At 39.9% G+C, this 72089-nt stretch overlaps 1 protein-coding gene and 2 long non-coding RNA genes across 5 annotated transcripts in view; 2 read left to right on the plus strand and 1 right to left on the minus strand.

Moving 5' to 3' along the window:
* Positions 1–3129: 3129 nt before the first annotated feature.
* LOC123347939 lies at positions 3130–10029 on the minus strand. Of its 2 annotated transcripts, none has more exons than XR_006573120.1 (3): positions 9905–10029; positions 7332–7380; positions 3130–5176 (listed from the first exon to the last, which is right to left on the minus strand). It is a non-coding gene; the product is annotated as an uncharacterized LOC123347939 (long non-coding RNA). The 2 variants fall into 2 exon arrangements; XR_006573119.1 differs by lacking the exon at positions 9905–10029 and adding an exon at positions 7496–7623.
* A 3095-nt stretch (positions 10030–13124) lies between these two features.
* ZNF217 (zinc finger protein 217) lies at positions 13125–51607 on the plus strand. 2 transcript variants are annotated; one of them, XM_044985120.1, is made up of 6 exons: positions 13125–13255; positions 30609–32399; positions 37922–38047; positions 38996–40594; positions 47684–47812; positions 49457–51607. In XM_044985120.1, exons 2-5 carry the CDS (start codon positions 30989–30991, stop codon positions 47791–47793), a joined length of 3246 nt encoding a protein of 1081 aa, XP_044841055.1. In that variant the 5' UTR covers positions 13125–13255; positions 30609–30988; the 3' UTR covers positions 47794–47812; positions 49457–51607. The 2 variants fall into 2 exon arrangements, with proteins under 2 accessions (XP_044841055.1, XP_044841054.1); XM_044985119.1 differs by lacking the exon at positions 13125–13255 and adding an exon at positions 13888–14005.
* Positions 51608–70912: 19305 nt separating this feature from the next.
* Positions 70913–72089, plus strand: part of LOC123347938 — an 8396-nt gene continuing 7219 nt past the window's right edge. The window contains exon 1 of the long non-coding RNA XR_006573118.1: positions 70913–71012. This is a non-coding gene — a long non-coding RNA (uncharacterized LOC123347938). The remainder of the gene's footprint in view (positions 71013–72089) is intronic.

The raw sequence follows: 72089 nt of genomic DNA on the forward strand, positions 1-72089 counted from the left end.
AAGACTACCATAAAATGGTTATTGACAATCATTAAATGCTCATGTATCCCATATTCTGTATACACACACACACACACTCCTACATCCAAATAATATGTATTCACTGCAGCTTGTGATAAAAAATTACCCTCAATACACAACCAGAGAGAAACAGCGTGCTTCCTCTCTTCCCCTTGCATAGGTGCAAATAGGCCCAAATAGTAGCAAACTGGAGGCACTGAGAGTGTGGAAAAGAAGTCTATAAAAACTCCAAAAGCAACAGAGCTGGGAGTAAGGGTAGGAGTGGACAGAGGAGGACTGCAGAGAAGCTGTGCTCCCTCAGGGCAGCATGAAAAGAGAATGGGGCCATGGAAAACTGGCATAGCAAAGGGGGTCTAAAAATTATATGATCTCCTTACTTCAAAGTTCCGTATAGGGGTTAACAGCAGGATATAGAACCTTAGATCTTTTTGGAGATGATGCAGGCACAAAATGAAGGCAAGAAAGGACCACATTTTCATAGTTAGTTGTTTGGCTGTACACTGATTTGCGTGCAAGATTACCATAAGTACAGAACAGGTAATGGTGCATGCAAATACAGTATACCCAATTAGCTATTTCCATGCACAATTATCTGGTTTCCATGCACAACTGTGAGAGGTACATGAACAAAGGAGTTGTCCATGTATACGTACATCTGGAATACTCAGTTTGCATTCCCAGCTTTGCTTGAAAGTCTGGCTTTGCATGTCCAATGCGTGAGTTTTGATATCTCCCACTTTTGAACATATTACTTTGTTTCTCACACTTAATAAAATAGTCACATTTACTGTTAATTCTCAGTATTTGCCAGTGCTGTTATGTAAATGTACATACATAACACTATTCAATGTCCCTGTGTATTATCAACTCACCAGCTTTTCTAGGCTTCTGTGGTGCAGCTTCAAAGGGTTTACATTTACCATACAGTATGAAAATGATATGATGCCTGTGACAAACTTTGCTGTGCTGCTCCTGCAGAAGAAGCAGGAAGTCTGAAGCAGGAAGCATTTTTTCACTCTCATGGCTTATAATGTCACCAGAAGCCCTTGATAAAGATATAGCTGCATCTGTTAGTCAAGGACATCGTCACTAAAGTCTGATATTAGCAGAACGATGGGCCAGATCTGCTTTCCAACAATACCAATAGCTGTTGCATTACACAGTGGACACACTAGGCTTTTTATTTTTTTCCCCTGTAAGTATGCATGCACAAGTATTTTCCAGGTATTACATATAATCCAACTTCGGTGCCTTTGAATTGGACATTTTTGTAAATGACTTGCCTTCCTAGATACAGACACAGCCACCAGAACTGGGTGAATATAATACTGACTGACTTTTTCACATTATAACTATTTCTGTCCTGAAAGTCAATGCAGTTTTCTCCACCGTTTATATATTTTCAGTTAAGCAACTGCAAGAGAAGTGTAGAGAAAAATGAATGCCACTGTACATAGCCTGCATCGATCTGACAAAGGCCTTCAACATGGTCAACAGAGAGGGCCTTTTTTTTGTTCTGAATAAATTGGGTTGTTCCCCCGCAAACTGCTGAACATCATTTGTTCCTTACATCAAGGTATGAGGGCAACTGTAGTGTATGAAAATATAGAACCAAATGCCTTTGACATTAACAATGGGGCAAAACAGGGCTGTGTCTTAGCCCCCGGGCTCTTTGACATCTACCTTTCATTCCTGCTTCTTCATGCATTTAAGGGCAGCAATGATGGCATTTATCTTCGAACCAGACTAGATGGAGGCTTGTTCAACATCGCAAGGTTTAGAGAGAAAGCCAAGGGGAAAGAGCTGGTTATGAGAGATTTCCTGTTTGCAGATGGCATGGCCTTGATTGCCCATTGTGAATCTTCCCTGCAAAATCTCTTGGGTAGATTTTCTACATCATGCAAGAGAGAAGAGATTCAGGTTGACAATTAGTTTCAAGAAGACTATGATCATGTACCAAGGAGAGGAAAAACCGGGCACCGACATCACTCTGGAGGGTAAATCTCTTGGTGTTGTTAACAGCTTTTGCTACTTGAGTTACACGATCCGCAGGAATCTTAACCTTCAGACTGAACTGACTAATAGAATCGGAAAAGCAGCTAAGAATGTCAGGCTATTACAGAACCGGGCATGGAGTAACAGCAAACTATAGACAAAGATGAAGATGTGAATCAACGAGATGTGTTCTGTCATCCCTGCTTTATGATTCAGAAACAATGACTACATATCATTGCCACATCAGCAGATTGAACAGCTTCTACATGAAATAGCTGCACAAGATTCTGAAAATAAAGTGAAAAGACAAAAATACCAAACGCAGAGCGCTGGAGCACACAAGACTGACACACTTAGAAACCACTATCAAGAAGAGGAGGTTGTGATGGCTTGCTCATGTCAGGAGAATGGGAGGAGACTTCTATCCCCAAGAATATTTTGTACAGAAAGATTCAGGATGGCTCTGCAAAGCAGGGTTGACCTTTATGGCAGTACTACGATGTGTAAAAATGATATGAAATCGTTCAACATCAATATAGAAAGCTGTGAGGAGCACACAGAATCTCATCCAATTTGGAGGGAATAGGTGGCACTGGGTGCAACTCAACATGCAGTGGCTTTGTTCCAGAGGATGGAAGCAAACTGAGAAAGAAGAAAGCAGTGTTCTGTAATCTTGGACTCTAACTCAGACAACACATGGAGCTGTGAAATTTGTAACACGCTGTGTCACTCTTGAATTGTCAACCATAAGCAGATTCATCAGGCACCTGATTAGACTTCTTATGCATATACCATGATCCAGTTTGGATTGATGGTTGCCAATGACTATGATAGTGGAGGGATACATTTGATGTCAAAACCTCAAAGGAACATTTGTAGGCTAAAAAAAAATCCCATTTAGAAACATTTAAAATCCCTATGTAAGCTATGACTAACAATATTTTAGATGAATAAACTGAAATAGGTGTGCATTTTAAATGTATTTTTCTCCATATATACTGTGTGCAGTGTTGTTCCTAGGATATTAAAGAGACAAGGTGGGTGTGGTGATTTCTTTTATTGCATCAACTTCTGTTGGTGAGAGAGACAAGCTTTCAAGCTTACACAGAGCTCTTCAGACAAGAAGGTTCAGACAAGATCTTCATAAATTGGTTCAATATATTACCTCACTCACCGTACATGCTGTTTGTTTATTTATTTTTATTTATCGGCAGTTAGACAGGAAAATTTGGCACCTTCATCTTTGTATATAGTCAAAAATATATAATCCCTAGCATAAGTTTCAATTTTCTGGTTCTCATGTATTAGCGTAACGCGTCAAGGTCTTATTTGAAAACATTTCTTATTTTTCCTTTTTTTTTTTTAAATCATGGAAATATTTTTTCCAGTGTTGATAGGTTTTGGAGAAAACCTATCTTAAGAAAAACCTGAATCTGGGATAATATTTGACATGGGTGTCCATTTAAAATAGGCTCATTAACAGAAAAGGCTAAATGAAGGCAAATTCTGCCTATGGATTGTTCTGAATAACAGCCTAACATGAGTAGCCTGAGGGCAGAATGTAGGCCTATACAATATCTGCTAGTTACCATTTTAAAGGTTTGTATGTTGTGCTTGCTTCGGCAGCACATATACTTACCATATTTGCAGCAAAACCCTATGGGCCCAATCCTGAAGTATTATTTATGTGAGTGGAGATCACCCTGTTGAATCATGCTAAGCCTCAGTCCCGGAACTCCCAGTAGGAGGATCTCTCCAGTTGCACGTAACCCCACTGTCTTCAGTAGGGCTCAATGCAATGGGAGTCTGCCCAACATTGCAGGATTGGGGCTCCCAACAACAGACAGAGGTTTATGTTCACAAGAAAAAAAACTCTCTCTAAACATGCTAGAACCCTGAGTTAGATTCACAGCTGCTATAAATTAGTGTAGCTCCACTGAAGTCAATGGCACTACGCTGATTTGCAACAGCTGAAAATCTGGTCCATGCATATATCGAAACAGCTTCTTGCTTGCACCACTGCAACCATGTTTACACTAACATTTCCCTGCAAATTTCCCAGCCTTGTTCTCATGCTGATGCCACTGCTGATAGCAATATTGAGAACAGATAAGTGTAGACAAATTTCTGGTGGCCTCTGGAGTTTTAATGCCAGCAGCCAATCTACACTATTGTTCCTACTGTTTGTCTATACTAGAGCTCCTACTGTTAACACTACTGGTTGTCTTCTACCAGTGGTAGTGTATGGTAAGAAGTTTGAAGACAAATACTAGCAAAGACATAGCTATTGTGTAAACAGGACCTAGTATTATGCTACACTTACTGTAATTTGGCAAGATTTTCCTGTGCTATCTTTCTCTCATAAAGTATCTGCATATGATCTGGGGTAATAGAAATCAGCTGGGACCATTGACAACATCTGTGCAGATTTTGCCTCAAAATCTGTACAATTGTGTGGGAGAGTTGGGCCCATATCAGTGAGATTTGGTCAGGGATTATGGCTAAAATCTGCAATTTTGGCCAAGAGACTGCACATAGAACCTAATCTTTCAAGTTGCTGAGAGCTTCCCGGAGCAGCTAAGTTTGCTCAGAGCCCAGATAAAGTAATTTGACCTAAATGGCATTGCTGATGCTCAGCACTACTCAAGGTCAGGCTCTTTACTGGAGATCTCAGGCTGTACAGGATTGCACATGCATGCCAGAGCATTATTACTGCACCTACAGGGAAGGGAGGCGGGGGAAATCAAGTAAACATAACAAAAGTACAGGAAAAGGTTCAGGTCACTTGTCAATCACCAAAGAAAACAACCAAAAATATTCTGAAGCAAAACCTATATGAACATATATACAATGTTTTCAAAATGTGAAATACATCCAATGTCTATGTGAAGAATATTTGAGGCAACTATCTCTGACTCTGATCAAGGAATACTTGTTCTCATTAACGAGCATTAGAAACCAGTGGGATCCAACAATATACCATGCCTTTGTCAACTGTCATGCTAATGCCCCATTTTAAACAGTCACTCATCTCTTTATATCCTTTCAAATGCACATTTTTGTCATACCAACTGCAAGGCATTCAAAATGTTCAGAAGCACCAGGAATTTTGCTGCATTGGAGATCTGAGACAGAAGGGCTGATGAAGGGACAGCAGTGACTGAAAGAAGAAAAAAATAATAATTAAAGATAGAGCCCAGGGAATTCTTTCCGCTATGAGACTACGGGGAGAAGGCTTTTGAGAATTGTAATGCCTCTTCAGGATTGAGCAATACCATCTTACATTTATATAATATCTTTCATTCTGTAGGATCTCAGAGCAGTTTACAAATTAACACGTTAGCTTCTAGTTTATGAAAGACAGCTGATTAATTTTTTTATATTGTGAAAGTTATTATTATTTTGGGGTTGTTTTTTTTGGTAAAAGTGCCTCTTGCATCCCATCCTCTTTGACCTAGAATCCTATCAATAAATACTGCAGTGGCACTTCAATTGAGCAAGAGGGCAGCTTCTAAGGTAAATATTTTTCTAGAGTAAGACTAAAAACCTCACCACATTGTGTCTAACTCTAAGGATTGCATCTCATATAGCCTTGCGTAATCTTACACCTAAAGAACCATTACAAAATGAATACTTTCTTAACTCTAAATTAATATGCACACATAATCTTAAGTCTCTCCCTTACTGCTAATTTAAAGTCGATATATATTTGTTGCTTGTTTGAATTGGTGTCCTTGGTCCAGTTCCTAAAGATCTCAGCCCATATCACAAAAATACAATCAGAATTAGTAGTAATTGGTTTTTTGTTTGTTTGTTTGTTTGTGGCATTTTCAGCCTTTGAAATGTAGAGTGAATGTACCACGAAATATAACTACATCACTTTTTCATTTTCAGAGGTGGTTCCTCCGGAACTGGGGAGTTTTGTGAAATTTTGTGTGAATGTTTCCATCATTTCTTCTTTATGTTGTACATATTCTTGTAGATGTAGATGAAATTTTGACCAAAAAAAGAGAGTCTCTTTTTAACATCAAAGAATGCAAACAAAGCAAATTTCCACATTTGCAGTGTAAGCCATCAGTGCCCCAAAGGGAATCCAGTTTAACAAAAGTTTAACTCTCAACAGTTCTTTTTGGTGGAATCAAATCCATTTTCCAGTACATAATGAGAGAGAAAAAAAGAACTGATTTTAAGTAGTTTTATATTTCACTTAGAGAATGATATGAGCTGCAAAATTCAGATGTGGATCCAGATGAAAACCTCCCTATTATTAAGGGTTGTTCAGATATGAAATTTTGATATGGACTTCTTCACTTCTACTTTTGTTATGAATGTTACACATATATTGGTGGGATGTCATGAAGAAATCTGCACTGTGCTTTCTCTGTTCTGCAGACAAATAAAGAACTTCAATGTAAAGGCCCATGAAACCAGTAACGTGTTAGGCCCTGATCCTATAACTAGTTACACATGTGCTTACCTTTACACATGTGAGTAGTCCCATAGTTACGCATGTGTTTTCAGAAATCGGGCCTTAATATTAAAAGAGAGAATTTTTTAAAGAAATGGAGGTTTGTAATCGTAAACATGTTTATGTTCTTGCTTTTCTATCGACAAAAGAAAGGATTTTATAAACTAAGAGGATTGTAAACCCCAAACTAATCAGACAAAAAAGAAGAGCCGGGATTAATAGTCTGTTCCCAGATCTGACTCTTGATATGCAGAGTAAAGGCCATGTAGGAAAGAAAAGTTGGAATCTGACCAATAACAAAAGTTATCAGTGTCTCAGGTACTGATAGCTGAATGCATTCTGGGCAATAGCTGTGGTTTTATAATCTCCATTTTGCATATTTCCTCAGGCATCCTTTTTTGCATAATTTACATTTTACCAATTTATTTGTATTAATTGCACAGGTACTCTGTGGTGAATAAATAACAGACTCCTGACCTCAAATTCTTACAGTTTAAAAACACAACTCAGCAGAAAACAGAACATATGCAGACACAGTGGAGTGCTGCCATTGCAGAAAGAAAGCTTTGGGGGATAGGTGGGTGGTCAAAAGCTTGAGTTTGCTAGAATAGCAAATATTTTAAGAAATATGATAGCTTGTAACCATCTCAAAGTAAACATGTTTATCAAAGCTCTGCTTGTACATGACGTATGATATAGCAAATGCATTGTGATAAGTAAACAAGGAAGTTAGAGGACACTTAATATTTCAAATCTGTTAAATAAAGTTCATGCTTAACCAGAATAAAAAAAAAATCAAAGATAAATGTAAAGCTTCAAATATACAGTATAGGTATTATAAACATACCTGCCTATACTTGAAATTATGCATTTTCATTCACAGCATGTGTATATCACTGAAAGAAACAAACAAACGTTTATTTTGCATGATAAAAATAAGATGTTTCATGTTAAATTCACTACACAATGTAACTGAACCTACACATTCTGGACAAGTATTAAAATACCTACAAAGTGCATTTTTAACGACTGCAGTTCTTAGTCTACGAGAACGCCAAAAAAAAAAAAAAAAGCTGCTGCTGATTATAGAGGGAGACTGGTAACTGAATATGCATTGAAGAGATAGTTACTAATGCAGCAGGGAGGCACATTCTTGGTGGGGGAGGGGACGTGGAACCTCATGCATGGTTACTGATCAGTAAGGAGGTACAGCATAAAATCGCTTCTTGGATTAATTGATGTTGCAAAAGCCTGATTGCTTGCAAGTTTGTCATCACTGTGTCATCTGTATCTTCACTTAGTAAACCTAATCATGTGAGCATGTTAGTCAAATCTGACACTATGTCTAGCTACAAAACTGTCTCTGTAGCAGGCATTTCCTGTAAACATTCTACTGTGTGAGGCAAAAATATAAGTCAGCTGACACATGATTGGCTTTTCTTATACTCCTTGCTGAAATAAAAAAGTAATTTGTATAAGAGAGAGGTCAGAAAACAAGTACATAAAACATTGCAAAAGCCTTAATCACAAGAGTCTATGTATTTATATAGTCCCAATCATCATAGTATCTATCTCAGCACCTCACAAACAGAGTAAATTTCAAGATCCCTGGGAGGTAGGGAAGTATTATTATCCAATTTTACAAATGGGAAACTGGTGCACAGAGATGAAGAGCAGTCTTGCCAACCCCAAGTCATAAAAAACATGAATCAGGCCCCAAAATCGTGAGATGTTTTTAAAAAATACGTCTTGTTTTTTATTTGCCTTCTGATGTTTGAGCCTTTAAATTACATATTGGTCATGTCTTCAAGCTTTTCTCCACAACCATGAGAGCTAGAAACAATACACCTTTAAAAAAAAAAAGAAAGCTGAGATTCTCATCACTTGCCTCCAAGAGCAGGGGCTTTAAGAAAACCACCAAATTGTGTGAGACTCACAATAACGTTGTAAGAATTGGCAACACTAACGAGACATGACCAATGTCATACAGGGAGTCTGTGGCAGACAGGGCCGGCTACAGCTTTTTTGTGGCCCCAAGCAGCGAAAAAGAGAAAAAAGAAAAGCCCAATCGACCTGCTGCTGAAGTGCCGCCGAAGACTGAAGCGGAGCAAGATTGAGCTGCCGCCGAATTGCTGCCGAAGACTGAGGTGGAGTGATTGAGTTGCCGCAGAAGTGCCGCTGAAGAGGAAGAGAGGGACTGAAGGACCTCACGCTGAATTGCCGCCACAGACCCGGACGTGCCACCCCAATAGCTGACGGAGTGTTGCCCCTTTCTATTGGTCACTCCAGGCACCTGCTTCCTTCGCTGGTGCCTAGAGCCAGCGCTGGTGCCTAGAGCCAGCCCTGTTGGCAGAGTTGGGACTAAACTCAGATCTCCTAAATCCATTCCACTTTCTCAGCCACAAGATGGTACAGCTGCCTAAATATGAATCTAAAGTAAGGGAGTTCTCATCCAAAACAGTGATCAGGCGGGTTTCCTACTCTGAGATACAAACTGGATAATTTAATTAACCTGAGATGGATTTAAGTTTGGGTAAAGGCTTCCTGTTGCTCGAGAACCTCTGATGTCAAGTGTCTCTCGGACAGTGTGTTCCCTTTGATGCACACACTCGGCTCTTTACCAAAAGCTTTAAAAAGTGTTGCAATGTTTTTTTTAAATAAATGTAAATGATTTTGATAGGGATGGGAAGTGGAAGGTTGAGGGAGGGAAAGCAACATTATTTTATTTCTCTGTTGGTAGGAAAGGGATTATCACTCTCTGAGTTTGCGGCAGTTTTTCTAGTTTCTGACTAAACTGAATGTTGTGAGCCTATGTATCAACAAATAGCATGACACTACAAAGCTTGTCCTATCAGTCCTCCCTGTGCACTAGACTGAAGTTATCACTTCATACACAACACATAAATGGTTGCAGTGATTGCAGAAAGACAGCAAATATCGTCAACATAAGGCAAAAGGAAGGGAAGAAAATATGTTTTTTACAAGTTGCCCCTTGCCTCATATCAAACATTTCCAGAGCCACGAATAAAAATCATAGAGGCCCTAGTGACTAATCTGTAAAAAGAAATAATAATTTCATTTCAGACTTCTAATGTAATATTATATGATGCATTTAACAAAACAAAAGTGTTAACTTGTTCTGGGCTTCTTGATTTTCCTGAAACAATCTTTCTGTTTTCTTACTCATCACTGTATGCTGATGACCTGATCTCTCTGACCTACATTTATTTCTATTCATAATATTGATTAGGATGCTACAGTTTAGCCAGTCTCAAAAAAACAAACAAACAAACAAAAAAAACCAACCCCACAACAAACAGGCCAAGTTGTGCCAGAAGATACATGCACCCAAATCCACTGATTTGGCACTTATTTGTATTTACATTGACTTCATATCTCAAGGGCATAAGCTGACCGTACATTTTCATTTTGTGGTGCTCTTCCACACATGTAGTGTTTCTTCAGGCTCTGGTTCTTTTGACATCAGCAGGAAGTGCATCTGCTTTACTGGACAGCTGAATATGGTCCATGGTGGTATTCAAAACGTTAGGCCCCAATCCTGCAAACACATATATACAACTGCACAACTCATGTGAGTAGTGGCATTCATCCACAGAGGACTACTCATATCAACAAGTTATGCATGTGTTTGCAGGATCAGAGCCCAGGTCTGAAATGTGTGTTATTGCCGTGCAATGTTTGTTTCTACATAATCTTTTTCCCAATTATCACATATCATAATGAACACAAATATATGCAGCTTCTGAATTTCCTCTTAAGTCATATTTACAGTCACTATAGGTGAAATCCTGATCCCGGTGAAGTCAGTGGCAACACCACCCTTCACTTCAATAAGGCAAGATTTCATCTCAAAAGAGTTAAGACTTAAAAAAAGAAAGAAAAAGAAAAAACCCAACACGTGTTCATATGCCTCTAGTGCAAGCAATGTTGCCAACTTTCGCAATTTTATTGTGTCTCAAGATATATGGTGTTTTCCTGAAACTTGCAAATATGAATGCTAAAAGCTCTAAAACATTTGGAGTTGGCAGCGCTGACATGTCACACACACAGCTTAAGGCTACAGTATGCTACTTAATGCTTTTCCATGCTACTGCCATTTTGAAGTACAAGCAACATGCTACAAAATTCTACAAAGATGCCCAAACACCGTGCTCAGGCACATCACAAAATAAATAACAGAGTTAAAAAAAACCCTAATATGCTGATCCTGCAATTAAGTCTGTATGGGTCAACCACTGCACCCACACAGCACTTCCAGTGAGACTCCTCACAAAGTCAATAGCACGATTGAAGCCTAAAGTTGCAAAAAAAAAAAAAAAAACCCACATAAACAAAACCCTGAATTAACAACCCAAAGGATCTAATCCTGTAAATAGATACACATGGGGATATTTTGACTTCAAGGGGCTCCATGTGGGCACATGGGGTCCACCTATCTGATCAGTTTACAGGGCCAGGCTATAGGAATATAAATAAACTTTTAAAGTTAGCCCTTGTTATCAAGTTATTGCCTTGGCTGCACTAGAGGTCCCCCCCAGAGAGTGGCTAATGGAATATAGAACACAAGTAAGGAAAGTATGGTTAAAAGCCCATCCAGTAGTATAGCTTTCTGTTTGCCAGTGACCATCATTCCCTTTGCTCAGAGCCACCTATGAGGTAAAAATCCAGGTAGGTGAGACAGTGTATAAAACTTTGAAAAAGGTTTTTGCTTGATCCTATGTCCGTTTAATTTGCACAATTGTCAACTTTCATTTCCAGTTGAATATTGGGGCCCAGTTTAGACTAGGAAAACAAATTGTGGTTTAAAAACTGTTAGCTAACACATCAGTTTAAGTGCCTCTACATTAGGGATTTCCTCTGTTTAAACCCAGAATAATTTTAAATTTGATTTAATTTAAAATGATGCAGACAGGCCCTATTAGTATCATGGGTCTGATCCAAAGCCCACTAAAGTGTGGGACTGATTTCAATGAGCTGCAACTCAAGTCTCTTAAACTGTCTCCAAGAAAACAGGAGAAGCAACACAACTGGCAACTCACGCGTCCCTCACACTATTCACTTCAATAAGGTGCTAACTTCAGGGTCTAGCTGAGACTGCTAACTGCTTTGCTAACAGTATTATGCATTCTATTTAATTATAGCATCTAAACCACTCAGTTGGAGCTGAGACACTTAAAAATATTATTTTAACTCCCCATTACTTGCTACTTTGCTGAGTTCATTCCACTTTGTCATACATGCTAAAATCTTTTTAAAGAAACATAACAACCCACCAACTTCAGCAACTGAGCAAATATGTGAGCAACCATCACAACATGTTGCAAGAGTGTGGAATAAGCTCATGTTCTCTCTCTCTCTCTCTCTCTCTAAGTGTTACCATTTCTTTCCACTAGGTGTGTTCCAAAATCCTCTTTCAGTAATTTTTCACTAATTTTCCTAAGTAAGGCTATGACTGACAACACATTGTCTATCTGCTGCCTTTTTTATGTATGTGTGTTTCTCTATTGTGGAAAATGTGAATCTGTTCTAAACTAATTTATGTAAATTACTCTGCAGTAGCTAGTGGTCAACTGGAGTGTACTAGCAAGACAGAAAAAATAACTGTTTTCCCAGAATGATCAAAACAGGAAACTAATGAAAAATACTCACATGTATGTTATTTACATTTGCTAACTTCCATTAAAATATACCATAGTAATAGTCCAAAACAATGTGCCCTTATAATACTGCTATTGTGGACTATTAGTCTAGAATATTGTGTGTGCATAATATATATAAAGCCTTACTGTATTCTAGAATAATAGTTCTTTTATATGTTTTGTAATTCAGGAAGATAGCTATCTTTCTTCCTGAATTACAAAACACATAAAAGAATGAAAACTAATTTGCCCTTGATTTCTTAGCTGTGTAAGAGAAATATAAAAGCAAGTAATCCCATTCTTACACAGCTCCTTCAAAATGGAGTTACTTGGTAGCACAAAGGAAACAACTCAAATGGTGTTAATGGTCCCCATTCATAGCAACATTAAAGACAATTGGTCTGATTTTCCAGAGGTGCTGAGCAGCACCCGTTGAAGTCAACAAGACCTGTAGATGCTCAGCATCTCTGGGAATCAGGCCAAAAAGGAGAAATTAGATATTCCTTAGCACTTTAATGGTCTCAGATTGTTTCCATTCCCCTCATTCCCAATTATTCGGTGTATTTACAATTAAAGAAAAATTCCACTCTGCATCTGCTCCCCCCTGCTCTTCCCCTTCTCCTCCGTTCTGTGCCCCTGTATCCCTACTGTTCCCCCTTTTGCACCCTCCATCTCCTCTGCTCCCTCCCCATTCTGCCCCCTGCACCCCCTTCTATGCCCTCCATCTCCCCTACTCCTTCCCTCTTCTGCCCTGTCCTGCTCACTCCTTATCCCCCCCCCCGCCCATTCCATCACTTATTCCCTTGGTTTTGGCCCCTCCCACTTGTCCCGTACGTTTCCCTAGCTCCGCCCATGTTCGAGGCGGCAGCAGGCTGCAAGGCAAGGGGAGGGGTCGGGGCCTCCGAGTGGGCGTGGCATCGGGGGCGGGGCTCTCGGGGGTGAGGGGGGGGGCACGGCACAACAGCTGCGGGCGGAGGGCAGTAATTTATTACAAACAGTGGCCCGAGCGCGCTGGCGCAGCGGAGTCCGGGCTCCTTTCAGCAGCACCACGGCGGGGCGGCTCGACCCCCTCCCCCTCAGGATGCCGGCTGGGGAGGCGGCTCGCTCCCAGGTGAGGGCGGGAGTTCAGCTGAGGGCGCCCCCGGAGGGGTCAGAGTTGCTCAGTTGCCTTGAGGCGATACAGTTTCCCCCCCCTCCTCATGAGGAGGGGGGGCGTTTTGTAGGGGAACTAACCGCCTCGTGAGACGGGGACATGCCCCCCACCGCGAGCCCCCCAGGCGCGCGCGCGGGGGGGGGGTGATTTGCATCTTAAATCAGCAAGGTGGCCCATCACCGTGGTATCTTGGCGCCTTCTTTTCCGTGCAGGTGGGGTAGAGGTATTGCCCCCCCCAGGTGGGGGGACAGGTATGGCTGTGGGGGGACATACCCCCCCCCGACATGACGCCTTAGCAGAGGCGTAAAGAGGGTCAGGTGTATGGAAGTAAAGCACAACAGCCCCCAATCTTCCCTGCCTCCCTCCCCTTCTTTCTTTCTTTCTCATTCAAGCCCCAACTCTTGTGTGTGTGTGTCAGTTTCATCCTCCGCCAGGCAATGGAAGAGAAGGAGCAGCAGCAGGTAAAGGAACCTCTTTCCCCCTTCTCTCTCTTCCCCTCCCCCCCCAATACCCTCTTCAAGGTCTGATCTTCATCCCAGAACCCCCCCGGGAGGGTGGAAGAGGAGAAAAAAGAAAAGGCAGATGAAGAATGAACATAGCTCCTCTCGTCTCTTCCCTCCCACCTATAAAGTTGTCGCTCTCTCTGAATTCCCTCTCTGCTGCCTGGGATCACCTCCTCCCCGCCCCCCATTCTCCCTCTCCCTCTGTGTAAGTAGGTGCTTCAAACTTCCATTCTATACCTAGGTATTTGTTTTAAATATTCAAAATGTCGACCTTTTTAATCGGGGGGTGGGGAGGGAGGGAAGGGAAGAGAACATTTCTTTGTGAGTCAGGGATGTTCCTGGAAGAAGGGTTTGGTTTGTAGTGTGTGTGGCTTATCGGGGGGCGGAGGAGAAGAGATTTGGTAATGAAAAGTTTATTGATCAGTCTTGTCAGTTTCTTTTTGTTTCATCTTACTGCCTGATATGTGAAGTCTAAGAGCCTCCAGATCATTTAGTTGGTATTGTTTCTTTTCTCTTTCTTTAAACTAGGGGAAATAGGAAGTTTTAAAAATAAATAAATAAAACCCAACTGGTTTCTACAACAACAAAAGACGTTACCAAACGAGGACAATACAATTCCTTAAGTATTTGGGGATTTGATTTCACTCCAGATTCTTAATATCTGTTGGGAGGTATTGGGTTTAAAAAAAAGATTATATACAGTTCTACTCCTGGGCATGTGTGATTTGTTTGTTTGTTTCACATAGAAATTCTAATGCCAAAGCTCTTCTGTATGCGCTCTAATGAGCCATCCCATAAAATATGGTGTGTGCCTTCTTGTAAGTGTTTGTTTGAACTGAAGTGTAATAGTTTTGAAGTGGTAGCCAACAAAATCTCTATGTTGGGTTATTGATCTACTGATGAAAGGCGTTTGGATTTGAAAAGGCTTTAGTGTATTTGAAGATTATTATTATTTATTATTTAATGTATCGGTAGTTTTTTATTTCTAAAATGACCTTGAAGGGTTTAAAGCTACATCAGTTTCTACTCGATGAGTTTGAGGGGAGGCAGCGCTTAGAAGGATCTAGTGCAAAGCGAAAATAGAAATAGGAACTAAAGTAGATGCAGTAAAATGTTTTCTCATAGAAGTATGTGAAAAGGGAAGTTTCTGTAAGTCTATATGAGAAAGAACGGGGAAATAACGCAGTTTCAAATGCAATGAGAGAGGATATCATTCTTCACATTTTATTAGGCCTTGAATGCAGGACTGATATGATCTGGGAGACACTGAAATAAAATGCCTAACTACAAGTTGAATAGCAAGCATTGACTTGCTGACCAAAGCTTACATTGTTGGGGGCTGGTTTTGTGTCCGCAAAGGTATCAGAGCATAGGGCTATGACAATAGCTTGCAAATGCTTTCACGCCATGTTTTATTACTCTTATGAGCTCTTTTATTCACTGTACTTTGATTCCCAAACCTAATACTCTAATTTGTGATCTATTTAAACATTTTATCTGATAATGTGAAGGGGCAGTTCCAAAAAAGTAAGATAAACTGCATTCTTCAGCAAAGGGGGAGGGAAGGGTGAAGTGGCTTTTTTTTTCCCCATACTAGTTTTGTGAACTGATGAGTCAATATTTTTATTATCTGTGGTAGCAGTGCTAGTTCGTTATGGATCATTAATGACTTAGTTAATCTAATATTAACGGTTCTTCTAAATTATAGAGAATACTAGCTGTCTGATTTAATGTTTGAAATTCATTTAATCTTTTGGCCTTTTCTTTAAGTCACTGAAATTTCAGGTTGTGTTGTAAGTTTTAATAGTTATAAGGAGGAATAGCAAATAACTTCAGAAATGTGACTATTACAGTAATTGATTGTCTGGCTGTAAATCAAATCAAACTTCTGCACATGCTGGAGTTGCTGATTTTATAGATATAAAATATATAGATATAAAAATTTGTTTTGGAGTGTGTGGAAGTTGGGTTTTTTGGAATCATTTAAAAGTACATAGCTATTTAAAAACAGTAGATCTCATTTTTAGTTAAGGTTGATTCAGTTATGTCTTCATCACTTTGGAGTTGGTTGAATGACTTGACGTGAGATTAAGCACAACAAAAGAAAAGGCAGGGTAACAGCTGCCTTCCAGTACTGGAGCACTAGTGCTCTTAGCAGGAAGGCATTTTACCTTTTAGTATTGTGTGGTGTCATGTAAGTTTAAATGTTAACGTTTATATTCATGATATATCATATGAACATTCTAACAATACATCTCATACTTAAGTCCTGTATGGTCATATTGATTTTTGTCTTTTTAAAAACACAATCTTTTAAGATCTGATATTAACTACTGGATCTATCTCATTAACTTTTCAGACAAAAAGTAGCAAACATTCACCACTAGTTTGTACTTGCTTAGTTACTGTGTGGTAAGAACTTTAAGGTGTGTCCTTAATGGCAGCTGACGATTCTTGCAGAGAAGTCTTGTTTATTTTAGGTAGATGTTTTATACAGAATTTCCAGTGAGACAAATATTACTACATTGACTGGGCTCATTCTTTCTGAAAACTGACTGTAAGGCCTAGAAGAATAATTTTACCATGCTGTAATCAGAGTTTATTTTTAAGTCAGTCATTAAGGCTCCCTGCACGTTTTGAGAGCTTTTTCACTTCCTTTATTAAATATATTCTCAGATACTACATATAATATTTGCTTTTTTTTTAAAATAAGTATAGACAGGCTTAATATAAATAAGCATATTCTTGACACATTCTTATTTGTCAAAATGAAAAGACATTTTTGTTCTAAATAAGTGGGTGTGAAAAATTTTTCTGGGTTTGTTTACATTAAGTGGCCTATATTTGTTTCTTGTAAACAAGGCTACTATAACAGGCTTTATAGAATAGCTTCTAGGTTTTAGAAGTTTGGGTCAGGAGTACTTGTTTTAGATTCAAAATGGGTAGCTCTGGGGTTTTTGCTTTGTTTTGGTAGGGAAGAAGGGTGGGGGGAGGAAGATGGGGGCAAGGGTGAGTAGAAAGAGGAAGCTAATAAACTTCAGCACCTTTATCAGACCATCTGACAAAAGGTTATTTCATTTTGGCTTCAAGAGTCCTTAAACCCCATAATTACTTCTTACTAATCTTTAAAATATTTGACTAGAGTATCTTCTTATTCATAATGTTGTGAATTTAGAGTTGCATTGATAGAAGATTAATTGCTTGGTTTTTACATGATCAAAATGAAATGCTAAGTTATCACTGTTTTGCAGAGAAAGCGGTTTAAAAGAAAACTGGATTTCACTTGACTTTCAAAATGGTGATTACTGTAAACTTTGAGTTACAAGAATCTGAGGCTTTGTAATTAAGAAGCTCTGGGGGAATGTTAAGTAAGATTTAACCTTTTTATGTTTCTAGTCTTTCCTGTCCTGATTTTTTTGGTGCAGTGAGTAATGTCTTAGTACAAGACTTCCATACAAGATATAGAACACTCGATATTTTAGCAATAACGTTGTTGGTTGTTTTTTAATGTGTGGGAAGAACATCTTTTTCTCCCTACCCTTTAGAGGTAAAGTTCCTTTCTTTAGGGGAATCTGAAAGAGGAGTGACCTTTGAACTCACATGCACACTGCTTTTGGGATGATGAAATAACTAAGGATATTTGCCAGTGTCTTACACTTATCTTGTTTCTTCTTTTTTAATACCTAACTGTTCAGTTGTTTTTAAATATAGTAAAAGTAGCACATTTCTGCCACAGCAGGGCTGCCATTAGCCAGGCTTACTACCTTGTTTTTGTTTTTGAGACTCCTGATTAGAACATGAGGCATCCAATAAGATACTTGTTTCTGCTTTTCATAATTACATTTGTTATTCCAAATTGTCTCCAACATTCTATTTACTTGTAATGAACTCCTGAGTATTTCTAAGGACACTCACTTTTTGTCACTGAAGTTATCTTTTTAAAAAGTTCAAGAGTTCTTTCCATTTCTATTGCACTAGCAGGATTAGGGCCCCATTGTGCTTGGTACTGTACAAACACTCAGAAGGACATGGTGTCCTGCCCAAAGAGCTTTACAGCCTAAGATACAATGTAGGGAAGAGGATATAACCAAACTATAAGTCTAAAATGCATGGTTTTTTATTTTTATATATATAAATTGCACATCAACTATACCCAACTGCTTCTCAGCCTGAACTTAGTTGTGTAAATTTCTTGTAGGTGTCATAGAAGGAAGTGACTCTTGAAGGGCTTGGAATCAACAAAACAAACTGCTTTAATTTTATTTTTGAAGTGAAACAAAACATTTAAATTTTCATTGCTGATCAGAACACAATCACATGACAAGTTTGGTACCTATTAAGTGGATGGCTGCAGTCTTTCTTGGAAGGTTTTCATTGTGGTCATGTGACTTGATTGAGGACCAAGTTACTAATCTATTATGCATTCATATCATCTTGTTTTATTTCTTGTTGGTATATTTGTTGGTGAGATCTATGAAGTGACGTGAAGTACCTTTTTTTTATTTGAAATTAAGCCGGTGGTAAGGTGTTTGCAGCGTATGTGTTGGGTGAAGAATCCGGTAAGAATGAATACAGGTGAGAAACAGATTAAAAAGATAATGAGTTAAAATCATTGCAGAAGATTGGATCAGTTATCAAATGGCCTTTAAGTGGGTATTTCAAGAGAGCATAACAGGAAATATCACAATTGGATACAATATGTAGAATATTTGGGGAAAGTCTATTTTGATAGGTCATGCTTAGTGACTTGAGTGGATTTCTAAATATGGGGTGTAAGTGAATAAATGACTGGATAACTATTTTCCTAATTGGTCCTTTTAGTTGCACAAAATCTACAGTACCTAAGTCTGATTTTGTTTATGCACAATGGGCACTCTAACATTTTATTATACAGAAAAATGTTAAAGTGCAATTTCATCACTTATCACACAATATATCACATCATATAAACTGCATATGGAAAACTGAAGACTCATCATTGTCCTTGTATCCCAACTTTACTTTATATATAGTCATGTTATTTGCCTAAAACAGGTATTGGGGAAATTCCTGATGTATGCCAAACTTTTTTTTAAGAGGTGTGGTGGTTTGGGGAGGGGAGAGAACGGGATAAGTGTTGACAAACTATATGTACTAAAATCCACAATCTCATTTTGAGTATCGTGTTGGGTGGGGAGAATAGTGTAAGCTAGACATGAAGAATCATGGTTTTAACTGGTTGTTGCAATATTATGTGGTGTTTCCTTCTCTCCCTTCCTCCCCGCCCCTCCCCTCTCCAGTAAAGTAGAACTTTAAATCTTAAATTGCTCTCTAATGTTTTTAAAGGTTGACGTTTTGGGGACCCTTCTTTAAAATCCTGCTCTTGGAAAACAGTAGACAATGCAGTTTAGTTTTGTGAGCTTGACTTCACAATATAAAACTGAGAACTGCTACTATTCTTTTATTGCATATACCCATCAATTTGATATTAGTAAATTGATATCTCTGATATGAGGGGCAGTTCAGAATTGTCGCATTGATATCTCTTTAGAGGAAGGACAAACCACAAGTTTCTGCTATAAGATCTCCCTCCTGGGTAGAAAAAGAAGGCAACTATATCTGTGGGTCTTCTAGCTATATTTCTAGTTTCTGTTTTTCTTAGCATCATCAGTCTCTGACCCTGTGGCTGATTTGTGTAGGAGAAGTGTCTGTCTTAGAGACCATGCACTTTTTTTATGGTGTACACAGACCACAATTTTGTATAAACCTTGAAAACCGTAGGTCCAAATTCAGGTGGTGTATGAAAAATGATGCCCACTTAAAGCTTCTTGCTTGAGTGCATATTCTGCCTCTTCTGCTCAGATTTCTGTTGAGGGAGGGGTCTGAGTTTCAGTCAGATGGCAGCATTGGGAGGAGATTGGCGTCTGCCAACACTGTTTCCTCAAAGGAGCCCTTATTCCACAGGCAAAAAAGTAGTTTCTCAAGGCAAAGATAACTTTGTACAGCTAAAGAGATCATAGAAATATATCCAATCTAAAGGGATAGAAGTTTCCCCATACTAGAAGCTCTGGAGAAGCTCTTGGATACGCAGGAAAGCAGTTGTCTCTCAATAGCGTAATGAGGCTTTGAGCCCAACTCAGGGAACTGCAGCTTACCAACTTTATCCATTGAGTGAGATTAAGCAAGGCTAACATTTTATGGTTAAGAAGCAGAGATGTCCAATCCTGTTACATCCTGGTAAAGAATATTTCTCCATTGAATAAGGAAAACTAAATACACTACACCCTATGAAAGATCAAATTTAAATTCTCTTGCTTCACCAAGGCTGCCTTCTGTGGAGAGAACAATATAGCCATTTTGAAAGGTAAAGGCTTGGTGCTGGTTTAAATGCATGACATTTCTTGACTTAATGGAATTGTATCCTCTCATGGCAGCAGTGAAATGTATCATAGGACTTATAAACAGAGTGATCAGTATAGTGCTTTCTGATGATTCTTAGTACACCTTTTCATGATGTCTAAAGTATACTTTTGTTTCATGGACTATAAGAAATCCTTCCATCATTCTGCCCAAATCTGAGAGAAGGAACAGTTGGTAGTCACAACACCACTTGTGAACTTTAAAAACAAATTCTTAACTTGTCCAATTCTTGGTATTTTTGCTAAAATTATACACTGACATTCAGTATTGCTCAGTGGATACTTGGATGCAGAAAGGAAGTTTGTGCAAGCCTGTCACTTCTGATCTTCAGCAAGGGAAAACTTCTGATCTTCCTGGTTAAGAGTCATTTCCTCTACTGAGATGCAGAAGTTCTGTTGTCTCTCAAAACATTAAAGAGAGACTCCACACAGAGGTCTGTGTTGGGAATACCTTCAGAGATCAAATACTTGTTTCTATAGTATAGACCCCAAAATGGGTGGGGAAACTCATTCTCTGCTAGTTATTTCCAACTGGAGGACATGGCTACGTAGAAGAACATGTCTCTAACTTGCATTTATGCAGTCTGGTATACTCATGAACTTTATGTAAAATTACAGTATAAAAAAGGTGGAGAAGTTCACTAACTCTATTCACCAGTATTAAGAGATGTTTGAATATTCTTCTTTATCCTCCCTTTACCCTCAGGTGCATAAGGTATCTACCAGTTTCCACCATTTATTTCTGTCTTTGCTGGTGTGTTCAGGCTTCTGAGTGTTCTGTTGATGGATTTGGCTTCTTTCTCTATTCTACAGTGCCATGTTTCATTTTTCTCTTTTCAGGTGGTGTCCATATTATCTCTTGCCTTGGAAACCATGTTAGTGACATCCTTAAAGCATGTCCTAAATATGTCCATTGTTGTCTTGCCATATTTGGTGCTTTAGATTGGTTTGTTCTACTTAAAGTTTCTGATGTTGCAAGAAATTCTTTCCAAAAGACTCCAAAGATCTTGCACAAGCATTTACGTTTGAATGACTTGATCTTATCAATTTCTGTTTTAGATTTCCATGACTCTGCTCTATAAAGGAGAGACAGACATGATGCTGGTGTTTAAAAATTCATATCAGCTCTTATATAATGCACACTGTGGTGAAAACTTGTGTGGATTGGTTTCTGCTCCCTCATATCCATATTAGGGCTAGTCTACACTGGCAGCGCTTTAACGTGGCTTACGTGGTTGCGGCAGAGCGTAGAGAGAGAGAGAGAGAGAGAGAGAGAGCTAGAAGATCTAGTTGCCTGAGGGTCGTGGTTACCAGCACTGGTGCACTGGCTACACTGGTGCTTTACAGCACTGAAACTTGCTGCACTCAGGGCGGTGTTTTTTCATACCCTTGAGCGAGAAAGTTGCAGTGTTGTAAATTGCCAGTGTAGACAAGCCCTTAGTAGTATTGCAGCAATCCAATGGTGTCAGACTGGACAATCTAATCACAGTTTATTTTTTTAACAGTTCTTGCATATAAAGAAAAGCTTGAACCATTTTTAAGGGGGTTAGTGTAGTTAATAGGCTTTTAAATTTTTGTTTTTAGTGAAACTTACACATGGAGGATGAATTGTAAAACCAATAAATACAATTTCTCCAACTGTTCATGAAGCTTAATTGTATAGTTTATTAGGGTTATGTCTACACTACACAGCTTTTAGTGACATGGCTGTCTCACCACAGCCATGCTGCTAAAAGTCGCATAGTGTAGCTGGTGTTTGTCGGCTCTCCTGCCAACAAAAAACTTCTACCCCCAACGAGCGGCATTTTCACCGAGGGGGTGTGGGCTCTGGGTTGGGGCCAAGGGGTTCACAGTGTGGGAGGGGCTCTGGGCTGAGCCTGGGGGAGGAGGTTGGGGGTGCAGGAGGTAGCTCCAGGCTAGGGCAGAGTGTTGGGGTGCAGGAGGGGGTACAGGGTGCGGGCTCTGGGGGGGGCTCAGGGCTGGGGGTTGGGGTGCAGCATCCCATCAGGCAGTGCTTACCCCCCATGGCTCCGGCTTGGCGGTGCAGCGTGGCTGCTGTTAAGGCAGGCTCCCTGCCTACCCCAGCCCCACGCAGCTCCCAGAAGGGGCCAATGCGCCCCGGTGGAGGGCGTGGGACATTGCATGTTGCCTGTCTCTGTAAGTACTGCCCCAGCAGTTCCCATTGGTCACAGCTCCCCGTCCCTGGCCAATGGGAACTGTGGGGGGCGGTGCTTCAGGCAGGAGCAGCCTGCAAAGGGAGACCCCTGCCCCCCCACACACCTGGGGCTGTGGTGTCTGCTTCTGGGGGCTGGTCTACACTAAGGGGAAAAATCGATATAAGATACGCAACTTCAGCTACGTGAATAACGTAGCTGAAGTCGAAGTATCTTATATCGATAACTTACCCGTCCTCACGGCGCGGGATCGATCTCCGGGGCTCTCCATATCGACGACGCCACCGCCGTTCGCGGTGGTGGAGTTCCGGAATCGATATAAGCGCGTTCGGGGATCGATATATCGCGTCTAGATGAGACGCGATATATCGATCCCTGAAAAATCGATCGCTACCCGCCGATACGGCGGGTAGTGTAGACGTAGCCTGGGAGTGTTCTGTAGCCAGGGCAGGCAGGGAGCCTGCCTTAGTGGCAGCCCTGCTGTGCTACCAGAGGGTTGGTGACCGTTGCCCTAGAAAGTGGATTAATTAGGAGAAGCTTTCCTTCATTTAAGTGCAACAGCAGGCACCGATCCACCCTTTTAAGTATAGACCTATTGTGAGTGTCACAGCTAAAAACAAGATAGGAAAGACTGATTAGCATAAATAGTTAATGCATTTCAAGTGACCATTTAAGGTGAAGTGTCCTGTTAACACCCTCATGAGAGTATTAGGCTGTTTAGGCTCTCCAAGTTATAGCCATTAAACTATTACCGTATTTACTTGTTCATAGCCCGCTTGTTTATAAGCCAACCCCCGTGCCCCCTCCCCAAATGGTTAGGTAAAAATAGCAAAAACCTTTCATAAGCCGACCCTATATTTCAGAGGTTGGCAAACTTTGACTCCCAGCAGCTCCATTGGCTGGGAACTGCGAAACATGGCCACAGGGAGCTGAGGGGCTCCATGCCTGTAGACGCTCCAGGTAAAGAAAATGACAATATATTATATATTCAATTCAATGATTCCATAGTTTAAAATCATCAGATTATGGTGTAGACCGTTTATAAACTGACCCCCGCTCTTTGATGCATCACTTCTTTTTACCAAAAATATTCAGCTTATGAATATAATGGTAATTGTAATAAGATAGAGCTTGGAGATAAAATCAGGTGATATCAGTAGTTTATCTGTGGATTCATATTAGTAGCCAGCAACATAAATGGTACTGTTTCAGTAGTGCCAAAAACATTAGTTGCTTCAGATGATTACTAACAGGATTTTTGTTCAATGCTGGCATTATAGAGGACTTTCAAAGCCCTCTAGGTCCCTAGTAAGATAGCAAAACAAGTTCTGCATATCAAAGAAATGTAAGAAATAATAGCTTTGAATCCAGCTCTTGGATTTAAGGGTCTGTTAATTTTAACTGTATTTGAGGCAGTCTCCTGTATCTCCACTGGGAAAACTAGAAGTGCTGGTATGTTGTTGGTTTTTAAACAGATGTTGCGATGTTTGTGGCATAAATAAAACTTTAATGGCCTTTGTTCCTGCTTTAACTTGTTATGTTGAACAATACATAACTTTACTAGTAGCATAGTATACCAAAAATGTGCTAGTAACTGCTTTAGTACTAAGCACGTAATCATGCCTCCTTTTCTTCACCTAATCTCTAGTGTGTGTTAAACTATAACTGGAAACTCAAAGGATGGTCTTATTTGACACGTCTCTTGGGGTAAGGGAGAAAGCATGTTGACTTATAGATAGAGAATTTTGAAGCAGAAAGGAGTAACAAGTGAAATAAAATTAGTCCCAGTAGGTCATCTCTAAAAGAACCTTTTTGAATACAATATAAAATTTGTGTAATTTAATAAAAGGAAATCAAGCCTCTTCGCTAGTCTTTCATGAATGCTTTGAATGTCTTTTTAATTAATGCATTTTTATGCAGCAGCCTTTGTTGTTGTATCTAGGTTAGGTAACAACAACTAAAGTGAAAACACAATGGTCTCAGCCATTCATAGGCATCATCCTAGAATATTCATCACCATAGAATCTGGGCATCACTATAAACCTGATTTGTTTGTTTAAGGGTGACATAAGTAAATGCATTGTGTTGTGCACTAAAGTTTGTTAAACTCAGGCTCTGGTGGACTTTTGAAGGGATCAGGTTCAAGAGGGAGCACCCTTCAGGTGAGAGTAACTTGCTGCTGCTTTTGGACAGTAAAAATGTTTTCACTGACCATTCCAAGAATCTTGCTTAGCGTATCTTGTGTTCTGGGATGGATGGGTGATGGAGGGGATATCAGTCTATAAGGCATTTGAGCTCTGACTGGATCTTGAGAAACTTAGCAGGGTTTACAAGCTGATGGGAAGGGAAGTCAAGAAGCCCAGATTCCCTTTGCTGCTCTGCTGCAGAGGTAGGAAAATGCATATTTATCAGCTTTCAAACTTGTAACTTTTCTCCCCCAGCTATTAAAAGTAAAAGCTTCCATTTCCCCACTCAAGAGATTTCTACTGCTGTGAGGCTGATGGGCCATTATCACTTCTCCCCCAGCCTCTTGGCTGCAGTGAGGAACAGAAATAGTGAAGAGAACTTAGCTACTGTATCCTTTCCTTAGGGCAGGTCTAAACTACCACTTTTATGTCGATATAACTTGTGACGCAAGTCACAGCAACCTAAGCACTGAGTAATTTATACGGACAGGAGCGCTCTCTCCCGTAGGCATAGAGTCTTCACCAGACATCCTACAGCTCCATCTGTGTCGATGTAGCACATCTAGTGTAGACTTCTAGTGTAGTCTGCATTTTGGCATTCCAGTCAAGAGCAATTCCTGTGCATATCTACACTGCAGCTCATAGCTTTCCCCAGGTAGCATCAGTTTTAAACTGATGTGATTCTTGACAGTTTAACTGCTGCCCAAAGGATTCTGAAGAGCTGCAATGCAGTGTAACAACATTTTTGGTCCTTGACTCTAAGACCTTATCTTCAATAAGAAAAATACTTTTTTAAAATCACACATTAGCTCACAAATGGTGTAGTCCTACCGTGGCCAAGGCAGTTTGTAGTTTTCACCTGAGTTTGTGGGCATGGTGAACTGTTGTCTGCTGTAACCTGCTAACATGACAACAGTTTACCATGCCCCGCGAACACAGGTGAAAACTACAAACTGCCTTGGCCCCAGTAGCATTTTACCACTTGTGAGCTAACTTGTGGTAAATTCTTCTTCTTGGTACTTCCACTGGTGGAGTCAGCCATTTGGGGTTTCTGCCTCAGAATGGTTGTGCTATTGGCACTTCTGTGATCAATGTTCTGTTGTATCAGTGTAGTCTTATTCTGGAAGTAAGTACTTGGAATCTGTTTACATGTTTGTCCCTCACTGACTTCCCAATTTACTTTGTTCAGTTTAGAAGTAAAAATGTTTTCCTAACTGCTAGTTCTATTAAACTCAATCTAGGATCTGAAAGTCAAACTGTATTCTTTTTCTGTTTCATCCATCATCACAAGTATTAGGCCATGGCTACACTTGCAAATTTGCAGCGCTGCAGCAGGGTGTGAAAACACACCGTCTCCAGCGCTGCAAATTGCGGCGCTGCAAAGCGCCAGTGTGGTCAAAGCCCCAGCGCTGGGAGCACGGCTCCCAGCGCTGTACGTTATTCCCCACAGGGAGGTGGAGTACGGACAGTGCTGGGAGAGAGCTCTCCCAGCGCTGGCGCTTTTGACTACACTTAGTGCTTCAAAGTGCTGCCGCGGCAGCGCTTTGAAGTGCAAGTGTAGCCATAGCCTTAATGTTGTTGCAGACTGGATTCTACTTTGGGTTAACCTTGTTTCCAATGGCTTTGCCCAATTGTAGCTGCAGGATTGGCCTTGCATTTGGAGTTCATATAATTTTGTTGATTGAACCAAAATGGATCCCAACTCAGTCTTTTTGTCTCTGTAGTGTTCACTGGAGTAAAAAGTAGTAATTGTATAACTAAATTAGATGACAGTATTTTGAATGTGTCATGGATTATGAGTTGTGTGCCAGTTCTAGATAGAGTAAAATAATGTTTTACTTATTTTAAAAGTACGCTTTTATTTAATAATTGGATAAATTTGATATTCTGATTCCTTTGGGAAAGGATTTCCTTAATTTCAGTAGGAAATTGGTGCTGCTATTTATCTGAATTTCTTGTCTAGTATTGATTTATTAATACTTGATTTCCAAACATAAAAGACGTGCCCTACTCTTAAGATCTTTCTGACTGATGGAGGAAGTCTGAAATGTATCCACCAGAAAACTCAGTCTTGTTGTTTTAAAGCCCACCTTTCAATTTTTTTTTGACATTTACTGTTTACTTCACTTTGGTAGTTTAAATCTAATTATCAATCTACTTGGAAGAGTCAACATTTTTGGTGGAAAACAGAATGTGATCTATAAGTAGATTTCATGATCTAAAAATTACAAATGAGAGACTCTTTACCAAAAGTAGCTCTCGTCATATTGAACCACATCTCTTTTGACAGCAATAATTGCCCTAATGGTAGATAAATATTTCAGACACTGAAATAGTAAGGTAGAGTATGCTGTATTTCCTCAGAATGATGTGTTGAGGGTTAGTAACGACCAGATTTTTCAGAAGTGCTCACATGGAAGCACCTGTTTAAGAAAAATGGAAGCTACTAGGTGCTAAGAACTTCTAAAAATCAGGCCTAAATGTGTAAATTACTTTGAAAAATCACATCTTAAATCTTCAAAGGAGCCAGGTGCCATGACAGTGAGTCTGAGCCTATAGACCTGGGCTTGCACTACTGGAGCTTGGTCTCTGAAGAGTGAATTATTAAACATGTGTTCATGAAACTTGCAAAATTCATCCACTATTTCCCAACACATCCAGAGAATTCATTGTCTCTAAATGGTTCCCGTCTGCAAGGAGTTCTTGGTTATCTTGTTGAATGGGAGTTAGAACAAAACTTGGCCCTGGAATTTGGTATGGAGGCCTTCAGTTTCTACAAGAAAGTATTTTTCGCAGTTGGTGAAAGCAGGTTTTGGTCTGCTACTAGCTTCATGGTAGTATTTCTCAGTTATGTACCCTCTCCTTCTGAATATTTGCTAAACTGACATGTAGATGAAAGTACATGGAAAAGATGCTTTCCCTGTAACTGAGTGCTTCTAGAGAATTTCATTGCCGCACAACAAATTGAGATTGTCTAGGTGAAGTAGGTTCTTAACCTGTCTCTGGCACTGACAGCTTGACCTAGAACATACGTCAGTGTGCAGCAGATGCTGTTTAGAATTCCTCTCTTGTACACTTCAGAGGAACTTAATGTGCACACGTTGGTATTAATGAATAGCAACTCTTTCTAAAATGGGCCAGTTTCTATATTTTGCCTGAATATTCACTAAAGAGTTAGGGTTAAAAAGATTTTTTTTTATTTAAATCCACACCTGGATGATAGTCCTTTTACCTAAGTGGCTTGCTGATACTGTGCCATTAGCTGCTCAGATTTTCAAAGCTGCCTATTCATCTGTCTTACAAATAAAATACCTTCATTTAGGCAGCTTCCATTATACAACAAAGATCACATCTGAGCTCTGCCACAGAATACCATCGTCCTGTATCTAATTACATTCCAAGAATGTTGATCTGTGTGTCACTCCAAAGCCTAAAATGTCTGAGTCCCATGTGAAGTGATGGAAGCAGCTACAAGCATGGTTGAGAGCTTTTTCTTTTTTCTGCGTGTGTTCAGAATATCACCAGGTTGAATCATCATTGAATTTCATGGTCTGTTACCACCCAATTTTCAAGTTCTCGACCATTTTATTTTCTGAATTCCACTTGTGTGGCATACAGTTGCAGTAAGGCCTGTACCTGGTAACTTTAATATGCAAAGCATCCTAGACCACTGTGATAGCGGTTAACCCCATGAAAGGCCCTTATTCTACAGCTAATTTGCATGCAACAGTCCCATTGGTTGTAAGAAGGAGACTGCATAAATGGTGAATTACTTTGCCCAACTGCCACACCCATGCACTCAGTTGACACCTGCGCAAATCCCCTAGATACAAATCAACACAACCACCTGCACAACAAGCAGCATACAAAATTGCCCCTCGTAACAGCACACACCCCTCATTCACCACCCCCACAGAGCTACACAACACAACCAATACACACAATTACCCCAAACACAGACACTCCTTACTTGACATCCACACAAATCAACGCCTCTCCCATCACAACATACGCATTCACTCGCCCTTACTCATACTTACCATAAAATGATAAACTTGAACTGCAAACCATGGATCCATCACTAGTATATAAATACAGCTTATACAGTTACTGAAGACACTGAACAAAGCAACAAATGGAAATATTAAATAAGTTACTAGTGAGTTCATATGTTTGTAATATACTTCAGTATTTTAGCTCCATGGTGAAATTTTGCATACTGCACCAAAATTTTCTAAAAACAGTCCTATATCACTATTGTTAGTCAACCTGACATTTAACTAGTCAAAATAATAAATGAAATCTTTATGGCTGAAGTTCACTCCCAGAAAAGAGAGAATTAAATTTTAAGTTGACTGTGTCTTAGGTTCAACCTGCTTAGTAATTACAAAAATTCCGAGACTGTATTTAGACAGGAAGAGTTGCCCCGTGGCAGTGATGGATTGAGAATTGGGACCTCTGAATTGTACTTGAGGCTCTGTAAATAACTTAATCTTTCTACCTCAATTTCACAGTCTATAAAAAGGGTATAATATTTAACTTACATGGTTTATGAAAGTGTTTTTTGAGGTTTTCAGATGAATGATGGCACTGTAAAGAATGTTACAAACAGCATGTGCTAAAACACTGAAGGGGTCAAGTACGTTGAGGGGAAAAAATGATTACATCCAGGGTAAATTTAGGTTGGATTTAGGTGGCGTGTTAGCTAAGCCCAACCTAAATTTGACCATTTCTCATCAAGATAAACTGCTGGAAGTGTATACTCAAAAAAGAACTGTTTTCAGAATACCGTAATGAGAACTGACATTATGTGGGGCATAATAATGTGCCACGCACAAACTGACTGCTTTGAAGCATAGTAATTCAAGTTGTAATTTCTGAATCTCTTGTGGGAAATTCTTGATAAATAGTGGTAACTTGGGAAACTTGAAGGTGTAAGGCAAACAAATAAAATAAGTCCAGAACTCCACACATCTGAAAATCTGAAGAAAGCAGTGCATTCAAAATAAGTAGGTGGTGTGTATTAATTCCTTAACACACACACACACACACACACACACACACACACACACAGTCCTTTGGACTCTGCTTTATCATTTTTATTTTGACTGTCCAAACAAGATTTATTGCAGTGAATATATTTAATTTGGTGTGTAATGATGTTTACAAATGTACAGTAGGTATAACTGGTTACATCAAAAATTTAAATACTATTTAAATGGTAAATGAGATTAAATGCATACAAATTAATTATTTTAAGCAATTCTAAATTGGAAGTATTTGCGTTTACATTTAGAAGTTGGGGTTTTTGTCATTCAAAATGAAGTGTCTGTGCAGTTTATGCACGTAAACACTAATACCTAGTTCATTTTTGTATACAATCTAATTCTTTAAGATTTTTTTCACTAGTGACAGATTTTTAAATAGTGGCATTAGTGAGGCTGTTAATATAGGTATTTATACTGACATTTTACTGTCTGCCAGTAATGTGAAAATAATTTCAAGCTGATTTAAGCTTGGAAAAGTTTAGAATTCTCCTCCTTCCTTTCTATAGGCCATAAGGATAAAATCCAAAGTTCTACAGTGTCTGTCTGTCTCTCTCTCTCTCTCTCTCTCTCAAAGGCAGTTTTCACAGCACTAATGTGTAACTACCTCAGCTTGTTGCATCACTTAAAAATGCATTAATATATGCACTGAAATATGGATTTAGCAGACTTGTAATCTGAAATATGGGTCATGGTGAGGTTTTTTTTTAAATGTAGCTGGGTGAAATGCTTTTTATATAACAAATTAGTATAGATATTAGCAGGAAAAAAATGAGTTGGTTTTCAAGATTATGCTGCTTATTCCCAGTAGGTCAGGGAACATATGTAATCTAACCCTTCTTTATGGCATATTGGAAATATAGCTTACATTTTGAATGATTGCTAAAGGCTTCTTCAATATAAAACTTACCTGGGTATTTGAGAGGTGATTAATGGCTCTTTAAAAAGTCTTACTGGTTTCATTTTTTTAAATTTTAAAAGCTAGTTGTGGTTCTGTTTCCATAGGTGCCGGAGTTCTCTGTTCTACTGAGCCGCTTCTTGACTCTGTCCTGCACAATAGAAGTATTTGAAATATTACAAAGGGAGAAATAAGTGCAACTGATGACTTCTATAGACTCTTTAATGTTAAATGAACTTAAACAGCAGAAAAAGTAGCTCAAGGAAACAAACCAATGGGTATACTTTTAATGGTGTATGAATACAGATCAAAATCGATCTCCTTCGACATCTGTGGCAAGAACTTCCACGCAGTAGTCTTCTAGCCTAGCATATCTGCATGCATATGTGAGGAGAACCTTACAAGTGTCCTTATTGTGACCAGAGAACATCCCAGGAAGAACTGAGACATCACATTAATACATGATAGGGAACGAAACCCAGGAAATATGCCAACTCAACCTCTTTTAGTATATATGGAAGGACCAGATGGGATAGCCAGTACTGTTGGTGCTCAGATGGCGAATAATGATGCCTCGATGCCGATAAAAGGGACCAACACAATTTCTTACAAAAACGTGCAAGAAAAGTTCTTGATGCAAGCGGAGGGGTGTATACCTTCGGATTGCATGTTTTGTGATCAGACTTTTAAACATCCTGAAGAACTTGGTAAGCATGTCTTAACTCAACATAGACCAACGCTTTGTGAACCAGCAGTTCTGCGTGTTGAAGCAGAATATCTTAGTCCTCTTGATAAATGTCAAGTTAGAACAGACTTGCCATCACCAGAAAACAATGAAAAGGACAATGAAGAATTTAGCTGTGAAGTTTGTGGGCAAACATTTGATGAAGCTTTTGATGTTGAGACTCACATGAAAAAGCATAAGGACTCTTTCACATATTGGTGTAATGTATGTGGAAGAAGATTTAAAGAGCCTTGGTTCCTCAAAAATCACATGAGAACGCATACTGGTAAACCTGGTTCAAGAAATAAGCTTCAACAAGGTTCTGAAAGCCCAGTAACAATAAATGAGGTGATACAGGAGCATGTAACTGAAATTGTAACATCACCGTACAAAATCTGCATGGTTTGTGGTTTTCTATTTCTCAATAAAGAGAACTTAATTGAGCACAGTAAAGTGCACACCAAAGAGTCAGCATCCAATGGTGATAGCTCACAAGTCACTGATGGAGCTAATAAAGGAGGAGTGGCTCAGAGAGAAGAATTTCTGCAATTTTTGAACTTAAGACCAAATGTGACTCCAGAAAAGAGTAAATCAGAAAAACCTGTGAAATGGATAGCTGAACTGGATCCGTTCAATACATATCAAGCATGGCAGCTTGCAACCAAAGGTAAAGTTGCTATTGGCCATGGACAGATTAAAGAACCAGGGCAAGAAGGAAGTACAGACAATGATGATTCATCATCTGATAAAGAAGAGCTTGGTGAAATTTGGAATACACATAAAGGTAGCCAGGTTAGTCAGACTGAAAATACTGGGAAGTCAAAGGTAAATAAAAATAGCAGTTGTCCAGGAAATGGTACCCTGTCTCAAGACAAACTGAAACATCCCAATGGTGAAGTGTCTTCTATGGAGATGGATCCTAAATTGTCACAAAACAAAGAGAAACCAACACACTGCTCAGAGTGTGGCAAAGCCTTTAGAACATACCACCAGCTAGTTCTTCATTCAAGAGTACATAAGAGAGATAGGAGGACTGATGCAGAGACTTCAGCCACTTCTAGAACATGCTGTGCAGACTTAATTGTAACCCTACATGAAAATGGAGTAGTAGACCGAACAGAGGGAGGCTCTGAAGATGGATCTGAAGATGGACTACCAGACACACTTCATTTGGGTAAGTATATATGATCATTTAAAATTAAAACTGCGCAGATATCTGTAGGTTTTTTTTTTCTTGTATGAAGCAAGGAAATGTTAAATCTGCCTAATTTGTCCATCATAAACAAAGACCAGAGACATGAAATATTTGGGGGTTAGTATCTCCACTTTGAGATCATCTCATTAACGTACATTAAATATTTTATGTCCTTGTGTTTATGCTTTGGGTTTAGGAAACTATGGCGGTAAATTAATTTACCAAACTAAATAGCAAGTGCAGGCAATGGTTAGGGGAAAAATCACTAAAATAATTGGTAAAAAAGTAGACTTTTAAATAGTTTATTGCCACAGAAAAAGAATTAGTTGTCATTGCAGGCTTGAAATGAAATGAAATGCAATGTAATGTACAAGCTTAAGTAAGCATGTCTCTTCCACACCCCCCCCCCAAAGTACTATCTAGGAAGAGAACTAAAATTGTATAATCATTCTCCTTATCCCCATTTCCAAGAATCCTTAATTTTATTGGGTTCCATTCTTGAGAAACTGCTTGGCAACTGTAGTCCAAATAGTGACTTTCTTTTGAAAAATAATCATAGAAATATAGGGCTAGCAGGGACCTCGAGGCCATCTATACCATCCCTGAAGTGTTTCTGTCCAGTTTTTAAAAACATGCAATGATGGGGATTCCACAACCTCCCTTTGTAACTTATTCCAGTGTTTATCTATCCCTATAGTTAGAATGTGTTTTTCAATATCAAACCTAAATCAGATTATTTTACAAATTAAGCCACTTACTTGTTCTACCTTCAGTGGACATGGAGAACAGTTCATCGCTATCCTGTTTATAACAGCCATTAACATAATTGAAAACAATTATCAGGACCCTCTGTCCCCACTCGTCTTGTCTCAAGACTAAACGTACCCAGTTTTTTAACCGTTAATCATAGGTCAGGTTTTCTAAACTTCTCACTTTTTGTTGCTCTCATCTGGATAGTCTCTCCAATTTCTTCACAACTTTAAGTGTGATGCCCAGAACTGGACACAGTATTCCAGCTGAGGCCTCACTTCTACTGAATTGAGAGGGACAATTACCTCCTGTGTCTTTCTTACAACACTCCTGTTAATACACCCCAGAATATTAGCCTTTTTTGAAACTACATCACATAGTTGGCTCAGAGTCCATTTGTGATGCTCTGTAATGCCCACATTCTTTTCAGCAGTACTACTGGTACTACTAGATGGTTAAACCCTATTTTATAGTTATGCATTTGATTTTTCCTTTCTAAGTGTAGTACTTTGCGCTTGTATTTGCTGAATTTCATCTTGTTGATTTCAGACCACTTCTCCAATTTGTCAAAGCTGTTCTGAATTCTAATCCAGTCCCCCAAAGTGCTTGCAACCTCTCCCATCCTGGTGTAGGGTGACCAGATGAGACATGAAATATCGAGACATGGGGGCAGGGTGGTCTCTGGCAGAGCCAAAAAAAAAAAGAGCCTCCGGAGCATAGGAAAAATTGGTGGGGGCTGAGTACCCACTGGCAGCTCCCCGCCCTGCTCCCCACCGCGCCAGTTCACCTCCACCTCCCCTGAGCGGGCTGCCATGTCCTGCTCCTCCCCCCTCCCTTCCAGTGCTTGCGCCACCGTATAACTGATTCACGCAAGCCTAGGAGGTAGGAGGAGGAATGCGGCATGCTTGGGGAAGAGGCAGGGCCAGGGTGGGGATTTGGGGGGGATCCAATGGGGAAAGGAGGGGGTGGAGTCGGGGCGGGGCCAGGGCTGAGTTGGCACGGTCCCCCTCCGCCTGTGTGCCAGAGTTCAAAATATCGGGACAATTTGCATCCCGACCGAACATCGGTTGGGACGCGGGACAAACAAGTAAATATTGGGACAGTCCTGATAAAATCGGGACATCTGGTCACCCTACTCTGGTGTCATTCTCAAATTTATTAAGCATACTGTTTTATCATGTCGTTAATGAAAATATTGAATAGTGCTATGCCCAAGACAGACCCCTATGGGACCCTATTTGATACATTTCCCCTGTCTGACAGTGAACCATTGACGACTCCTCTTTGAGTATGGCCTTTCACCCACCTTCTAATAACTTCATCTAGACCATATTTTTCTTGTTTATGAGAATGTCACGTTGGACTGCCAAAAGCCTTGCTAAACTCAAGATATATCACATCTACAACTTCCTTAATCTACTAGGCCAGTAACCCTATCACAGAAGGAAACTAGATTGGCTTGGCATGATTTATTCTTGACAAATCCATATTGGCCATTTCTTATAACTCTGTTATCCCTTAGGTGCTTAATGAGTTCTGAAAGATAATCACTTATGGTTCCAGTATTCCTTGAGGTAGTTCCTGACGTACTCCAGGGTGCATTCAATCTGGCCCTGTCAGCTTGAGTGCATCTAATTTAGGAAACCAGGTTGAAGAATACTATTTTAGCTTGTGTTCCTTCCCCCTTATTGTTAATGTTAGTTGTGTTAAGTGTCTGATCACAATTTACCCTTTTAGTGAAGACTGAAGCAAAATAGGAACACCTCAGCCATCTCAATGTCATCTGTTATTCGCTTTCCTTCCCTGCTAAGTATAGGACCTACACTTTCCTTCATCGTTCTCTTGTTACTTATGTGTGTGTGGCATTTCTTATTGCTTGTTGTGTCCCTTGCTAGGTGTAACTTATGTTGTTGTGCCTTAATCTTTCTGATTTTTGTCCCTACATCCTTGTACTGTTCTTCTGTACACACCCTAAACAATGTGCCCATGTTTCCACTCTTTGTAGGGGTTCCTTCCCACACCCCCCCATGTTAAAAAGGCCCTAATGGAGTCCTGATGGCCTCTTTCCTCCATGTGGGAATAGTTTGCTTTTGTGTCTGTCACTTTGAGAGCTGGCAATTTCTCCTGAACTTCTTTTCCCCTTAGATTTTCTTCTCACGGGACCTTAACTACCAGTTCTCTGGGCTTGTTAGTTTTGTTTTTAAGTCCATTGTCCGTATTTTGGTGCTCTCACTCCTTCCTTTCCTTAGAATCAATAATTTCATGATCACTTTCACTCAAATTGCCTTCACCTTCAGCTTTACAGCCAATTCTTCCTTGTTAGTCAGAATTAAGTCTACTTAATTACTGCTTCCACCTTTTGAAACAAAAAGTTGTCCAAGAATGTCCTGGGCACAGGGCTGCCCTGGGGGGTGGGCGGGCAAGTGGGGCAATTTGCCCCAGGCGCCAGCGCCGCAGGGGCCCCCATGAGAATATAATATTCTATAGTATTGCAACTTTTTTTTTTATGGAAGAGGCCCCCGAAATTGCTTTGCCCCAGGCCCCCTGAATCCTCTGGGTAGCCCTGCCTGGGCGTTTTATATTTTGACATATTACTTTTCCAAAAGATGTCTGGGCAATTTGTCCTCCCTTACTATCAGGTCTAGTGTTTTTTGGATATTTCTGTTGATTGTTCTAGAAATGTTTCCTATACCACCACCACCACCACCACCTCCTGATTGGGTGGTCTATACTAGACTCTGACCATGACATAGCCCCTCTTTTTGTGTTTCTTTTTTTCTCCTTTTATTTTCTTCAGACTTTCAAATGGGCTGCCTTATGGACCTGTATTTCCAGTTTTTCTTCCCCATATGGCCTTGCATAATCTGGAGAAATATTGTAAAATGAAAGTTATTCTTCATTTTCTGCCTTTATTGTGGAGGCAGGCAGAACAGTCTAGTGTTTAGTATCTGCAGATATTAGAACTTTAAAAACTGAAGAATTAACTCTAAACAATTTGGTCACTGCTCTTGTATGTAGCATATTCCCTTGAATGATGTGAAGTTAGAAAAATTCAATGTTTGGGACCAACAGCCTTAAGTTACCAGAAAGAAGAAAGGTAGGCAAGCTATTGGCATGTGAATGACTAAGAGACAGGTATGCCTAAATACATTACTTGGAAGAAAAGTGCTAACACAGTTTCCTTGGCCAGAGCAGTCAGGATCAAACTGTTTGTTACTGCTGAGATTCAAAGTTCTAATCCTGTGTAGGACAGGAATATATGGAACATTAAAACTTTAACAATTACTCTAGAGTTAACATGTATTGTATTTTATAGGGGATTAGAGGTTTGTTTTTTTTTACAAAAAAGGTAGCAAAGATGGTATTTTAACTGGTTAGAATTTAACTGTGGTCTTGCACCTTCATTTTACATGTGATCTACTTTGTGTCCGCATTTAAAGAAAGGATACTTGCATAACCTCAAGACACATGTACAGAATGTCCTGGCACACATTATTGCATTTTTTCCAATTTTAGCAATGTACAACCCTTAGTTTGGCTGCTTTGATACTGATTCAATTAAGAAATGCTAAATGTACTTTTTGTTGTTGATCCTTCTCAGTTGCTGTTATCTTCCTGCATTAAAACAGTTATCATGAGATGCTGAGTCATAGTTCCAATGCAATATATCAGTTTGTATGGGTGTGTTTAAAACTGCTATCACAAAATTTTCTACTAAATGTAAATTTAAAAAATAAAATACTTTTCCAGCACAAGTTTGAGCCATTTTAAGCCACTTCAGTATTTGACAAACAGTAAGTGATTAACCAAGTAAAAGGATGAATTTACTTAAAAAAATAAAAAATAAATAAAAAAAAATCCTTTCTAGTCCATTTTGACCTGAATAATGACCGTTGGTGTCCTCAACAGTATTCTCAGTGCAGCCTGCTTTAAAAAAAAAAGTTGACTTTTTTGACTTTTATAGTTTTCATGAATACAACTTTCTCCTCTTCCTTGTTAGCCATCATGCTGCACTTGCTACCCTCTAGTGGTAACTATTGGTGCTTACACTTACAAAAAGAGACAAGTTTCTCTAATTGCGAACTTGGGGAAAAAATGTTAAATTCTGTGAAATACTAGTCATGTCACTTCCTTATCCCACTATGTATGCCAGATCTCAACTTAAGTATTGATAGTTCCCAGGGACAAAAATGAAGACCATTTTATCAAGACCTGTTGATACTAAAATGGTCTCCCACAGGCACGATATTCCATTGATTTAGTGCAAACTAATTTCTGCAGCAGTGTACTACAGGTCTGTATCTTATCTTTTCTAGTTTAAATTCCTATCTTAAAGAAAACATTTGGTCTGTTTGTGACCCATAAAGGATTTATAAGATATGGCATACACAATGGAGAGAGGCATAAGTGATTAAAGTTAATGAAATGTATTTGTTCAACTCTTAAGGCCTAGCTTTGCATTTTGTTTCAGTCCCAATTGATCTTTCGTCAGTCACAAACCACAATACTATCTGATGCACAACTGGAAGTCTCTCAAAACTCTCTTGACAGTTAGATAGCAGGCATGTAGCAATGTAGATCAGAGGGCTTTTTGTAGTTCTATATTTGGCGTTAGCATCCCCTAATTAAATGGGGGCAGGTGATTTCTAGTAGACACTTGTGCTTTTGAGGTTGAAACACATGGAGCCCAAATTTGCATTTACTCCTCATAATATAGGTTTGCGTGTTTTGTTTTTGTTTTTCTTACAAAGATAAAAATGAAGATGGCTTGGAAAGAGCAAGAGTTAAAAACCTTGGGGCGTCCAGAGAATGCAGCTATTGTGGAAAATATTTCCGCTCAAATTATTACCTCAATATTCATCTCAGAACTCATACAGGTAAAGGATTTTAAATTCTTCAGGAGAAGGTCTGCTTAATCCAGATCAGAGGGAACTTTAGATTCCTGTTAACAAATTAAAACTATCTACAAAATTGCTGAAATTAAGATCTAAATTCTAAAATATCCAATGTTGCAATTGAACTGTAAATGAAACATAGCCTTAAACAGCTATGCATATTTATTTTAATTTCCTAAACTCAAATCTACTGTAAATTAGACAAATATCACACTAGACTCTTATGTCTCTGCTACACTTTGATTTGTGACACATCCTGCTTTTCACCCTTGTTTAACCCTGTCTAATTATCAAACTGATTTTAAAAATCCAGAATATAACTTCCAAGTATGAGTGTGTGCCACTGCTGCAGTGTCAAGAGACTGGTGTCCCTGTCTTCAGTAAAGCTTTTTTTCCATACCCCACCCGTACTTCCCCCCCAAAGATACTGTCTGGGTCCGTGTATTTTAATGAATGTAAATGTTCCTATTTTTTCCCCTCAAAGTACTGTTTATACATTTGGCTAATATTATTCCCATTTGCTGACCAGCCCATGTTGTTGTTTTTGGCCATCCCAACATGTGGCTGCAATTGATCAACTGGGGTCCCTTTAATTATCCTTCCTTCCTTTTATCTGTGCTCAGCAGATTGCTAACTGCCATCCTTACACCTTCTGAACATGTAGGAAAAACTCTCATCCTAGTCAGAAGATGTCACTGTAGCTAACACCAAAAAAAACCACCCACAAAAGCCCACTAGGTATAGTTCTTAGGGGTCATGGATCAATTTGGGGTCTGCATAAGAAGTGTGTATGTTTTGAGCAGGGGGAGGAGAAAAGATCACCTATAACTTTTTAGTCTTGTGAATTCTAAAACCCACTGAATCATTTAATTATGTTGAAGATTTTAAATCAGTATGCATCAAATTTATTCTCCGATGAAACTGTTTCAGGTGAAAAACCATACAAATGTGAATTTTGTGAGTATGCAGCAGCCCAGAAAACATCATTGAGGTATCACTTAGAGAGGCATCACAAGGAGAAGCAGGCCGATGTTGCAACAGATGTGAAAAGTGACAGCAAAGTTTTGTTGCAGAGTCAGGAGATGGACCTCCTATCAGCCACTGATGGTGCTCAAGAATTCAAAAACTTGAAAAGGTTTATTGATGGTGCCAAAGATGCAAAGGGCTGCTCACCTGTAAAGCAACAAAAAGAGATATTTTCTTCCTTTGAGAGCATATTGAGTGGTCCAGTCATCTTGACCATGAAAAATGATACTCAGGACTCGAAGAAGGGTGCATTTGGTAATAGCTCAAATCAAATGAATGAGAACTCAGATGCTCCTTACCTGGAAAAGCTAAAAGCAGAGGAAGAATTAATGGAATCGCAGGCAACTGATCCCATTGATAAAAAAGAGAGAAATGCTTTAGTGACATTGGAAGGAGATGATATCCAGTTGATTGGTGCCTTAAAGGACAAAAATAACATGGAAGAAATGAGAGAGAGCGCCGAAAAATGTGCAAACAAGCACATAGTGGGCTCTCAAGAAAAGCCGTTAAATTTATGTACTGGGACAGTGCAAGAATGTTCAGTGATCTCAACTGCTAGAGGCTTGTTAGCAACCAGCACCTGCCCATTTTGTACTTATAGAACATTTTATCCAGAAGTCCTAATGATACACCAGAGGTTGATGCATAAATACAATCCTGACACTGTTAACAAAAATGGTTACAGAAACAAGGCTTTGGCTAAAGCCAGGCGTACTGGATGCCCACCAGCTCTTCTTGGTAAAGATGTGCTTCCCCTGTCTCTTAACCCTAATAAAAGTAAGGCTTCCCTATCTATGCAACCAAAACAGTTGCATACAGAGAAGACTAAACAGTGTCCCCCTCTACAGAGCAAAGTCCCTGTTTTTTCAATGGTAGATTCCAGCAGTTCAGCACCAAGTAACTTGAAGTCTTACAAACCACAAAGCATTGGAGCTCAGGCGAGTAGCTCTCGGCAACCACAGCAAGATTTGCACTCAAATCCTAGCATTTCTTCAGTAATGGATAGAGTAAAAAAAGGTGAACCTAAAGCAAAAACTCTAAATATATCAGCTTCTCAACCTGATGTAGTCAGTAGCAGTATCAATAGCGCCTATGATTCTCCCCTTAATGAATCTGCCTGGTTCAGTAATCGAGGAAGAGAATATCTCTGCAATAGATCTGCGGGTCACATAAACTTAGAATTTGGTGAACCATCTTCTAAAAGAGTGAAACCTAACCTGTTAGCTCTTGAACACATTGACTCTGCAAGAGTTAATTACAGAAGATATGACATGAGCAGATCTCGTGTTGCAAACAGATATGCAAATCTGTTACCTCAGGAATGTTCACATGCCAAACCTGCATCCTCTGTTTTGCCAACCAAACAAGGGCTTCTGAATTCAGATGAAGTCGATTCTCGAAATGTACTGACTATTCTGAAAACCTATGAGCCGTATAGCCCTGGACCACTTTATGGTTCTTTTGGACCTAGCACTGGCCAAGCAACCAGCTCTCCAATAGAAGGTACTGTATTTTCTCTCTATATACTCAACTATAACTGTGCTAAAACTTAATTTTTTTCTCTAATTTTAAGGTAAATGATTCAAATCAGATATTTAAATGCACAAAACTATCTCCACACCAGTAGATACTAGTGATGCAAATGATGGTTTGTCAGCATTTTATTATCTTATTCAATGGCTTCTGATAAATTTGAGGTCATGGCAAGTAATCAGATTTTTAAATTCAATCTGTAACTTGTTGCTTCATATACAGAGTAACAAACATCTGTTGCAGGAAGTAGAAGTTTTCTAAAAGGTTAATTTTTAAGTGTTACTATGGCTGCTACTCTGATTCTTTGATGTCAAATATGTACTACTGTTAGTACTCCCAACCTTCATTGCAGTGGGTCAGTTAATGTTTCTAGAGTATATTAAAGAATGATAATGTTAAACATTTAGCATCTCTTGCAAAGAAACCTTGGACCCCGTAGCATCTTAATAGAATTTCTTCCAAAGAGAGCATTTTAAAAAAAGCCCAACCTTCAAAATATATTACCGTATATTCCGGCGTATAGGGCGACGGGGCGTATAAGACGACCCCCTAATTTTTTCATTAAAAAATTAGTTTTGCCATATACTTGCCGTATAAGACGACCCCCCCCCCTTCTGCAGGGGGGAAGTCAGAGGGCTCTGGGCTGCCCGCCGCAGCGGGGAGCCCAGAGCCTTTTAAATCCCAGCCGCGGCTAGGATTTAAAAGGCTCTGGGCTCCCGGCCGCAGCGGGCAGCCCAGAGCCCTCTGACTCCCGGCCGCGGTCGGGAGTTTATACCCGGCGTATAAGATGACCCCCGATTTTTGGGGGTTGTTTTTTAGCCGAAAATACGGTAAATCCTGTAAAACTTACTGCAGGTCTGCCATAAACCTATATATTATACATCTGAACTAAAAACTTCAGTGGGTTACATTAATGTGTAATTAATTTTAATAGAAGCCAAACACTTCATTAGGATGTATTGTCTGTTTAATATTCAAATTGAAAAGTCCCATCACTAATCAATAGTATTAACATTGTACTGTAGGAACTTTATTTCACTCTTAGCCAAGATTTTCAAAACCAGGAGCCTAAAGCTAAATGCATGAATCCATTTTTAAGCACCTTCCTAATTTTAGAAAACATTGAACATCTGAGAGCTCCCACTGAGGTCAATGTGGATTTAAGAGACTAAATTTAGTTACGGGGAAAAAAACTTGAACTTGGGATCTTGCTATTCCTATCTTCACCTATTTTTATTTGTACTCTTGCACTGCAGTCGAACACAGCCACTAAAGTTGAAATGTTGTACTATGTAGAACTCAGTGGCTTTCTATTTATAGACTGACATACGATTTGTAAGATGTCTTTGCAACTTATCTATATCAATTGCATTTTACTAAAACTGTCTTAAAATATTAGACATCTAAAGAATTTCTTAACTTTACATAGCCCATTGAGCTCCATTGAGGCATGCATGGTAAGTACTTTTCAAACTTTGCCAGCAACTTGTCCTTTGTGAAAATAAGGCAATGCATTATTGTGGTGGGTAATCAATAGTGCAACACCACTTTGGGTCATAGAAGATTTGTTGATGGCAAGATATTAAGCCTGCATTTGGAAGTTGAAAGGTATAGTTGGTGTTGGTGTTTTGGGAGATGTGTAAACATAGTCTCCACTAGTGGGAATATTGGAGGAAGAGTAACAGCTTTATTTCTCATCTGATGGATGAGAGGTGGAATGCAATATCTGATTCATTTCTGAGTGTTTGAAATTATATTTGGTTCCTAGTTACATGGACAGTGTCCTCAGCCATGTGTAGGCCGTAGCAGCACAGCTAAGGTGTTGGATATGTCTACACAACATTGATGGAAGGGATTTTTTCCATCAACGTAGCTAATGCACATTTCTGAGAGGCAGTAGCCAGGTTGAAAACGGATTCTTCCATTAAGTTGACCTAACTATGGTGCTCAGGGCATGAAATTTTTCACAGCCCTGAGCAACTTAGCTAGGTTGATCTAATCTTTAAGCATAGCCCAGGCCTTGAATGTATTAACATTGGCTGCTAGGGTATGTGACTTGCTTTGGAGACATATGAAATAGATAGTGAGTTTGGTATGGGTTGTCTCTGGGTTGGGAGGGTTTGTTTTCATTCTTGTATAAATAACAATAAAGGGAGTAAAAGGGGGGAAATTATCTGATGGATGGGCTTTTTGAAAAGAAATATATCAAAATATTTTAAGTAACCTGTCTCTTAGCAGAAGTTACTGATAAAATCTTACCTTTAGCTGAGCACTGAAGTTTTTTAATGTGGGAGTTTGCTTTTAGAAAGCATTTGTCTTAATTTGATGTGGACATTATCTGTCTGTAAACATTACTTTGCTACCATTATGTATTTTCAGTAAAACACAAGACAGCATTGGCTGCAGTGATAGAGCCTGTAACTTCTTTGACCATCTGACAGCTAGACACAGAAATAGCCATCCACTAGTCAAATTTATAAACTTTGAAACGGTCTTGGCCTTTCATCTTTTGGTTAAACTGCTTATTGTGAGTAATGTGCAGTTTACATGCTCAGAAGAAACTGATGGTCTGTCCTTCAGTCCAAAGGAGGGCCTTCTGTAGATCTTTTGCATGGCCAATAATGGCTTCAAGAAGATCCTGCACCCAATAATCCAGGATTTCAAGAAATATTCTAGGCATTAATGAGTAGAACCCTATTGATTTTTGGTGAAAACCAGGAGGGGGAAAACACATTGAGCCCCTTGCTTGCATTTAGTTAACATGCACGCATATATCTATATCTGTCTCAGGTCTGCCAGTCCTCTCAGTAGAATTTTTAAAATATTGACAACCTGAATGGCTCTTTTTCTGTCTGAGATTAATAAGAATGGTGACATGGAGTGGAGGATGGAAAGGGAGGCCACATGGCAGAATGGGGTACAATGGTATTGCAGTAGAAGTTACGGAGGGGAGAGAGACACAGCCAGAGACAAAGGGAAATGAGGAAATTGCAGGGAGTCCCTGAAAATAAAGGGGTGGGAGCTTGCAGGGGTGGGAATGCAACAAACCCCTTTTGTTGCTTCTGTAGGTTGAACTCATTCACACAAAAGCATGAGACACTGTCTATATAATGCCTACATTGGTGTTCACCTGGATTTTCTCTTTCCTTTATGCTTCTTAAAAACATCTGCAGACCTAGACCTCTTCCTATGCTAAACCTTTATGGCAGCTGAAGAAAATTCTACTTCTGAAATCTGAGCTTGTGGACAACATAATACACACACTGCAGCATGTGGCAATTATAATGTCTGTAGGAACAGTCCTACAGGTGCAGCTGTCTGCACCTGTAGGCAGTGAGGTCTATAGCTTGCAGATGATAATTTTAACTTCAAATAAGTTCTGCAGTTTCCACTTCTTAGTCATCTAAACAACCGTTTTTCCCCATACATGGCCTCAATTAGATACTACATTGAAGAAGGCCTTAGAAGTAGGTAGAAACCAAAGATAGACTTTCTAGGCCAATACATTTTTTGAGATGACCTTCAAAAATAATTAAACTTCTTGCAAACTGTCATCTCATTGACGTGTCACATTATCCTCCAACTCTAAGATAATCCTCTTGATGTTGCCCTATACACGAGTAAATTCAGATGGATTTGTTTTTTGTGTGAGGGGAAGGCGGGGGGAGTTGGGAAGAAGGAACAGGCAAATTGTGCTTAGTATTAGACACTTAATGGGGACAGGCTGGAGATTGAAAAGTAGTCTGTTTTTCTTCCGTGGTATAAGTTACAGAGAAACTTTCTTACCCATTATAAGTATGTAGGTATAACTAAAAGTAGTAACAACTAGCAATCCCTTAAGGGATATGTTTTATAAGACAGCATATGCAAATAGTTGCAGGTGTACAGCTGCAAGTTCTGGTACCCTTATTTCTCCCTGATGATCATCTAAAACAGGGGTCTCAAACTCAAATGACCCCGAGGGCCGCATGAGGACTAGTGCATTGGCCCGAGGGCCGCATCACTGACACGCCCCCTTGCTGCCCCTGGCCCCACCCCCAATCCACCCCTTCCATGAGGCCCCGCCCCTGCCCTGTCTCTTCTCCACCTCCTCCCCTAAGCGCGCGCAGTTTTAATAAATATATACACTCAGTAATGCACCTCACTCAAAGGACAAAACACGCACTTAGATTTACTGCCTAAGGCTCTGGGAGGGAGTTTGGGTGGGGGAGGGGGTCTGGATGCAGGCTCTGTGCTCGATGCAGGCTCCAGGCTGCGGCAGGGGGTGGGGGTGCAGGCTTTGGGACGGAGTTTGGGGATAGGAGGGAGTGCAGGGGTGAGGGCTGTGGGGCTGAGGGCGAGGGGTACATGATGCAGGAGGGGGCTCAGGGCTAGGGAAGAGGGTTGGGCTGTGGGGTGAGGACTGTGGATGAGGGGTTCATGATGCGAGGGGGCTCAGGGCTAGGGAAGAGGGTTGGGCTGTGGGGTGAGGGCTGTGGATGAGGGGTTCATGATGCGAGGGGGCTCAGGGCTAGGGAAGAGGGTTGGGCTGTGGGGTGAGGGCTGTGGATGAGGGGTTCATGATGCGAGGGGGCTCAGGGCTAGGGAAGAGGGTTGGGCTGTGGGGTGAGGGCTGTGGATGAGGGGTTCATGATGCGAGGGGGCTCAGGGCTAGGGAAGAGGTTTGGAGTGTGGGGTGAGGGCTGTGGATGAGGGGTTCATGATGTGGGGGCGCTCAGGGCTGGGGCAGAGGATTAGGGTGCGGGGGGATGAGGGGTTCATGATGTGGGGGCGCTCAGGGCTGGGGCAGAGGATTAGGGTGCGGGGGGGATGAGGGGTTCATGATGTGGGGGCGCTCAGGGCTGGGGCAGAGGATTAGGGTGTGGGGGGATGAGGGCTCTGGCTGGGGCTGAGGATTAGGGTGCAGGGGGATGAGGGGTTCATGATGTGGGGGTGCTCAGGGCTGGGGCTGAGGATTAGGGTGCGGGGGGAATGAGGGCTCTGGCTGGGGCTGAGGGTTTGGGGTTGGAGAGGCTCAGGGTAAGGGAAGCCTGCCTTGCCAGTACTGGCGGAGGGCAGGCACTAGGACCCTGCACCCTAATCCTCAGCCCCAGCCAGAGCCCTCATCCCCCCACACCCTAATCCTCTGCCCCAGCCCTGAGCGCCCCCACATCATGAACCCCTCATCCCCCCGCACCCTAATCCTCTGCCCCAGCCCTGAGCGCTTCCCTTCCCCCCCCCCCCCCCCCCCAGCCCGGCCCCGGCGGGTCCCGCTTCCCTCCCCCACCCCCGGCCCCGGCGGGTCCCGCTTCCCCCCCCCCCTTACCCGAGCGCGTCTCCGGCGGTCCCGCTCAGAGCCGCGTGGTGAGGGGGCGGGGCTGTGAGCTCCACGCCGAGCGCAGCGCTCAGCCCAGAGCTCCCAGCCCCGCCCCCTCCCCACGCGGCTCGGATCGGGGCGGGGCTCAGGCGCTCGGACGGAGACTCGGCGCTCTATGCGCCGAGGCTCCAGGAGAGGGGCGGAGGCGGGAGCCTCCGCTTTTCTCTTGGGGGCCCCTGCGGAGCTCCCCTGGGGAGCTCCGCGGGCCGCAGGGAAGAGCTCCGCGGGCCGCATGCGGCCCGCGGGCCGCATGTTTGAGACCCCTGATCTAAAACATGATGATAAACCCCTTTTTATGGCCTGTGTTGTCTTGTGTAAACATTATTTAGGTCCTATGAACATGTTATATCACGTTAAATGCTGGATCAAATTGTCATGAGAATATGTTCCACTTGGCAAACTTAATTAAACCATGTTCACTGCTCATAAACTGTGCCAGTTTGCATTGCCCTGAAGAGACAAACATTCTGAAACCATTCAGTTTGTGTTACTCTCAAATTAGTCATCCTTTGCAGTGGCAACACTCTATCAAGGGTAACCTGTTGGCTGATTGATCTGGCCGAGGTTGAAAATTGAAAACAATTGCTTAGGCACATTCCAGCAATTTTGTAGATTATGTTGAAATATTAATTTCTTTGCCATTTTAATTTAACTAAAGCCTTACTGGTTTTTTTCACAGTGCATTTAAGGCTTTCATGGAATATAGACAGTAGTTGAGCTGTTGTATCCTAATGGAGTACTGGTTCTTGAAGCAGATGTGACCTTTTTCTAAGTTTTATGCAATGTTTTAGACACAAGCTAATAAGATTTAATATGACCAAGCATTGATTTAAACCTGTATTTAGAAATCTTAAGTGATCCTTTTAGTAATTAAATCAATAAGCACAATACTGCCTTGGTAACAGCATTACATACAAAGATTTAAAACAAACAAACAAAAGTATAAACTTTCTGTACACTTACCACATTGAAAAGAAACTTTAAACTTGAAATGCAACCTGTTACCATGGCATATTAAATTATCAAAAACTTCTATTTGAAAGTGATGCGTATGAATCACATAGAGGAGGTAGAAATCCTGTACCTAGCACCACTGCATTTAGACAGATGACTTGTTCAGTTTTAAAATAAATTAAATTGAACGTGTCTGTAAAATAGGTTACAATGCAAGTCCAATAAAAGTTATTGTGATAGACATAAGGCAATGTGGATTCTAGTTCATTGGAAGTATTCACTTTGACTAGTACACTGATCTTTTAGTAAATAAAAAAACTTTTGAAAAAGTGTACAGACTGCATTACATGGTGCTTACATGTTGCTGATCTGTGTAAGAGGAAAACCTTAATTAGAATGAAAGGCTGATGGAACCTTTATCTGTATATGGGAGTGATGTTTCATATAAGGCCCTAATATTTGAAGCTTTTATTTTTTTTTCTTAGATGCCTAAAATTCCATTCCACTTTTTTAGGATTGTTCTTCTGCAGTATGTCTTTATTGTGCTGTGCATTGGTTTGATTGCTGTCTGAACTTCAGTGGCAAAGCGTATGTACATAAGTTGTTTGTGTAAAGCACTTTTGAATCATTGGGTGAAAGGCACTGTAAAATCACTTCACTTGCAAATGAAAAGGGTATTGAGTAAATTGTATGATGAGCCTTATTTTCCAACTAATCTTGTTAATGCCTCTTAAAATTTACTTTATCAGGAAAAAGGCCGGTGTCATACCAACACTTATCTAACAGCATGCTACAAAAGCGAAGTTATGAGAGTTTTATTGGCAATGCACGTTTTCGACCAAATGACAAGAAAACTTGATTATTTACTTCAAGAAATGGTAAACAATCCTGTTAATTGGTTTTACTTTTCATATTTGTTAAATCTGGCATCAAATATATTGGTGCATGGAATTATTAGAAGTTATGAAAAAAAGTGTGAATTAGGTCAGTGAGAAGAATAAAAGTCCCCTTTACTATGAAAAATGAACTAAATATCACTGTTAGTGTTTAGGATTGTATTTTGAAAAGTCCAAATGACTTGGTTTAGAACCTTTACCTTTGATAATAAATGTGGAGGGGCTTGTTTTCCAAAACAAATGGGAGCATTAACAATATTTAAATTAAATCTATTAAACTAGATTAAAGGGTTACAATATCAGTCTAAGTGTTCAAGGGAAGGATCTACTCAAAGTTAAAATGTAAGTTTGTCAATTCTCCTTGTAGTTTTTTTAATTACAAATGAGGAGGCAGCTGGCATTAGCTAGGATTCATGCACTTATGAAAACTTGATCTCTAAACTTGGTATCTAAGCTATCATGTCAGACAAACGTCCCTGCCAGTATGGGATTGTTCATTGCACTGCATTTTTTAATATTCACAAGATGGTGTAAAATAACTAAATTGCCACAGCTTGAGTCAAACTTTAACTATTTTTCTGGGTAGAGATTGCATGGCATCCTGTGCATCATTCTTCAGGAAACACTTCCTGATGTTCAGCTCCTTGACACTGACACTTCATGTATTATGTGCTTGGAGTTGTACAATCCTATTAGTCGTTTTGTTTCTCCAAGAGAGGCAGGGGGGGGTCTTGTAGTCAAGGCAGTCAGCTGTAACTCTGGAGTTGAGGCTTCTGTGTAATCTTGGTCAAGTCACATAATCCACCTTTGTCTCAAATCACTATAATCCAGGGTAGTTCTTCCCTCTCGCTGTTTCGGATAAGGTAACTGTTTTTGATGTGTTCAAATGCTCAGCTGATGAACACCCTAGAAAAGACTATACATAAACAGTTCTGTATCTGGTTTTTACTCCTGATTTATGTATTCATTCTCTCTAGTCTCTCTAACCGCTTTTGTTCCTCTTTCTAAAATTCCTTCCAGTTCAGGTAGATGCTGCTTGAATGCTGAAGTGTCCAGACCTGTGCAATAATTTACATATAGTTCTACGTGCTCCACAGATCTGAACTATCACCTTTCTAGTACATAAAGCAAAGCTTTTATATCTACAGCATGTTAGATTGTTTTGCTATAGCACTGTTCCTTGGGCCTCGTCTAGGGTGACCAGACAACAAATGTGAAAAATCGGAACGGGGTGGGGGGTAATAGGAGCCTATATAAGAAAAACCCAAAAATCAGGACTGTCCCTATAAAAATCGGAACATCTAGTCACCCTAGTCTCATCTGACTTTTTGCTAAATGCCTCCCAGTCAAGTTTCCCCACCTCCCCCCAGCTTGGATATCTGTCTGTCTCTAACTTTATTTCCTCCTTCTATTTCTATTCATGGTTTGAGTGTCTTGAAAAGCTGCTTTAATTGACAATTTAGTCTACCAAATAGATGCCACACTTCATATGAAAACATTGTCTAAATATGCTTATTAAAGAATGTGTGTGTATATATAATTTCAATTTTAATATTTAAAGATCTTTCTCTAGCTGTGTTTGATTTTATTACAGTTTATAGCACAACTATTTTTGGTTTGTTCTAGGTCTGAGGACGCAAATGCATATTTTATGGAGTTATTACTTGCAGTTCATCCCTTGAGAGAAATGAATGGTGAAAGCTACTGAACTAAGCTGTGATTGTACTGTATATAAAAACACTACAGTTTTATAATATTGGTTCTGTTAACGTTTGTACCAAATAGCCATAAAAAAATGTAGTCTGAACAGTTGGGTTATAAAGGTGTGGAGAATGTGTATCTCAATGTTGGTCTTGAATAATATTTTTCTTTAGAATTAATTGACCAAATATTAGGTAGGAATTATATTTTTACATACTTGAGCACTGCTGAAAAGAGATCCTGTTTGAAATAGTATATAATCCTTGCACCTCAGGTAAACTCTGTAAATATCTAAGCATGTTGATTTAAATACTGTTCCTTTTTCATAGAGGTGGCAGTTTCTCATATTGCATTTTTCTGCTAGAACTGTTAGTTCATTTGAAAGTTATTTAAAAACTATGACATTAAATTGTTCAGTTTAGAAGTATTGTGATCATCCTAGCTAAGGTGCTAACTGTTGGCTGTTCAATCTTGCACATACTAGGACCATAATTTGTTGAAGCAAACTTTGCTTCTGTTGAATTGATGTTTCCAGCATCTTATCTTTAAAAAGCAAGAGAGAGAAGCAGTTCTTGTCACCATCCTGTGCAGGATCTTTCATAGTGTTCCTGGGACAGTCAGAATTCTCTCCTTATGTTAAGTTCATAGTCTCGTAGATGAACATCACCACCAACAGTTAAACTCTAATAGCAGAATGTACAGAGGACTCATGGGACAAACAGGAAATATTTGAATACTTCAAGTGTTTAAGTTTTTACCAAATGTAATACTCTTTCACTTAGGAACAACATAGTATCTTTATTTCTGCATCATTTTGTCCAGACTCAAAAATAACAAATATGTAACAGGCTTACAATAAAAACATAGGGAACTACAAAGTTTTCTTAAGGGGATGTGGCTTATCATGGTTTGGCCTACTTGACTGTGCTCAGAAGCTGCTTGATATCCCTCTAGCATCTTAATTACAAACTGGAGTGTTGGAAGTATACTAAGGAACAGTCTGCTATGGGAGAACTTTGTTTCTTGTATTTTTATGAAGACAGCGAGTTTTTTCTAACGCACATGCAATTAAATTTAAAGGAGGATGGCCAGATATCAGCCAGTTGAGCTGTTGCATATTTTGACTTTTGTTTCTACATAAAGCCTGTAATTGAAACTTGATTCTTCTGTATCTAGTTTTGACTTCCATATATTTTAGTTTAAAAAAAATTTTTTTTGCACTGTTCATTTTGCTCTTTGCCCCTCATATTGCAATTGTAAAATAGCCAAGCATAGAAATTCTTGTTTTCATTATGCAACTTGAGACATTCTAGTTGTATGGCTAGTTCCTGTAATTTAAATGGAATCTAATTTTAATGTCTCTGTAAACTGGCAATGTAATGAAGTGCTGTGTATCAGGAAATTGTACACTATTTACTTTTTTCCTGTTCATAAGCTGAGCCATATGTACATAATCTAGATTGTTTTCCTAGTTTTGCACTTTTATAGCTTATTTTTTTGAAGATGAATTCACTTGGAAGATGGCTAATCTATTTTTGTCTGATCTTTCAATGAGTCTTATAGAATGCATGCTGTAACTGTCTTTATACATCTTAAGGGGATATGTAATTAAAAATTCCACAGGGCTGCATTAAGAAAAAAATCTTAATTGCCAAATCTGTCTTTAAAAGAATCTTTTTCATGCTGGTACACTTTTTTTTCAAGTTTTTATTTTTTGGCCTCTTCCCAAATCTCTTGGGAATGGATTAGAAAACAATGTACTCAAAGATTTGCCCATTTCATGGAGTTACAACCCTGTACTTCAAAATACACTTTTGCCCATCAGTATTAACTATTGGGATACTACTGGTTTTTATGTTTCTTTGGAGAGAACAGTGCATGTATAGAGGTACAAGTTGTTGATTTTGTTTTGTTATATTTATTTCATTCCATTTTGTCTGATTTTTTTTAAAAATTGTTGAAACCTTAAGTTGTCAAGCAGTAGACACACATTACTCATTTAATTTATACTGTATTTCACTTTAGTTGAGTATGTTATTACATGTGGATGTAAATATATCTTTGGTGTTTTGCAAATCTGCCTTTTTGTCTTTTTTGTTTTGTTTTAAAAACTTCAGAATATTTTAATGTTCACTTGAATGACGCTGGAGAGTTAAATGATCAAAGGTCAGTTGAATACAAGATTCCAGACAACTAACTTGAACGTCTATTTAGCTGCCTTTTTCTAGAAGGATTGCAAAAGAAGCCCATGCTTCCCCTTCAGTTGCCTCCACTTGATTACCTCTCCTAGATTTATACTCTGTGCAATGCATTCTTAACAGTGGATGGAAGAGATCAGGAACTCTTCATAGATAATTCAGATAAGGGGTGATCTTTAAAAGCTTCAGACTTGCCATGGACTTAGTGGTCACTGAGGACAAATGCCTTCTGAAACAACTTGGGGCCTGTGTGGCGGTGATATTTTTGTTGTTGAAGTGCTGAGCACTCTCAACTCCAGTTGAAGTAAAGGGGTGCTGCTTGTGCTTAGCACCCCTGAAACTGGATTTAGGTGTATGGGGCGGGGGGGAGAAGAAGAGTTGGAAATCTGATGAGTTATAAAGGTATTTAAGTGCCTAACTCCCTCTGAAATCAATTATCAGAGAGGTAGCTGTGTTAGTCTGGATGGGTCTGTTAGTTTATAAGGTGCCACAGGACTCTGTCACTTCTTTCTGAAATCAATGTGAATTAAGTGCCTAAACACATTTGAGGATCTTGGCTTTAATCCTCAATGAAGGGGAAGTCCATGGAAAGCCTGGAACTTAAAAATAAACATGGGAATCAGAGCAAAAATGACTTTCTTTAAAGTAGGGGCTAGGATGGTTTCTCACTCATAACTAAAATGTTTTAAAATGAGAACCTCAGCTGTGTGGTTAAGGCTTGTCTACACAGGTGAGACTTATCTTTTTAAGGTGGCTGTGTCGTCATTCACTCTAGCAAAGGAGGTCTGTAGAAGATCCCCTTTGTGCTTCAGTAGAAAACTACAGGATCTACTTTAATAAGCCCTGCTGTACAATCATTAAGATGTAATTACTATCCTCTGATATCAACAGCAAAATAAACCCATCCTGGTGTATGGAGGGTGGATAATATATATATGAAATGATTAAAATGCTCAGTAATTTAGGGTCTCTTGCTGCTTCTAAAGTCTGAGATTTTTGCAGGTCTATGGTGTTGCTATTCTTCCCTCTTTCTCTCTCTCTCTCCTCCCCCACTCCACATTGCTAACTGGAGGGAGATATTCTCTCCAGGTTTTAGTTCTGCATAGAGAGTCACTAACTTTCTGTGAAATAGTACATATGAACTAAGACCCTAATTCAGGTCAGGTGTAATTCCATTGCCTGGGCACAAAGTGCCCAAAATATTTCTAAGATCTCCATTTTAACTGATACTGAGCTGGGACTTGTCAAATACAGTGGAAGATTTAAATTGACCAGGAAGGGAAGCACATATGGAGATTCTGCAGTCTGATGGTGTGCAGCCTGTGGTCCAGGAGTCACTTGTGCTTCTTTGGGGATCTAAATTGTGGCCCTCAAAGGCATCTGATTTTTTTTGGAAGAATGTGACTTTAATTATGACATAAGGGACCAGACACCAGCTATGGGTGAAGAGACTAAAACATGCACCAACCATTTCTCCTTCCTGACCCTAAACTTGCCTCTTTGCTGGGGATTGTGAGGAAGGAGGTACACAAAATAGCTATGCTTGCTGGGAATCAAAGCATGGGAATTTCTGTGGCTGGTTTCTGTTCCCTTTGTAGCACCTGAATTGAACAAAGGCAGTGGAATAAGGCTGAGAATCTGCCCCTAAATGATGATTGTGGTCCTCTGACCTTTTGATGTACTCATTCCTCAAGTTGAAATGACTGGACTGCTATGGTGCCACTTATTGTTTAGGTGCTTGTCACTGGCAGCTGTATGGGGTGATACCTCTTACTTTTAGATCTTGATAAAATCTTTACACCACATACCAGAAAAGTATAATGGATTTAAACTGGTCAAATTCAGAGGACTAATTTCTAGTGAAGGGCTGGAGCTCTTTGTTCACATACTCACAGTTGGGAGGGATGTTGATGCTGATGCATTCTCATCTGCACCTGATTGGACAAATTAGACATTTGCTCTTATATGCAGGTTCATTGCTTTAATGGTTTATTTGCTTTCTGGACTGAGAGGACCTGCTGCCATCAAATAAGTATCAGACCCTTAATAGACCTGGCCAGACAAGAATTTCCTTTTGTGAAAAATTGAATTTTTTTACATTTGGCAACACAACAAAAGAGACCTTTCAAATTTTTTTTTGAAAAAACACCAATCAATTGCTCTCTTCTCAGTCTTTCCTGTTGGCACTGCTCCACTTTGTATAAATAAATATTTATGGGACTGTAAAGAAGACTGACTTTGGCAGACTAGTGATTAGGGTACTTGCCTGTTCTTTTCCCCACCTCAAATTCCATGTTGCACCTGAAACCTTCCAAACACACGTTGTCAAATTGCTTCCACAAAACATTTTAGTTTTGACAAAATACTATTTTTCAAGGCAGCTGTACACTATTAATTTTGTGTATATTCACTGCTGCTTATGTATTTGTATCACTGGAGCACATAGAGATCTTGACTGAGATGAGCAGTGCTTGTGCCAAAGATTTGTGTAATAAACAGGGGAAAATTGAAGTATCAACCCCATTTTTCAGACAGAACTGAGGTAGAGATTAAATGGTTTACCCTTTGGGTATGTCTTCACTCCGGGCTGGATCGGTGGGCAGCGATTGATCCAGCAGGGATAGATTTATCATGTCTAGTTTAGATTCGGTAAATCGATCCCAGAGTCCTCTCCCATCTACTCCTGTACTCCAGCTCCGCGAGAGGCATCGGGGGGGGGGGAGAAGAGGGAGTAGCAGCAGTCAACTCACTGCAGTGAAGGCACCATGGTAAGTCAATCTAAGTGTCAACTTCAGCTACGTTATTCACGTAGCTGAAGTCGTGTAACTTCGATTGATTTTTCCCTTCGTCCCCCAGTGCCCAGTGTAGACCAGGCCTAAATCATACACATCAACTCCATGTCATAGCTGGGATTAGAACTCTGCATCTCAGTTCAGTGCATCTCTCCTGGTAAGAATTTTTTCAGTTGTCATTTTCAACCTTTAACTATCGCTTCCACCATTATTGAAAATTATTGTGACCCTGAGACTAATATCACTGTAGTGATAATGGGAATAGGCTAGGGAAGTGTGTGAGATTGTGCCAGCTGATATAAAATCTGTACTGGATACAATTTTGGTTAGGAAATACCATATGCAAGAGGACAAAAATGTCAATGCAATTTTCAAGTCTACTATAAACAGGTCTTTTAAAATGGCTTTGTTAATCTCTGATGTATAATACAAAAGGCTTAAGGTAAACAGCAAGAAATGTGCTGAATTGGGGAAAAAAAATCAAACTATTTTTCTAGATTATTACATAGTAGGCATCCGTATTAGCACTTAAATACTGCATGTGCTCTGTTTTAGGCCCTAAGTCATTTATTGTGTCCATGAAATGCACTAACATACAGATAAAGCTAGCCTGGATTCTTCTGACAAAAACTGAAATTTGTGGGGAGGAAAGGGTTTGTTTTGACACATTCCTTATTTTGTTCCCTCTTCCCCCCCCCCCCCCCAAATAAATGGTCTGTCCCACTTTGACATTTTTTTAAATGAAATTCCACTTTGGCATTTGAAATAACTTGATTTTCAAATTTAATAAAACTTGAATAAAAATGTAAGTCCCATTGAGATGAAACATTTTGATATTTAGTTCATGAAAGCTTTTCAGATTTTTGACTCAGTTCAGCACAGGAAGTTTTTTGAAGTCTATCTCATGATACAGGAAAACCGTTTCTCACCCAGCTCTCTACATACAGACACTGAATGGGGCCACATCAGTGTATGCAGCCTGTAGTTTCAAACCACTGATACATACCAAAATCAACTCATTTAGCAAATTGTTATTTCTGAATTATGGAACATTCAAATGAGGGACTATATTAAAGGGATGCGGCGGAACATACAGTCCAGAAGAGAATGTGGGGTGTTTGAAATATTAATTCCAAAACTCCAAAGAACTGGCTTTGATTTACTGTAATTATATCAGTGTAAGCACTTCAGTTTTAACTGTGGTGAGTTAATATATTTTTACTTCACATTAACTTACTTGATGACCTCCAAGGTCTTTTATCAATATTTAAGCCTTTCCACTGTCCTATGAGAAGTGAGCATTATCCCCAGGTAAGAGCTGAGGAAACAAAGGAGTAAAGAGGTTAGAGGTCTTGAACAGGGTCACTAACTTATAGCAGGGCTAAACTAGAGAGTTTACCAGAGCGCGCTCCCGGTGGCTTCAATACTCTAGCCCCCATGAGCTGCAGTAGCTATGTTGGCTGAAGAAGCCCTCTTCCCGACATAGCAATGTCCACACCAGAGCTTATGTCAGTGTAACTTTAGATCACTCAGGGAGGTGGTTTATTTACACCCCGAGCAACATAAGTTTTTTGCAGACATAAGCTGTATGTAGATATAGCTTTAGTCAGGAGTGAAAATAGAACAGATCTGTTCACTGTGCTCCATTTCTGTTACATCAAGATAAATCTGGAATGGCTTTATTGCCTGCTCTGAAGTTCTTCTGGATCTATGGAGAACGGGAACTAGATTCAGGACTTCCTGCTTTAGCCACTAAACTAGCCACAGTGCAAACTAAGAATTTATATGTAAACAAAATTAAGCCTTATCATAGTAACTGTATTTCATTTTCTGCAAAGCACTATGTTCCATTCCACCTTCAAGCAGAGTATCATTTCGGGGCTTTGAGTAATGTCTAAAATGCTGGAACATATAACCAAAATGTATGATTTCACTACTGTAATTATAACTGTCAGATCATTTGCGTGATAGCATTAATTGTAATACTTGTTTGGAGAAATTCATCCCTGTGCTTTTAATAAAATTGTAGTCAGCTACATAACCAAAGAAAATGTTCTATTCTTTGCTTTAAAATTATAAGGAAGCACCATTCATTTTCTCTTACTAGGAGGGTTTAGTACTGACTTACAAAGCTTAACACCCTCACCCCCACCCTTCTTAACAGACCAAGAAAACATGGGAGGGAAATTGGCAATACAGTACACTACAGCTCAATCTTTCCAAGTTATAAAGTATTTCTTCACTAATTTGTGCACACTTAAACATACTACATTTAATTAGGATTAGCAATTTTTTTAATTGCAGGTGATTCATGGGGAAAGTCACTTAGTTCTGAGTGCATTCATGCATAATGACTTTAAAATATTAAACTAAAATAGGTTAACTCATGAATTTCATTCATACTTCATTGCACCTGGGAAAAATTAGTTTAGAAAATGGCTCATATATAGTAAAATCCTTTTGTTGGGGAAAATATGGTCCACATTTTCAAACAGGAGTGCCACTGCAAATGTATAATTTGTACATCCAATTATGCAAATTGAGTGCACAATAATCAGGCATGCTCATTTGCAGATGCACTTTTGGGATCTGTAGTGTACTGCAATCACAGCAGTGATGTATGTGATTTAAGTGTGAAATTGTTTATACTTTTTTTTTGTATGTGTGCAAGTCTTTCTCATTGTGAAAGAACACATTGCCTTGAACATATAAATTTTTTTTTTTTTTAAAATGAGGCCAGGCAATGCAAAAGATAGAATGGGGGAATATTTTTTTATTCACTAGTTGTGGATCCTTTTAGTGTAGTGTCATGTCCGTTCTCCCCACAGGCACCACAGTCTCCTAAACTGAGCACAAGACTGGAAATTAGCCCCTAGTATGCTGTCACCTTGGTCTCAGTTTGAAAACACTGCCCCCAAATTATAATATATTAAAGTACTGTAAAAAGGAGTTAAAGGTAGATACAAATAATGGTGTAGTTCATGATTACGGATCAACCTGTGTTCTTCCCTATCGCCATCCATTCATGTCATCTGTCATGCTTTGTTGTTGAGTCTAATTTACAGTAAGCTCTTGGGGATAGGGGCCTGCCAGCTTTACGTATTTGTGCATCTATGTACACATCTGTTACTATATAACTAATGGGCCAAATTGTGTCTCTATGCAGGAAAAACCCCTATATTGGTCCAGGAAACTCCATTAGCTTCCTCCAGTCTTCATTAGTGATTCTTTCCCCGCCTCTCCCTGCCCAAGCTTCATGGATGAGACAGGGCAAAGCTGCAGGTCCCTCACAATCTCCAGAGGCCAGGCCCTCAGCTCAGAGTGCTTGTGCTTCATGAACCTATCTTGATCTATCCCTTAGTGTGACTTCAGTGGAGCTAGACTGATGGACCTTCCTCTGATGGAGCAACCTCTGGGACTCATGAGGGGCTGTGGTGGTTCCCCTGACTGAAGGGGGTCCTGGTTAAGAATTAGTGCAGCCTCCAGATTCTCTATATAGGTCGGGGGCAAGGAGGGGGAATGGTGAACAGTTCAGCTTCCCTCAGTCTGGCAAATCACTAGCCCTGAAGAGGGCCACCCAGGCAGAAATGGATTGACAACAGATGTTCAGTCCACCTGTAAATAGGCTTCCACTTTTGTGAGCACAAATAACTGCAGATGTAATTTTGCTCTGGCAATCATTTGTACCCCTACTTTAGGTTCCTTGGACTTTTAAGTATCTTATTTGTAGGTGATGCCCTACAATGATACAATCTTTGGGACAGGGATCATCTTTTCATTCTATATGTGTATACTACCTAACACAATGGGGCACTAATCTCTGACTGGGGCCTCTAGGTCCTACCATAATAGAAATATAAGATACAATATAATACAAATAATATCAGATGAGAATGGGAAAGAACTCAAGTGTTCTTGGTTCCCAGTTCTGAACTCAGTTTTCTTAACTGTCTGATGTCTTGGGGCTCTGTCTACAGTGTGGAAATTTCCTAAAAATTATCTGCTATTAATTCAGCAGTTCACCAGTGTTAGCAATGGTGGAAGCACGAGCGGAGACAAACTGATGATTGCTAATATGTCAATCACTGGGTCAAGTAGATAGGGCCTAAGGGGAAGTCTCCCTTTCATTTCATTCAGTTGACGTTGTATCCTAACTATCACAAGTAACACATATTGGGATTTCCTATTTTCCAGTAAAGGCTGAGAATGTTTTTGAGCATTAGGGGGCAGTGCTAGCATGCAGTAATCATTTGGAACAGATGCTAAATGAAGAAAGAGACTAAAAATGTCAAAGGTACTATATATCTGAAAGCTAAGTTTGTGCTATGTTCCTAAATTAATCGGGAGCTGCATGTGTGGTGGTAAAAACAAATAAACATAAGGCCAACTTAGAACATACCATGCACACAAAGATTTTGATCTATTTGAATGACTTGTGTTAAAGGAATCACAGTACATAACCAGACACCTTCACTGACAAGTGAGATGAACCAAAAAGGAAGCCCGCAGAGACAGTAATGTTATCTCTGATTTAATCTCTTCAGCTTTTCAATATTTACTGAAATGTGCTGCTGCAGAACACACTTAGTGCATAGTTTGGCTCCTGGCTACCATTATTTTTGACTGTTCAAGATGTTTAAGATTAATTAAAAGTTGTATTATATAACAATACATATCACTTTGTGACAGACAGCCCTCTGACTGGATTTTAATGAAAGCTCTCCCTGTTCACGAGCAGAGCTGGTCAAAATTAATTGCAAGTAATTGTGGTGTACTCGGACATTAAAAAAATCAAATCATTATTTACAAATGTTTTCATCTGTAAGCCAGCTGTCAAAATTGTCTAATAATCTGCAAATATGTGATGCATTTTTTTCTGCATTGAATAAATTTCGCAAATACACTTTCCATGATTCCAGCTCTTCTCTTGCGACTTCCAGATTACTGGAGGGGGAGGAGAAAAGGTGGAGTGGGGAGAAGTGAAGAGGAGGAGTGGACTATTGATGCATGTTTGTTAATGTGTGCTATTTTCAGGGCTCTGTTAAGGAGAAGTAGCCATGCACTTTGTTTGAAGCTGAAGAATTGAAGATGAAGAAAAACAAACGTTACCTGTGCTGAAAATGCCACCTTAAATGACTAGAAATGCAACAATTTTACAACTGCGCTTTGTTTTTCACTATTAATACTGTTCCTTTTATTCTCTGCATGGACAGAGAAATTAGGCTGGCCAGTATTGTTTCCCTTGCATTAAATCAAAACTGTTGTGTTTCAGTTCAAATCCTCTGCCAGAAACTTTTTTAAAATTTTCAGTTAAATACTAACTGAACAAAACATTCCTATTCAAATGAAGTCATGTAAGAATCCTTTTAATCAACTCTAAATTTCAGGATTTGACAAGATTCTGTCTCAAGTTTATTTCTTCCCTGGTAAGAATTTGTGGTATTTACCTGGCTAATTCCAAACACCTGATTACCTTTAAAGCACCAATTGTTTAAAGAAAGATTTTTGTCATGTAAAAGGTCTGACTTTTCCCTCGGGCACTAATCAGTATTGCAGTTCTTCTAAAAGCTGTTGCTTTTCTAATTTGATTTAACCAAAATGCATCCAGCACCACACTGATAGTGTTCAGTCCAAGCCTATTGATATCAGCTTAGCTGCATCAGTTAAGCAAACAAACAACTTGTTACGCTGCTTGGCTATTAATAGGATTTTTCAAATCACTCATTACAAATATGGACCTACAATTAATTTCAAAACTGACCAGTGATTTTCAATGTCTCAGTTTTGCGTTCCCAACTAGACACCTGAAAGAAGCCTGTTCTTCAGAGAGTGTGGAGCACATGCCCTTTTAATATGTCTGAGCTGGGCACTCAAAATATTAAGTCTGACTATTTCAGGCCATGTATTATTCTGAGAATATATTTTGTGAATGTTATAAAATACAGATCAATGATACTTGCACACAACCCCAGATTGCTTAGGTTAACGCCTGTTCATTGAGGAACCATGGCAATGTTAATATGATGGTAATATGTAGGTGTTACTTTAAAACAAGCATCTACTAAAAAAAAATGACGTGTATGTATGAGTTTGTCTGGACAATACTGTTTTGTCTAATTATTTTTGATTGTTTATCGCAGCGCTCCTAAAGACTCCGAGCACGCAAATTATGTAGGAGATATTCCTTGCACCAAAGAGTTCACAGTTTAAATACTAATGCTTACCTTTTTTATGGCACCTTTTGGATTAAAAAAAAATCCGTGCAACTGAGGCCAGTTACACTGGTTAAGGACTGCTAGTTTAGCTATAATCGTGTAGCTAGACTGACAAACACTCTTAGCATAGACACAGCTTCTACAGACAAAAAAGGGCTTCTCTTGATATAAGTTTTGCCATTTCCCTGAATTAAATAAGCAATTTTTTTTAGATGGTATAACTGCATCTACACTAGAGCTTTTTTCTGGTATAGAAATGTCATAAAAAAATCACACCCTACCAGCCATTACCATACTGGCAAAAATATCTAGTGTAGACCTGGCATCAGGCTCCTAAGTCACTTAGTTGCTTTTGAAAATGTTGCCCCTCATCTGTAAATCTCAAGGAGCTTCACAAAGGAGGTAAGTATTGTCCATTTTACAGACAGGTAAATTGAGGCACATCGGGATGAAGTCACTTGCCTAGTCACCCAGCAGGCCAGTGGAAGAGCTGGAAATTGAACTCAGTTCAGTTAGACAAGATAGATATATTTTCAGAGGAAAGGAAGTATCTCTATTTTATGGCTGTAGAACTAAGATACAGAGAGAGTATAAGGGTAAAAGTCACAAAGGGACTTGGGCATTGCAACTCGGAGCTTCGTAGCACCTAACGTTTAGGTGCCTAGAAAATCACAGGAACATCACTGCGATCCACAAAGCCGAGTTAGGTGCCTAGGATCCCTATACAATGAATGGGAGAGAGAGGCACCTAGCTCTGCTTAATGATCCACAAATCTTGCTGCTTGGAATCTGGTGACTTTAGGCACTTCTTGCAGGGCTGCATTAGGTGCTCCACACAAGCAGTGGCTAGAAGTGGTGCTGCCAGCCTTATAACTTGTAGCCCAGTAGTTAGAGCACTTGGCAGGGCTACAGGCAGTGCAGGTTCAATTCCCCCATCTGCCAGAAGAGGGGAGAGGATTTGAGCAGAGGTCTCCTACGTCTCTAAATAGTGCTTCAGTTATGGACATATGGGGTATTCTGACATGGGGGGTTCCCTTCAACCTCTCCCATTGCAGCTGTTGCACTCTGGATAAATAATGATAGAGTGATTGGAGCATGGTGATGATTGGACCCAAGTTCTTCCACCTCCTATATAGATGGTCTAACCACTGGACTACAGAGTCGTCTTGTCTGTTGATCTCTTCCACTGACTAGTTAAGTGCAGCAGCGGCTCCAGGCACCAGCCCACCAAGCGCCTGCCTGGGATGGCAAGCCACGGGGGGGTGCCCTGCTGGTTGCTGTGAGGGCAGCAGTCAGGCTGCCTTCAGCAGTGCGCCTGTGGGGGGTCCGCCGGTCCCGCAGATTCGGCAGCAATTCGGCGGTGGGTACGCCGAAGCCGCAGGACCGGGGACCTCCCACAGGCACGCCACAGAAGGCAGCCTGGCTGCTGTGCTTGGGCCGGCAAAAAAGCTAGAGCCGCCCCTGCTTAAGTGGATACCTGGATAAATGGCACAGAGGCTGCCCAGCAGATAGGGCCCCTCATGTGGCTTACGCACTAAATAGGCTTTATTTCCCTGGGTAGTGAATCACTCGGCCTTAGGTATAAGATCGGTATCTAGATGCCTACAGTGAGGCAGCGTCAGTCTGCATGCCCTGAGGTAGGTACCAACAGAACTTTTACTCTGAAAATGTAGGCACTGAGGGAGTTTAGAGTTTTAGTGGATCGCAGGGGAACCAAAGCTGGGACTTAGGCTTCTAGGTACCTTTGCGGATCCCACCCTAAGGTCACAGAGTCTGTAGCAGAAGTAGGAATTTAACCCAATTCATCCAAGACCTAGTTTAGTTCCTTAACCTCAAGATTATTATCCCACTCTAGTTTGGTATTAGGTTGTGCTTTTTAGGCCAATCCCAGAGTCAGATGTGATGTAGGCTGTTTCTCCAAACCTCTCCAGAGCACTGGGGGGTGTATACTTGGGACAATATCCCTTTATGGGGTCCAGCTTGTTCCCCTGGCCGAATCTCCCGCTCTCCCTTTTGTGCCACTGCACTCCTCCCTATCGGTGGGGAGTCTGTGAGCTCTTCAAGGCAGGGATGTACCTAGCCCATTGTGGGCATTCCCTTCTCTCACATGTTAGGGCCAGGCTTGTAAGTCCCTTGAAGCAGCGAGCACATTCCCTCCTTGTTTGGTACAGTGCTGAGTATACTGCCGAGGAGCAAATGTTTAATTGAAAAATCACTCAAGTTATTTGCACAGCCCCTCTGCTCAGCCTTCAGGGACACTTGGCCTAAATTTCTAAGCTTATTTGCTTTAGCTGAAGGTACTTACATCATGTGGAGAATCATGGCTCACTGAGTTGCTGATGATATATAATGATCCTCCTGTTTGATACATAATCTGGTTACCTATGAGGCAGCATGTGAAGCGGGAAGACAATGTGGGGAGGGCACCCTGTGTGGCCTATAAAATCCCAGCCACTCCTCATTCTAAACTGGGAATTTCCAGAGTAGGGAGCCTGTCGCTAACGTGGGTTCTGCTGACAAGCAGGCCCAAAAGCCGAGTCCAAAGTGCTGAGTACCCGCAACTCTAGTTAAAACCCATAGGGTGCGAGGGTGTGCAGCATCCCTGAAAATCAGGTCCTTGTGATTCATTCCCCAAATCTCTGTTCTGTCCACAAGGAGGAACCTCCCACAAATGGCCAAGAACAGGAAGCTCCACAGAGCATTGAAAGACTGAAACTTGTGGTAATGTTTTGTTCTAACACACAGCAGACTGTAACTTCCATACTTGGCTTTGGACTTTTTTTTCTTGCTCTGTTTGTTATTTCTTCCTCTGTGGGGGTGAGCAGGAGCTGGAATCTAGTAAAACACACTGAAAATTGGTTTGTATTAAAACTTACTCTGTACTTAGGCAGTAAATTATCAGCACAGGATTCAAAGTAGGACATAAACGGAATATTTGAGTGTAAGTGGAGTAGCATCCAGTATTCCTTTTTGGATTAGAGTTTATTTCCCAAATTTGTTTCCCCAAACATAAATCTTTTCAATTAATGGTCTAGCTGCTTGACGGCAAAACACAAACCCTTTCAAGGCTGCAAGCTGTTTTTAAGGGTGTGGTTCGCTCATCAGCTATGCACTGACACTGAGTTTTTACCAGACCTTGATGACTGTTCTATGTAATTCAGTGAAAATTTCAGAGCAACTGGAGAGAATGCTGGGTAATAGGGTGTGTGGAATGTAAAGCCGAGTCCCACACTCTTGAGTCCAGTGAAGTTTCACTGGAGTATATAAAAGTACAGTCTGGCCCTCTTCTTTTTTTTTTTTTTTTTAAATTTGCACATGATCTAAAGATGATATAAACTATTGGAATTACTGATGCAGTCTTCACCTCTTGTTGTGTTTAGATAGAGCAGGTCACATATGGTTCCTATAGAAATGCTTTTCCTGTTGGTCGTTACTGAAGTTAGTTCCAGATGCACATACTTGTTGTGTAGGCATCTGCTATGATGTTAGTTCGCAAAGAAGCAGAAAGTCTTGTGGATCAGTGAGCCTCACCCATTTGTTTGATTCAGTTTGCATATGTTAGCTTCCATACGTGCAGATGCTTATGTCAACTTCCCAATCTTTTGAGGTCTCATTCTCATTTTTGGAGGTTGGCAAAGAGCCTAACAAATGCTCTTCCTTCTGAGGTCCCATGGACTTTTCCATGGCCTCCCATCCGCTGATGCACAATCCCCTGATCTTGGAGACATCCCTGAGCTCTACAGTCTCTCAGCTATGCCTGGAGTTTGTTTAGCCATAAAAATCTGAAGCACAATTTATAAGCCCTTCAGTATAGATAGATATGAATGAAATGATCCCTAGTCAGGGAGGGGACCTGCATGGTATAATAATACTGGTGTAACGTTAGTGTTGTGTATGGAAGAATCAAGTTTCTCGTTGGAGTCTGTTTTTGAAGTCTTTCTGTTGCAAAATTGTTTTGTGTGCCTCGTGTGCTGCTCAATTTTCAGAAAGGCTGAGCAGCACAACTCCTGTTACTCAGCATCATGGAAAATCAGGCCCTGGGTGGCTCAAATAGAGCCTCTAATAATGAAGATGCCCAGTATTACTGGATACTTGAAAATGTGACTCATTTTCTTTTTAAATATATTCATGGGCAAATCATGTAATGTTTATACATTAAATGAGAATGTATAATAGTAGCTCCATTCAAGTTTCTAGCTTAAAGAAGCAAAAATGTTATTAAATTAAGATGTCAGATATTTTTGACGTTGTAAACTTTAGGCCATCTCCATTAAAAAGGAAGGGCACATGTGAATGGAAGATATAAAGCAAACCTTTATTTTTTATCCTAATATTTTACACTTTTGGTGAAGGGAACCGGAAAATATGCTGTAAGGCCACCCTATACTAATGGCCACAAACTGAAACTATGAAAACTTGTCAGTTGTCACCTGATAAAACTTTAATAGCATCTTCTAGAAATGATGGTTTGAAACATTTTATTTTGGAGCAATATTTTTGCCAACATGTCTGAATTTCTTAACTACCCTTTTCTTTCTTTTTTATAGAAATAGGGAAAAAGAGATGCTGTCTGAGATACCAGGAGGCACAGCCCAGGGGGAGCGGGTGCAAAGGTGGTTTTAAGCAACTTTTGAGACTCCTAACATAGATTAGAGCAGCCCCCAGTCTGCTCTAATTTGTAGCAGGCTTCTAATGGCTGCTTATGGGCTGCTCTACAGTTTGGAGCAATCCAGACTCCATAGCAGTGTGTGCTATATAAACTCCTGCTGTCTCTGGGCTAACCCTGACATGCAGCCTTGCAGCAGAGTTCTTGTGACACACTTACCACTGTGGCCACATGCTGAGGGGTGGGGAACACAATCTGTCTCTTGGTCTCCAAGTGGAGAATATGGCAGTAGGTTAGCCTGTAGGAGGTTCTTTCTTTTCATAGACTTCATACAAAATATGCTGGATCAAATCCTGTAGTGTAGTTTGTATACTGGTGACACTCCCATTATCTTCAGCGGGAATCTCACCTGAATAACAGCTACAGGATTTAACTAGACTCTGAAATAGTTTTCCAAGTTAAGTGACACAGAAGCCCCACTGCTGGAGCTAAGGCTAGACAAAGCCATGGGGATCGTTCTATAGGGAACACTCCTGTATAGGCAGACAGCAAGATGAACTGGATGATCTAATAGTCTTTTTCCATCTCCAAGTTCAACGAGTCATTTGTTATTTTAAAATAAATTATATATTATACATATTTTACCCTAGAGCAGGGGTGGGCAAACTTTTTGGCCCAAGGGCCACATCAGGGAATAGAAATTGTATGGCGAACTGTGAATGCTCACAAAATTGGAGTTGGGGTGCAGGAGGGGTTGTGGGTTCTGGGGTGCAGCAAGGGATGAGGAGTTTGGGGTGTAGGAGCTCTGGGATGGGACCAAGCAGTTCAGAGGGCAGGAGGGGGATCAGGGCTGAGGAAGGGGTGCAGGGAAGGGGTGCAGGTTCCAGCTGGGGGTGCAGGCTCTGGGGTGGGGTTAGGGATGAGAGGTTTGGGGTGCAGGTGGGTGCTCCAGGCTGGGATCAAGGGGTTTGGTGGGAGGGGGATCAGGGCTGAGTGGGAGGGGGATCAGGGCTGAGGCAGGGGGTTGGGGCATGGAGAGACGCTCAGGGAGGTGCAGGCTCTGAGCAGCGCTTACCTTAAGCGGCTCCCGGAAGCAGTGGCATGTCCCTTCTCTGGCTCCTATGCAGAGGCATGGCCTGGCATCTCTGCACGCTGCCCCATCCAAAACGACCACCCCTGCAGCTCCCATTGGAGCGCATAGGAGCCGGGGCAGGGCCGTTTTTGTGGCCGCACTTTACACTGCAGCACAGGAGAGGTTCCAGAGTAGCCTTGGGACCTCTGACTCCTTGAGATGGTATAGTTTTGTCATAGGAATGAGAAGTTTGGGCTCTAGATCACTAGCACAGTGCTGGCCACATCCTGGCTGGAAGATGATGTTACATGTGGTCTCATGGGTGGCAGGCATACAGATTGAAGGATGAAGAAGGGGATTGTCGTAGGTCCCAGCATGAAGGCAAAAGAAGATTCCCCCCATGGGATCCTAACCTGACTGGCATTTGATTTGGATCAGGCCTATCTGTAAGGCTGGCCTTATAAAATGAAAGGCTCCAACATGCCAGAGATGATGTGTCATGAGTTGCCTCTTCTGATTTCACTGCTCGAAGGGGAAATCATGTGGTGTCTTTCCACTCCTCTGGTCCCACTGCCAAGAGGTCTGGAGTATGCAGTGAGTGGTCTCCCCTTTGTCCCTGTGAATGCAGGGAGGGATTATTACCTTAGTCTATTGGACGCAAGTCTGTGCAGTGCCCCATGCAGTTACTTGCATTGTGTGTATGTAAGACTGGCCCTGCGTTATCTCCCTCAGGACTTCTGCTTCCTGTTACTATCAAGAATACTGGGTTGGACCCTGCTTTTCTTCTTATACTTTATCACCCAGATGCAGAGCAGTGGCAATTAACTATAGCTAACAGGTGATACTGTATCCATCATAATTTAATGAGTATAAGGCTTGGGAATCTCTGCCACTGATAGCTTCAACTCATCTGCAGTAAATAACAAATCATTTTCTTGTGTGGTATCAGCTTCTGCTCCTGAACTCCAGAATGTGAAACATCACCCAATTCAGAGAGAACATTAAGGGAAACGAGGGAGTACTTAGGGAAACTAAGTGTTAAACAGAACCATCCGTCTGAGGTGGAGCACTTGAGAGCTGGGTATTTGGTATCTCAATCATGCCTGGTTTATGGCTAGCAATCCTTGAATTTGTGTGACAGCAGCCCAATGCTTTTCAGTAGATTACATCATAAATAACCCAGGCGTGAAGTGGTCAGAGAATCCAGATGAGAGAAAGCAAAAGATATGTAGAAACAAATGTGGGGTGATGTAGTTTGATTTTTTTAAAAATAATTATTAAGAGAAGAGGGGATGCTAGAAATGGGTCACGGAGCTTACTCAAAGAGGCACATTCCTGTGATTTTACTCCCACAATCTCTCCAGGTCAGACTTTTCCTCTCTCTGTTGAAAGAAAGGAGAAAAAAAGAGAGAGAGAAAAAAAAGAACCCACACAGAAATCAATCCATCAAATGTCATTACAGATTTATTAAGCCTGATGTAGAAAGACTTTTAACAGTAACATCTTCAGAAAGCATAAAAAGAGCACTTCTGTTCAGTCTTGTGCTTTGAAAATCTAAATATATTTTTATCATATAAATAATTCTTTTCATGTTTTAAGTGCATCTGTTTTTTTCCCTTTTCAAATTTCCATTTTACAATTGGCCAAAACTGAAGTCTGCATTGAGTGAAATGAAGCCATTTGCAAAGCTAATGATGTTGTGAAGCATGTCTATGGTGAACCATATCAGCTAGATTTCAGAAAGGTAGTTCAATGAGTGCAGCATTAAAATGAGGGACAGCCTCCAGCAAAATCATAATTGAACACACCCAAGTCCTTAATGTCTGTAGTTCGGTTTCCTGATGCAAATTACAATAACGTTTCAGATGTGAACAGTTGCTTTCCAATAATAGCAGTGAGAAAGAGACATTTTCTGCTACAAAGGAAAGAATTACCATGTTTAAAAATGTAAATAATATATGTATAGAAACCTTTTTTATGGAAATGAGGCATTCAGGATTATATGAACGGTTTGGGATTTTTTTTCTTTTAAACACAACAGATAAAGATGCATCATCTATTATTTGGGACTTTAATTATAGTTCTAAAACTGGAGTGATTTTATTTGCAGTGATAAAAAATTATAGAGCAAAATATCATTGATGAGAAATTTCAATGCTGCAAAATCATACACAGAAATACATCTTACGTGTACCAGTACACAGCCATTCTTTTGTCAATCAAACAAGGCCTTAGATAAACAGGTTTGACCTGATTTAAATTTAATGAGATACATAAGACCTTGATTGTTAATAATTGGTTTCGGGGACACTAAAACAATAAAAGCAGTAATCTCCTCTAGTATAAATTATATGAATTTATTTAGCAATCAACCAAAGAAAAAAAATGCCATTAACATTTTCAATTTGTTATTTAGTTTAAGTTAGTGATAATAGACAAATAATTTTGGCAAAATTGCCACCTTTGAGAGCCTTGGATTTGAGAAAGAGAGAAATATTGGGAAGATGCATATCTGTGATGAGTCTTTTTGACCACTAGGTGGTACAATCCTCCTAGGAGAAAGGATTTCTGTTTATTTTATTCATTTTTTTTTTCATTGTAAGGACCATTCATAATCATCAAAACCAAGTGAAACATGGTTTTGATTAAAACAGCCTGTTGGCTCAATAATCTTAGTAATTTTAAAAACATCCTTAATGTGGAAGAAGAACACTGGAATGTCAGAAATGGCCTTGGGGCCCATTATAACAGCAACAAAATAAATAAGGAGGAGAAATGAGAGGTCATGAAAACAAAATTAAGCTAATGTTTCAAATTTTGACAATTATGAATTGTTCCTCTAAGAAGACATTTTTTAAAGCAAAAAAATTCAGGCACTATTAGATACAATACAAAGGGAATAATTGTACATGTATGGGACTAGGCATGCCTTAAAAGCAAAATTTGGACTTAGATTTTTTTCCCCCTCCCCTATAGCCAGCAATTGGGCAGGTCTCATGCAAACACAGACTTGCTTCTCATAGTTCCTCTGTAAACTCAACTCTAACTCCTTTATAAACCATAAAAAGATGACGACAAAGGAAAACAAAAACAACAAAAAAATTACAAGCATATTTTTGATTAAAAAAATTATCCCCCGGAATGGACCAGTTTTGTAGGAAACAGAAACAAGCAAATATAACAAAATCTGTGTTCATAACATGGCAATATAGTTAATATATACAAATATGTACAGTATAAAAATGCATCAAAGGCTTAACTTTCCATCCAACCAAGCTGCAGTGCACAATGAAAAGCAGCTCGATGTGCCCCCCCCACCCCCTTTCCCCTGCCCTAAGTATACAGGCAATATATTCTGTACAGCATGCACTTGTTACAAAATGAGTGCAGAAGCACCGACACATTCTACAGATAAAGTCACTGTGATTTCTCTTTGAAAGGAGTCCTGTTTGCTTTGTTAATATAAAAAAGTGTTTACTTTTATTTTTGCGATTTGTGGTATATACATTGTTTTTCGTCTGACCGAAGAGAAGTGAGCTTTTGATAACGCATTTTAACCTTTAAAACAAAATTCTGGAACTAACACCTATGGTCAAGAATATAACCTGAAGATGCTGCCAATAGCAAACTTACTAAATACCACAAGCATTTGTTCAGAGCAAGAAATAGCTGACTGTCAAATTTACTGGGGTGGCCAACTGTGCTGCATTATTTTAAATAGGGATGGATATTTATGATTCATGCTGACATATTCAAGACATTAGGAAAAAAACAAAGGATGGGATTAATAAGTGATGGCTATGCACTAGACAAAAAGGTATATTGTACCAGAGATATATGACAGTTAAGTACCCTGAGCCAAATAAAAACTGTTTAGCTTGTCAGCTTTTGCAACCTGTATTGCACATTCCAGCATTTGCTGCATTATAAAGCCAAAATACTGCATTGTATGCCCTGAAGATTCCTGCTGTTTTTGCTCAGTGCAAATACACACAGCTCTTACTTCAGCCACAGAATGGTTGCATGTTTTTTAGATATATGCATATTGTACATATATGCATATATATCTGGATATCTGTCTGCATCTACATAGCTATCTATATCTATCTGCTTATATCTACATAGATACAGAGAGCTATGTAATTCCTGAATGTTACATGGATCATTTAGTACGTGAAAACCTTACCATACAAATCTTTCACATTTGGCTGTTTAAGTTCTGTAAATACAACTCTTCACTTGGGGCTGATACCCAACTGTGGATTTGTATTTCAAGATAAATCAGTCAACCACCTTGCAATGTATTTGTATTTTTGCACAATTGTTTGTTTGTTTTAAAAAGTAAAACATTGGTCATTTTCCTGCTATCTCATCTGGAATGTTTAAGAAAAGATATTATCTGTACTAACAAAAAAAAGGGGAGGGTGGGGGAGGAGGAGGCCTGCACAGGTAGATAATCTAACTCAAGTAGAAGCAAGTGTGACCTGCTCGGATTAGTATTTAATCTGTTTTATCCAACAGGGCATTTTACAAAGGCTTGAAGACATTTCACCAGCTGAGAATGAAGATGAGCTGGAAGTTGGAGTTTATTATTCATGGTAAGTCCGATGGAACAGCTACATCACTTGTTAAAATACTCTCAGAAGAAAATACTATACAGACACTTGGTACAAAAAGCAGCTTTACCTTAGGCTTTGTCTATACTTAAAAGTTTTGCCAGCATAGTTAAATCAGCAAAAAAACAAAACAAAACAAACTCTAGTGTAGATGCGGTTATACCAGTATAAAAGTACTTATACCAAGATAGTTTATTCCAGGTAAGCGAAGCAAAATAAGCTGTACTCATATAGCTATTTTTACCCTACGGCTTTTACTGATATAACTATGTAATGAAAAAAATCATATTAATAAATGACATAGCTATGCCAGTAAAACTTTTTAAGTGAAAACCAAGCCTTAGATGCCATCTGACATGGGCTGGGGACTGCATTTGCTGAAGGTGTTTTAAACACCATTTAGTACGTAAGGAAAACGAGTTTAGAAACAGTGGAGCTGCATTCTGATCTTATGCCCTTGGAAATCTAGAGTAACTATATTGACTTCAGAGAAGTTACTCTGGATTTGTACTAATGTAAATGAGTTCAGAATCTGCCCCATAATTTTAAAAGTTGGTTGAATTATGGTTTGGTCTTGTCTACCATGGCTGGCTGAAGTTTGTTGAAACCAAATCAGACTGAGCTGATTCTAAACAATATCTCAAACTACGTTCTCAGCCCAATGGATATAAGGCCTCTGGGATTTTATAATAGTTGCACATTAATTTTCACTGATTGTACTTATTTTGATTGATCTTATTTAAAAGAACAAAACCCAACCAAACAAAACAACCCAAAGCCTTCTTTCCCCACTGAAGAGGATTAGAGTAATGACAAAATCCTAATTTGTGTGTGCATGAATGAGATCAAATATTACAGGAAATAAAAAATATCCAAAAGAGTTTATTTATGGAGTTATTCCTTTAAAGGCCTGATCCAGTGTCCATCAAAATGAATGTAAGGACTCCTATTGACGCCAAGTGATGTTGGGGCAGGCCCTTAGTTTGATGGAATGTAAACTGAAAAATCTACCTTAAAGTGCATGTTTTTTCATTGTTTAGATACTTCATGCATCTCAAA

This window comes from Mauremys mutica, chromosome 13 (genome assembly GCF_020497125.1).
Source record: "Mauremys mutica isolate MM-2020 ecotype Southern chromosome 13, ASM2049712v1, whole genome shotgun sequence".
Lineage (NCBI taxonomy): Eukaryota > Metazoa > Chordata > Testudines > Geoemydidae > Mauremys > Mauremys mutica.

What these genes read in the sequence shown, in the direction of transcription:
- ZNF217 (XM_044985120.1), top strand. Translation starts at nt 30,989, where the DNA reads ATGCCAACTCAACCTCTTTTAGTATATATGGAAGGACCAGATGGGATA. An exon ending in ACCAGACACACTTCATTTGG is followed by an intron (nt 32,400 to 37,921) that starts GTAAGTATATAT and finishes TTTCTTACAAAG; the next exon opens with ATAAAAATGAAGATGGCTTG. An exon ending in TCATCTCAGAACTCATACAG is followed by an intron (nt 38,048 to 38,995) that starts GTAAAGGATTTT and finishes AAACTGTTTCAG; the next exon opens with GTGAAAAACCATACAAATGT.